At 40.8% G+C, this 64,849-nt stretch overlaps 3 protein-coding genes and 1 long non-coding RNA gene across 9 annotated transcripts in view; 1 reads left to right on the top strand and 3 right to left on the bottom strand.

Annotated features, from left to right (window-relative positions):
- Positions 1-9,642, bottom strand: part of LOC108231798 — a 32,918-nt gene extending 23,276 nt beyond the window's left edge. Inside the window, exon 1 of the long non-coding RNA XR_001808425.3 lies at positions 9,548-9,642. This is a non-coding gene — a long non-coding RNA (uncharacterized LOC108231798). The remainder of the gene's footprint in view (positions 1-9,547) is intronic.
- Positions 9,643-28,357: 18,715 nt separating this feature from the next.
- Positions 28,358-35,250, top strand: gzf1 (GDNF-inducible zinc finger protein 1). The gene is made up of 8 exons (XM_017409076.3): positions 28,358-28,418; positions 30,325-31,328; positions 31,581-31,764; positions 31,880-32,046; positions 32,258-32,352; positions 32,505-32,672; positions 32,745-32,902; positions 33,107-35,250. The coding sequence occupies exons 2-8, from the start codon at positions 30,337-30,339 to the stop codon at positions 33,890-33,892; spliced, it is 2,550 nt and encodes an 849-aa protein (XP_017264565.1). The 5' UTR covers positions 28,358-28,418; positions 30,325-30,336; the 3' UTR covers positions 33,893-35,250.
- Positions 35,251-36,545: 1,295 nt separating this feature from the next.
- napbb (N-ethylmaleimide-sensitive factor attachment protein, beta b) lies at positions 36,546-43,054 on the bottom strand. 2 transcript variants are annotated; one of them, XM_017409013.2, is made up of 11 exons: positions 42,851-43,054; positions 41,691-41,770; positions 41,397-41,513; positions 39,887-39,933; positions 39,467-39,544; positions 39,275-39,330; positions 38,336-38,420; positions 38,146-38,250; positions 38,002-38,070; positions 37,862-37,912; positions 36,546-37,647 (listed from the first exon to the last, which is right to left on the bottom strand). In XM_017409013.2, exons 1-11 carry the CDS (start codon positions 42,949-42,951, stop codon positions 37,546-37,548), a joined length of 891 nt encoding a protein of 296 aa, XP_017264502.1. In that variant the 5' UTR covers positions 42,952-43,054; the 3' UTR covers positions 36,546-37,545. The 2 variants fall into 2 exon arrangements, with proteins under 2 accessions (XP_017264502.1, XP_024860113.1); XM_025004345.2 differs by lacking the exon at positions 39,887-39,933 and having other exon boundaries at positions 42,851-42,912.
- Positions 43,055-45,874: 2,820 nt separating this feature from the next.
- gpcpd1 (glycerophosphocholine phosphodiesterase 1) lies at positions 45,875-61,583 on the bottom strand. Of its 5 annotated transcripts, none has more exons than XM_037981665.1 (21): positions 61,252-61,583; positions 60,865-60,940; positions 60,668-60,758; positions 60,490-60,574; positions 58,476-58,551; positions 57,677-57,715; positions 56,829-56,952; positions 56,437-56,677; positions 56,147-56,309; positions 55,928-56,057; positions 55,782-55,836; positions 55,609-55,701; positions 55,461-55,535; positions 53,750-53,789; positions 53,409-53,467; positions 53,230-53,295; positions 53,015-53,151; positions 52,598-52,733; positions 52,342-52,502; positions 50,035-50,133; positions 45,875-47,310 (listed from the first exon to the last, which is right to left on the bottom strand). In XM_037981665.1, exons 2-21 carry the CDS (start codon positions 60,911-60,913, stop codon positions 47,112-47,114), a joined length of 2,118 nt encoding a protein of 705 aa, XP_037837593.1. In that variant the 5' UTR covers positions 60,914-60,940; positions 61,252-61,583; the 3' UTR covers positions 45,875-47,111. The 5 variants fall into 5 exon arrangements, with proteins under 5 accessions (XP_037837593.1, XP_037837592.1, XP_017264675.1 ...); XM_037981664.1 differs by having other exon boundaries at positions 57,677-57,718; positions 61,252-61,582; XM_025004348.2 differs by lacking the exon at positions 50,035-50,133 and adding an exon at positions 50,797-50,846 and having other exon boundaries at positions 47,128-47,310; positions 57,677-57,718; positions 61,252-61,582.
- Between the last annotated feature and the right edge of the window lie 3,266 nt (positions 61,584-64,849).

Below are 64,849 nucleotides of genomic sequence, written 5' to 3'. Positions count from 1 at the left end.
TCAATTTTGAACCTTTTCACAAGATTCTAATTTTCTGATATGATGAATTTGAGATTTTCATTTGTTGTCATTTGTAATCATCAAAATTAAACGAAATAAACATTTGAAATATATGAGTTTGTATGTAATGCATGAATATAATATACAAGTTTCACTTTTTAAATGGAATTACTGAAATCAATCTACTTTTTCATGATATTCTAATTTTATGACCAGCACCTGTATTAGATATGGGAGCCATCTTGAATCAGGTTGACTCCAGAAGTTAACGACTCGCAGATGTTGTGTGATTGCTTTCTGAGAGTTTCATTAAAATCTATCCTGTGGGTCATGAGAAAATGTGCCAACAGACACACAGACAAATGAACACACACATACGCAGGCAGTTACATGATTGCCTTTCATGGCAGCAAGTGATAAAATATATTTTAACTGTAGAATATTTTAAATCATATACTGCCAACAAACTTTAAAGCCGCAACTGTTTTAATTCAAAGTGATTAAAAAAAGGGTCTCCAAACTACAGAAAGTCAAACACAACTAACTGCAAGCACAATGTTTCTTTGCAATAGCACACATAAGTGATTATAAATCTATAAGAGCAGCAGTGTAAGTATGGTAATGGTATGTGAAGAGTGTTTGGGTGGCACTCCTCCACCTGACACCTTCAGTCAGGAGGTCTGGTCCAAATCACCGCGACGAGGCAGCAGCATGCATACAGTATATGACACTCGCCCAGCTCCTGAGAGGCTAGGAGAGGAACGGCAGCATCAGCAGCATACAGAATCCGGGCCGCACCCGTTTATCCACTGAAAAGCAGCTTCAAACAGACTGTGAAATTCATCTCAAAAAGACGGGGAGAGGGATGAAGAGACAGAGACTGCCTGAGAGACGCAAAGCAAGCGAGGAGACAGATGAAAAAAGGAGGGACGGAGAGCGTGAGTGATGAGAGGAGAGACAGAGGCAGACACAGTCGCTGCCCTCAGCTGGACTTATTGATGTTCAATTGACTTGGGAACATGTGGAAGCCCATTCTGTTTTGTTAATTATGGAGCAGTGATTTAACTCACTCACTTGTTAGCAGAGGCGGGGAAGGAGACGCTTTGTGGACTGTGTCCTGACTTCTGACTTATCTCTTCTTCAACCTGCCTGATTACGGTGCTCTCAGCTGTGTCAAATCTTCACCGTTATTATGCAGCTTTTTGTGCAGTTAGCTGCTTCATTGCCTGCATATAATCCATCTATACTGACAGAAAACTAGGACTGAAGCAGAGGATTTTTGCAGTTTTAACAGTTTTATTATCAATTAATTAATCATATTAGCCACTTGTGCATCATGTAAAGTGGTAATAAAATAAGGCTATTAGACATCATATTATCACATAATAAATTAAAGGCCTGGCATTCATACCCTCCGCTGCCTACTTCATGATGAGAAATGATGGCATTGAAGCCGTTCCAGTGGAACAATATAACTGTTATAGCCCATAGATGTACATCAAATGATTACATTCTGACAGTTTCATCAAAATCCACCCAGTGGTTCACAAGATATTCTGCTAACAAACAAACAGGGTTAACTCCACCACTTAAATCCAAACATTTAAGCAAAGAGCTTGCAAAGTCATTAATGTTTGGAATATAAGTTGGGGATAAAGTTAATCTGCTACCATGCCAACTTTCCCCTCAATATTTGTAAAACTGACCAAGTTAGAACAGTGGTCATGTTTTCTAAATTAGGTTTGTTGTGGCGGCCATCTTGAATTTGATTGACTCCAAATGTTAATCGGTTGTTGATGGACATCAAATTATTATTTTCTGAAAGTTTCATTAAAATCTGTGCAGTGGTTCATGCAATATTTAGCTAACAGAAAGAATTGATTCCAGTAGTTAATGGTAGAGTTTTAAACAAAGATTTTGGAGGATCAGTTACCACTCAAAGTGCAAGCAGGCTTTGATCACACCAAACTTTAGCACAATATCTATAGTTCTGACACAATTACAGCCATTATTGTAATTAGCTGTGTCAGCCATCTTGAATTGGATTGATGTTAATAATTACCCAGTTCTAAATAGTGGTAGAAGTAACAACCTAGCAGCAGGCACAAATTTTTGAAGAAGAGATTTTATTTTCCTAGCAACCACACACACGTCTCTCTGTGCCCTCTCAGTCCATCACTTCAGCAAACACAGACACAAACAGACCACAAATGTGCAAACAATCTGGCCGAGAACCAATCACATGTATCGATCCAAGGGGTCACTCTAAAAATCACCAGCCGACGGGGACCCGCTTTTCAAGCAAGCCAGCAAGTTTTGTATAAGAAATCCAAACACAAGTGGGAGCATAACCGCAAAGTCAACAGGGAGGAGGAGGGAGTCTGATCAGGAAGAAAGAAAAAAAGGGCGAATAATCAAATAACAAGACTACCGGTGCAGATTTTAATGAAGTGCATTCTAACCCAGTGAAAAGGATCCTCCCGATATGGGAACTGCACAGACCTAAATCTCAGCTATACAAACAGCCCTGAAACTGTGTGTCAAACCCAGTGATGAAATCTGAACCCCAGCAAAATTGCATCCAACCAGAGAAACGTGTCAAACATTCTGATTTGTCATATAAGTAGAGCATACAGGAGAAGCAGGTGCACACACACACACACACACACACACACACACGCATGCACACAGACACACACTTGTACAGACCCCGGAGGCCCGTGTTTGCCTTTCCTGTAATCTGAGCTTCCGTTCTCTGAAGAATGATGTAACCGAATGCTAGTCATGAACCACGCAGGAGGAGCCAGACACCCTGGAATGAGTGTCTGCACATTGTTTAGATCTCTTTACATCACTCATACCATTATTTACTGCTGATTGCAAAAAAAAGAAGTTGTCAGACAGAAAGAGAGAACTTATTCTCTCTTGCAAACTTTTTTTGCTTTCACAAATTTTGCTGCTGTAAACATGATCTTTTATTTCATCACGTTGCCCTGCAGATACTTTTACAAGGTCACCGGGACGTGGCAGGGGACCAAGACTCACGTAACTCCTGTAACACTAAATCTCTCACTGGTTTGCGGATCATAAATGCAAGCGAAGCCTTGTACGCACTATTGTGGGCTGCAAATTGGTTGGCAGAGATCTGAATAATAATAATCTGCCCGTAAGCGCTTGTTGTCTCTTTTTTTCTTTGTTTCTTCTTGCTTTTATTTGCAGTGAATATTTATGGGTAATAGTAATGAAATTTCTGGGCAGAAGTCTTCACGAAGAAGATGAGACAAAAAGACAATAACTCCTGTTATAGTAAGTGTTTAAAACACACACACACACAAAAAAATAAATAGAAAAACAGGAGCCATCTAAAGAATCAGTGACTTTGAACAAAATTCTTTTCAACTAAGATAAATACATTGTCCTCTACAAAGGCCAAAGAGTCCAACTATACTAAACTACATGGTTCACAGCTTATACTTTACCTGTACAGTGTGTTGCGTCACAGACATGTGCAAAGAAAGGGGCTCATTCTTTCTCCCGGTGGTGAAATAGGTCAGGGCTTTCTTTGCTTTGTAACACCGCACTTGATGTTAAAGGGGACAACTCTGTGTGTCTCTGTTGGGCCTGTGTGGGTCTCTTCTTCTTTTACTCTCCATGTGACCTATTTGCTGATCAACCACAGTGTTCCTCACTTTGGTGGGGTTTCCATACCAACGCAGCCGGTGGCAAAACAAAGGATGAGGACTCACTTGGTCTAGATCAAAGGAAGTACTTCTCCAGTCTGTTGTCTGCGCTATCTGTTCTGTGCTGAAACTCACCGAGTGCCTACAGTTATGAAAGGAGAGAACGTTGTAAAACAATGGTTTGTGGCCTTTTTTTCTCAGCAGCCACGTCTCATTAGCTAAAGTTAACAACAGCATCAATTATACAGCAAACTAAATTCAAATTAAACTATGTAGAAGTTAATGAGCAATTAGCTAAATGGGAGGTAGATTAAAGAGCTTACATTACATTTTTCTTCATTTGTCAGAATTGTCTGCCTGTTACTTTAGAGACTACATTCAAAAGTCTTGTGGTGTTTTGGTAACACAGGTGCAGCAAAATTCTCAGACCTGGAAAAAAATCCTCTAACAGGATTTATGATTATACTGTATATAATCTTAAAACCATTTCTTTGCAACAAGCTCCTGACTGTTTCACATCCTGTGCTGCACAGTTGGCTAGCACTGTTAGACCCCCGGCTGGGGTCTTTTTTAGTGTGGTGCTTTGCTTGTTCTCCACATGCATGTGTTGATACTCCAGTTTCCTGTTAGGTTACAATAATTGGCAACTTTAAATTATTCCTAGGTGTGAATGTGTGTGTGCATGGTTGTTTTTTTCTCTATGTGTCCCTGTGATGGACTGGTGACCTGTCCAGGGTGTACTCCGCCTCTCTCACAGTGACTGCTGGAGATAAGCACCAGCTCCCCGTGACTCTGCACAGAATTAAACTAAAAAAATTAAAGTATAAAAAATGGACGAATGGATAGATGTTTGATGTTCCTCTTGGAAAAAAGGAAACAGTGTGTGAAAGTTAATAAATGGTAAATGGCTTGCACTTGTATAGCGTTTTATCTAGTCCAAGGACCCCAAAGTGCTTCTCGCTACAATAGTATTAGAACAACAGTTTGAAACTGAAAAATGGGCTTTGTTTTTGGTCCATTTCTCCCCTGCCTGTATGTCAACAAACTGATTGTTGTCAGCACCACATACTGTAAGCAGATGATGTATGTAACTACAAAGACTCAACAACAATTTCACAGAAAGCTAGGAATCTTTTTTTGTCTCTTATTTGTTCCAAATCTGTTTCAGTGAGCAAAGCATATTTTACTGTTTTTATTGATCAGATGAATAGATGAGTTCATTTATCTGGGTTTGTTTTGGATTTCCATCTTAAATTTTGGGCAGACATTCAGAAAGTGTCTAGAACCATCAAAATTAACCATAACTGCTTTTTGTCTTGTACAATCCTGTTTGCATGCCCTGTAAAGGCTGCCCAGCTGTATTTGCACGCTCTGATTCTGTCATACCTTCCCTTTTGTGCCACCGTTTAGGTCCAAGCAACCCATTCTGCTTTAAAACCTGCAATGTTGTATAAACAAGCTTTAAAGATTTCCATTTAAAAACCAATGAAGGGACCATTGCATTATAGTGAAGAAGTATAATTTGTCAAGCTTTCATAGATTCACATGCTTTTTATTTTAAAAATGAATTTTAAATGTCTCAATGGCCTTGTTCCAGAGAGTTATAAAATGGTATTAAAAGCCAATAGTAGAGGAGCCACAACAAGGGGGAGCAGTAAATGGAGACTGTATACCAGCGAGGTACAAAACATCATTTAGAAAATTTTCCTTCTCTGTTAGAGGTCTTAAGATTTCAAGCTGTTATTTTATTTTAGAGTTTTTACTTCAAAAAAACAAATAAAAAAACTATAAACACTAACATGAATCACTTAATATATACTGGTCCATACTTTTCTTCTCTAAAAATCCTTGCTGGTTTCTTGTTTTTGTTTAGATCATCTTTATAAGGCATGTGTCTATTTTCTGTTTTTGTGTTGTTACAGACCTTCAAAGAAAAAGTCTATAAATGAGTCACGGCTTGAAGTGCTATACACATTGCAACAGTTTCATTATTTAATGGGGAACATTGCTTTTATACATGATCCCTGTCAAATAAACCTGGATCTAATTTAATTGAATCGTATGTTGTGCACATAGCCAGTCCTTGAGATATTTTAGTTATGTGAAGTAAGAGGCACACTGTCAGGAAATCAGGGTGGATGGAAAATAGAGGACTCAAATGCAGGCACGAGAGCGAAAGAACTGATGATGGAAATTACACTTTTAATGTAAAGAACTGAAATGAACAAGAACAAACTCAGAAACAACAGAAGGAGGAGCAAAGCACCAGCCAGGAGAAGGCAAGAAAATAAATCTGATCGTAGACAAAATAAATCTCTATACACAGATACCTGAACATAAGGAGCAGGAGTGGTGATTACAAACCAGGACCAAGTGTGACAAAAGAGCAGGAAAGGAATACTGACAGCGGAACCGACTTTAAAAAATAGGCCAGGAAGTAAAGGCGACAAAACACAACGTAACTAATTGACAAGAAAACCTTTATAAATCAAAATTTAAATTATATAGAAATTTCTCTACCAATATGCACTTGCGGTCACCAAATCATGCAGCAAGAAATGACCGACCCATGATCCTTAACGCTACACCAAAATGTGTCTTTTTGTATCAGTTTTGAAGCTACCATCCGAACTAACAGAGGGACTAAATATCAGTTCATTTCCAAACACAATAACTATGCACCCAAACACATCTGTAGACTTTAACCTGTATGTGCCAGAACAGATAGGCCTAAATATATCTGCTCAACAAAACTCAAAACCAAGCATCTCATCTTGCATCTTTCTGCCTTGAAGGTTTGGGATTTCTGTCCCCCTTCTGTATCACTCGTCTGCTACACAGTCATGGACTTTTGTCTCAGCAACCAAACGAGCAATCCCACCGCTGACACCATTTGTTGTGGCAGAAATAATAAGGGAGACCAGAAGACCCAGCTTGTTGAATTTTATTTTATTTTTTTTCAGTTTATTAGAGAGGAAAGCAAAGAAATCCCAGGGATGAGACAAATTCAAAGTGTCAGAATTTGTCAGTGAAATTATTGCTACAAGGAAAAAGGTACCTACGGTATTTTGTCTTATCACTGTTTGTGCATTCTGGCTTTTTTTTTCCAAGCGTAACTAAAGTTCAGTTTCAGAGACATATACCAGGAGGTGTCGGATCATTTTGTATTTAAACTGGAAAAAAAAGTGTATGTTTCGTAACAAAAATGAAACAGAAAAAAAAAAAAACATAACAGCTTCTACATGGAGCTGAGTACAAGCTCTAAAATGAAATCACAATGAAGAAAAATTCACCTTAAGGAGACTAAAGATTTCTTTTAGAAAATAGCTGGTCATCAAAATGCTAAACATCAATATCCATTTATTTGTATTTATGTTGTAATTTCTGAGAGCATATTTTATGCTTATCGCCTTTCTTCGAAGAACACTTTACTGATGCACTCTTTGTTTTTACATTGTTTTCACGCTTCATTTTTCACATGGATGCATACTCATGTCAGCTACAAAATGAGAGCTTGTTTCCTTTGACAGTGTTGTTGGCTCTAAATTAATAGCCTTGGCTTGTTTGGTGACACGGGAGGATCGCTCTTCCTTAATGAAAGCTGCGTCCCAAGTTCGAGCCAAGCAAACAGTCACTGCAGCGATAAGTGCGGATGAAGTATGGCTTTAACGGCGGAGCGAGAACAACACTTGAAAAGTGGAACCGTATTTAACAGCTTTCTGAATGAATGAGTGCAGAAATAATACGGCGGCTGCATTTTGTGATTCTGCGGGAGAACTTTCCAGTCCATTCATCAGCCCTGGATAGAGGAAGAGGAGAGAGATGGAGGAAAAAGAGACACAAAAAACAAACCAAAAAAAAGATGAGAGTGAGACATATTTGATGAGTGACAAAAGCAAAGAAAGGGGAATTGGTGAGAAAAAAAAAGAAAGAGTTTTTAAAAAGAAGGCACAGGAATAAAAGTAGGCAGAGTGATGTTTGGGTTTTAAAAGACAGGAGTCGGATTCAGACTTTCAAAGAGATGCAGCGCCTCACTAATTTGCCAGCGCTATATCCAACCAAAGTCAATTTGCGCGGCTCGAGGTGACCTTTGGGAGAGAAAATCAGTGTGTGTGTGTGTTTACAAGTGTGAGAGTCTTTGAGAGAGAGCTAAAGTTGCATTGAAAGAGACAGAGTGTTCTCCTTTTTGTTGGAAAAGCCTTAACTGTGGCACTGAGAACAAGCATAGCCACAAACACACACACACGCACAAAAGCAGACCCCGGCATCATCATCGAGGGGGAAGATTAATGATCTTGCTGTTGTCTTTTCTTGATAACAGCCTCATAATCAGCCAAGCATCCCGCCTAGCTGATAAATCATCTTAATGTAAGGAGATAGGCTCTGACGGCTTTAACAACAGCCGCATTTGTGACATTGATCGCACATTTTGGTCGACACGAACTCCTCGTATCTGTGAAAAACAGTAAATCCAAAAATCCATCTAAAGCCTTCAGATCACTCAAATGTTACGGAGGAGTGCTGCATGCTAAAGACAACGCAGCCCGAATGTTTTCTGGTATCATCAGTAGCAGGGAAGTAAAAATTATTAAAATCAATATGTCAAGGCGATAGATAGCTCACTTCTTTTGAAGTGGTGTTTTTGTGGAAAGGATATGAACAGCTAATATCTTACTTCAGTCTGAAGAAGCAGAGATTAGTTCTGACCAGGTTGATGAGCAAACAGCTACTCTGAGCGGGACTAAGACCAAAGTGGACTGCTGTCATCTTAAAACAACTCCGTCTTGACAACTTCCTAATAGTTCGTGTAAATGTTGTTTTCTAAACCACTGCATTGTCATCAAATTCACTTTACATGCTTATTTACATACAATTCTTTGGTTATTTGCCAGCCCAAATAGCAGCAGCGGCAGCTTGGGGCACTTCCTGCAGGAATATTATAACAGGACTGACCATGTAATGCAATACTGATGGTGGTATAAAGGTTTTAAAATGGCATTTGCTTCGACTGTTGTGAAGTTATTTTAAGACAGCAGTAATCTACTTTAGTCTCCCACTCCAACTAGCCATTAGCTTGTCAGTCAGGTCAGAATTGAACCCCCTTTTCTCCAAACTGAGGCCGTTAAAGGCTCTATCTACAACAGGTAAGATAGATAATGCTCATAACTATTCCACAAAGACCTTTTCTAAAACATCTGAATGTATAATTTAACAATAAAATTCAGCAAAAAAGAAAGAAATCTTTTAAACATCCCAGTAGGTGCTAAATGATTTTTGAACAATAAAAGTGGTGCAGCCATCAGAATATTGATTTTGCTTTAGCGCCTCTGATGCAGTACTCTCGCTGGATTTGCCGCTGCAAATGAGGGTGAAGACATATTTGACAAGAAAATAATGAGATCCTTTAAATCACATCTGCATATGAAGTGCAGCCGTGTTGCATTCTGACATTCGCATTGTTTCAGCAGGCTTATTAGAGTTGGAGGGGGTGTGGAGTGAGGAATACTCTCATGCATACTGGATTAATGGAGTCAACACTCCCCCGTGGCATTTCTCTGATATATGTACACACTGACTCTCCACATACTGCAAGGAGGTAAACAAAAACAGCTCAAAGCAGGCTTTATAATCATAACGCATACATATATGCATGGACGTGATGCGTGCTTTCACACATGCAAATGGAGCAACGGCATATGTTTGCTTATTCTGTCATACACACACATTAATATGGATTTATGTGCGTGCAGCGCTGCTGGAAAGAACATGGAAATACATATAACCAGCTTTTGCCTTTTTTTTTTCTTTTTTTTTTCTTCTCGCAGTGTCTTTTATTTATTTATTGCTTTTCAGGGTGAATCACCAACCTGCCAGCCGTCCTCGGGGTCTCCATCCGGATGACTCATCCCTCATCAAATGGTGGCCTGTAGGAAAATCAACACACTCCCATTCACATGTGCACGCAAACAGCTATCAGCGCAAACGTTCCCAACACCCATGCTTAAAGAAACACGCGCACCCACACAGACAGATAGATACGCAGGGTTTCCCTTTATAGTTTTCTTTCAGGGATGTCTTTCTACATGTTGTGCACTGTTGGGGAGGGAACCCCCTGGCAGATAAATGGAGCTCTGTGTGAGTGTGTGTGCATTAAGAAAATGATCACATGCTCCATGTGATGAGTCACACATAGGCTGGTTTGCCAGGGAGCAGCTGGCTGACTGGTTGGAAGCAGTTCAGCAGGAAACTCATCAGCTCTGCACCGCTGAACCCTGAGACTCCAGCCAGATGCACACGAGACCCTCTCGCTTTCTTGTTAACTGATGTTTGATTTGCAGTTGGCTGGAAAATCGCTGCCTGTTATGGGCTGCGTGCTGTTCTGTTACAGGATCAGGCCCACATGTAGCAAATCAGTGACTTTAACAGCCAGTTTCACATCTCATTAGTTCATTTAATGCATTGGAAGATGGATACAGACGGCTCTGAAAACAAACCGGAGCAAGATGGTTATACTCTACATGTGTGCCAATGACTAATCCCTTCTCCACTTTGTCAGGGTCATGGTCAATTTTGTACGAATGTTCTGTAATTTGTCGAATAACTTAGACACGTTGCTGTGCATGTGGTGGAGGAACAAACTCCAGGCTCACCAGAAGCAAGCAGGTGTTGAAAATAATCGACTTCAGTAACTTCAAACAATTAAAGGCCTAGCATTCCTTGAAAGAACACATATTACCCGCTGCCTTTCATAACAGAGTTTTAAACTAAGATCATCTTATGTTTAAGTTATGGATGTTTTTGGTGAAAACTTAAAAACAACTTTATGCACAATCTCAAGCTATATCTTGCATGATCTGAAAATGTGTCCAGTAGTTCAGGAGATATTTTGCTAACAGACGAAGGTGGTTGACTCCAAGAGTTAATGCCAAGATTTTAAGCAAAGGTGTTATGCAATATGTTGTGCTTGAAGTATGTGTTGAAGTCAATACTCAGCTACAACCACACCAAATTTTAGCTCAGTATTTGTAAAAAAATGCCCAAGTTATGGCTTTTTTTGTGTTTTTTTGACTGTGGCAGCCATCATGAATTCAGATCAGTTTTAAATTTATGTACACTGATTATTTTCTGAAAGTTTCATAAAAGAAATAAAACATCCAGTAGTTCATGAGATATTTTGCTAACAGGCAGCTGATTTGAATGGTTAATGGAAATATTTGAAATACCTTGCAGTTAGTTCTTCAAATGCAAGTAAGGGATCAGTCTCAGCTACTACCACATCAATTTTTAGATCAATATCTGTAAAGCTGGCTGAATTATAGCCTTTTCTGTGGGTGCTAAGATTGCCTTGCTGTGGCAGCCATCTTGAATAGGGCTTTCTGAAAGTTTCACTGAAATCCGTTCAGTGATTCATTAGATATTTTGCTAACGGTTTAGACAAATGACACAAACACAAGCAAAACATCACTGCCTGCCTTTAGCATCGATGTTTTTGTTCTATAAATCAAATCTACTGCAAAGGAAACTGTCGCAAAAACACAAGTGAGGCATAACGAACATGCTCCTCATCTCATTGTCCAGAATGATTGCTCTCAATTGCTTTCCTTGGTTCCTTTCCTTGTGTCCTATTCTTCCTTCTAGCAGATGTGCAAGTGAAGGAGGCAAGGCCAGACCCTGAGGAGAGAGGAGACAAGGTGATCGGTACTCAAAGTGAGACATATTCGCTTCAGAGCCTTCATTTTAAACCAATATAGATTAAATGTGACATGTGACAGGTGCACCATCTAGCCCTACCGTTTCTGCAGGTTGATTTTTTTTTTTCTTAAATAAATATTAAATGTGTTTGCACCAACCCATGTATTGATGAAAATGTCATGCTTCCGTATGCCGCTGATGCTGAAAAGACCTTTTGCAAAAGATACACCAGCAAACAACCTTAGTTTCTTTTTTCATCTGGATGCATTTTACAAAACGAGATATCCCTCAAAAATATTTGCTAGTATTGATTTCCGAGCAGGAGAACGGGGAGAGAGGGAGAGAGAGAGAGAGGGGGGAGACGAAACGAAGCGAATTAGACGAATGAGATGAGCTCCAACAGCAAAGAACAAGCAAAGAATAGGAGAGGTCGTTTTAATCTCAAAGTAAAACAGGAATTCAAACAAATTAGGAAGCAAAACGTCCCTTTTGTAATGAACCGAACACCCAAAAACTATGTGACAAAACAGAGAAAGGGAAGCAACAGATTAAAAACTATATAACATAAAGAACAGCTAGCGTTAGTTGTTATAAATTAGTTTGACTGGAAACATGAAATAAGAAAGAAGCAAAAATGACCCCAATTCTATACTCTGTTCACTGCAGGTAAATGCACCAAAAAACCCTGTTTCAAGCAAACAAAACTAACATTTTTCCACTTATTTGATATGTTTTATCCATATGCTGTGAATCAACCCTAAAGGTAACTGATCTACCCTACATCTGCACAGGCAGAGCAGCAAAAGAACAGATGCCGCAGCAGAGGAGCCGCGAGAATGAAAACCCCTTCCTCATCACCCAAAATCTACATTGAATGTCTCCATCGTGTTTTTTAGTCCACATCCACGCATCCGTTCGTGGAAGGCATGAAGCCACGTGCATTTTAAAAGGAGAGGAGAGGCGAGAGGGACAGATGGGGTGGGGTGGGGTGTGCGTGCGTGTCCATCCGAGTTAGGGTAAGATTGAAGAGATAAACAGCCGGATCAAGCTGGCAGGACAGATAAATGGCCATGAGGGGGGAGAGCGCGCGCATGTAAGCGTTTTAGTGCGAGTGCATGAAGAGCTGCCAGAGGAGAGACTTTGATGAAGCAGCTGCAGGCGGTGGCAGGAGAACGGTGCGACGCCGGGCTGCTCATCTCTTTGTTCCACCTGTGTGCGCGTGACTCTGTGCGCCTCAGCTTTCTAAAGAGCATATTAAAAAAAAACAACCACCTCATGCAACTGATATATTTGTTGCACCTCTTTACCCATCAGATTCTGCCCTCCTTTTTTTTTAAAGTCAAGCATCCACATCAGTCACATTTTATATTCCTGGTGCTCGGGAACAGACCTGGCTGCTCATGCAGGTTTAACATCCAGTGGCCTGGATAAGCAGGACTAACAGTGAGCACAGATCAGCAGATCAGTGAGACAGAACTGGGATTTAAGCACATAATCTACCTGATGTTTAATGAGGAGGCCACATTACGGAGGACAACAGACAGAAACACTCAGAAATCAGGACTACATGATGGGTTTCCTGTCTGTTAAACTCTGAGAACAGAGAGGGGACAAAACCTCAAAATATTCACGAGTTATGTCCAACGTACGGAAGAAACATGCAGGCCTTTAGTTACTTTTACAGACAGGTAGATTCAAACTTAAAAGATGCATTTAGGCACGGTTGCAAATGTGTATCAAGGTGTGTGTGTGTGTTTGCCCACCTCTTTTTGTTCCAGATGCAAAAGAGGATGTGTATGAGTCATCGCCCTGTGGTGTAGAGTATCAGTGATCTGAGTGCATGTGTCCCCCACCACCACCCTGATGAAGAGCGAGCGCTCAGAGACAGACACGGAAACGAGTCTGTGACAGTACTGCTCGGTTTCCATGACAACAGGGCTCTGCTAGTTTTACCGGGAACATAAGGGTTTTTTTAGGGGTTTTTCTTTCTTTTTTTTTTTTTTTGCTCTAATGAGGCAAACTGGATCATTTTGTCCATTTACCTGTGTACCCAGCAGCTGCTCTCCTGTCCTCGTGTCTTTTTAGCCCTCGTGCACAAGGAGGAAGATTTGAAGGAGGGGGGAAGAGTGTGTGTGTGTCTACAGCCTGTGTGTTTACTTTGAGCTTGTGCTGAGAGGGTAAACTGCTTTTTTTGTGTTCTGGGGTGAGACTAGCTAGACAAATGTGAGAAAAGATTGCCTTTTCTGACTTACCGATTTGCACCACAGAGGTCACAGAGGTAAAGTCAAGGTGACCCCCCTCCACACACACACACACACACCTAACAATGTACACTCACCACTTTTGCTACAGCCTTAAAAACTCATTCACATATGCAGTGTTCGAGAAACATCATATTCAACTGATGAAGTGTTAAAAGAAAAACGGCATCTAAAATCACGAGTTCCTGGTTATGACTGAGGTTTTTGACATTACCTGAAAGAGAGGGAGCCGAAGACAGACATGAAGACAAATCTGACTTAGTTCTTAAAACCATTTTCGACTGGCAGATGATGTTCTGAGAGTACCAATGGGTATATGTTCTGTTAAAACCTTCAGGACGGCCTGTACTGAGCTGTGCAGCAGGAGGACAAAATGTAACAAAGACTTCTTACAGGAGCTCAAACATCCTCTTTGACCCTCTGTTTAACCTCCATGCACAGGTTTTGCTAAAAGTTGTCTTGGATTGCTTTCTGTCAATGACATGCAGGATAACCAAATTTGAAATCTCTCATTACATCTTGTTATTATTTGTTTAAATTGACTGACAGTTTCAACGAATGCACCTTAGACTCTACAGGGAGCACATTAATCAAGTTTTAGTCCTTTTTTTTTATCCAGTCAAATGTTTTGCTTCTATGAATTTATCGTCTTTAAAGATGATCTTTTGAAGTGGGGTACCGTGGAAACATTATGAAAACGTAATAATCTTAGAAAGCTCTTCCACTGTCCTCAGGGCACTCCCTGCAGGAATACCATGATATTTCTGCCAGAATATTTGTGCAACGTGAAACTGACAGCGGTGCAAAGATTCGCAAGAGCATTTGAATGAACCACTGAGACTGAACTTGTTTCAAGATGGCAGCAGTCCACTGGTTTTGGCTCTGCACAGACCAGCCATTAGCTCATCAGTCTGGTCAGAAAAAAATCCTGTTTCTCTAAATTGAAACTATTCAACAGCAGGTAAGATATTAATTGTTCATAGCTTTTCCTCTGAACCCTGCTTTAAAAGCTTTTTACCATTACATTTACATTAAGCCTCCTGTTAAAGATGCTTAAAACAATCGACCAACATTTTTGTTTTTGAAAAGTTAAAGGTGTTTTACAATTATTAGGTTACCTTTTATTTTGTTGTACCACACTTATAATTTCATATCTTCCTTCATGGTTTTGCAGGAGCTTTGTAAAATTTCAGAAAATGCCTCTCTGCTCTCATTGGGGGTATGTTTTTGGGTTTGAGACTGGAAACATACTGCAGATAAAACAAAATAGTATTACAGGCCATGGGTTTTTGAGTTTAATTCAAGTAACAACAAAAAGTCAAGCTTGATCTGTATGCGAAAGTTAAAAAAATACAATGTACTGGTTTAAATCCTAATCTACATCGCAAATCCATCAGTTTTGATAATCTATTCCATCCATCCATTCCTCCACTTATCCAGTGCAGGTCAGAGGGGCAGCAGTTTAATCAGAACTGTCTGTGATTTCTACTCTGTAGATCTGCAGCTGAGGGACATAATCTCTCTTGTACATCTTGGGTCTGCCCCAGGGGAAGCTGGAAGTTGAATATGCCTGAAATCACTCAGTGGAATGCATCCCAAACAGCGGCCCAAACCACCTCATGTGGCTCCTTATATCGCGGAAGGGCAGCAGCTCGACTCGGAATCCTCACACAAGACTGAGCTGCACACCTGATCCTTAAGGCTGAGCCCAGACAACCTGTGGAGGATCCTTTTATCGACAGTGTTAGTCTTCTGTCACGATACCTACAGCTGACAGTGAGGGTTAGAACGTGAAATGACCCGTGAATCTACGGCTTTGCGAAGCTTCGACCCAATCATGACAGATCAGACAGTTCTGAAGAGGATGTCCCCTCAAACTGCAAATCATGCGACTAGTTTCAAAAGAATTTGGCAAAAAGTCCTGCTTTTAATTGATCTTCGCGAGCCATTTGTGGTTTTGTGGTATAATTGTTGTAATGCATGAAGTAAGATTGTCTGAAATGTTTCCACTAATCTCGGCCTCCGAAAGATTCCAGGCAACCAAAACATGCATTTTTTTAAACTAAAATCATTATGTTTTTTTAAACATAATTAAAAAGGTTTTTTACTTAAACCTAACCAAACTGTAAAAATAAAAGGAAAGAAGAACAAAAATTGTACCACTGATGGTCTCAAAATCCACAGAGTCTCCAAACTGAATGTTGTTAAGTTTATTCCTCCACTACCCATCAAACCTCCAGGTGGAGAACAAAATATTTTACATTTTTATTATTTAAGCGTTGTGAGTTTACAGCTGAAAACTGAATTGGATGTTTTTAGGAAAATGAAACCAATATACAGTAAATATCAGAAGCAACAAGTCCCTGAATGCAGCAGAATAATTGTGACTGATTACATCTCCTGGAGTAGTATTTGCACATTTTTCAACAGGCAATTGAATGACTTTTAAACAAATTAAAGACCTTTGATTCCTTGAAGAATTACATGTTGCTCATCCTTTTAAACTATGATCATCATATTGAGGATGACTCTTGGCTACTACCAGACACATTTTTATCTCAACATCTTTAAAATTGATGGAGTTATAGCCATTTACGTGTTTGCTAAGGTCAATTAGCTGTGGCTGCAATCTTAAATTGGGTTGAGTCCAAAAGCAAATCAGTTATAGACGTGCATCCAATGATTATTGTCTGAAATTTTCTTTAAAATTGATCCCGCTGTTCATGAGATACTTTAGTCTAACGGTTAATGACTAAGTTAAGTTTTAAGCAAAAATGTAGCACAATGTGTAGTGCTCAGTGTATGTGTTTTGAATTGTGCTCAGCTACAACCATATTGAATTGCAGATTATTATCTGCAAAACTGACAGATGTATAGCCATTTTTGTGTTCACCAAAATTAAATTTGTTTGACTCCAAAAGTTGATCACCTGTAAATGTCCACCCAATGATTACGTTTTGCAAGTTTCAACAAAATCCGATTTGTCCTTCATGACATACTTGGCAAACAGAAACAGAATTAACTCCAATAACATTTGTCAATGTTAAAAAAAATTTAAATAATCAGATATCACTCAATCAGTTAGCGCTTGGAATAAAGGTTGGGGATGACTCTCAGCTAGTACCACACCCAATTTTAGCTCAGTATCTGTAAATTTGACTCAGTTTTAAACATTTTTTGTTGTTGCTTAGCTGTGGTGGCCATCTTGAATTGACGTCCATCCAGTGATTACTTTCTGAGAGTTTCATTAAAATCCAGAAAGTGACATTAGAGGGCGTCTCTAATGTCTGCAGGAATATTAGAAACATACAGCTTGCAGTGGACAAACTATGACAGATAAAAGCAGCAGTGTGGTTCTTTCTGCTCACAGAGCTTCTGTCCTGCAGTTCGGTTCCAAAGCCTGCAGGTCTAATGATGGGGGATGATCTCACCGTCATGTCCACAATGAATGCTGGATCATTCAATTAGAGAGCAACACAATGAATCATTCTCCTCTCCTCTGACAATCTCCTCCACACTCAGCTCATCTGACACCACCGAGCCACAGAAGATGGGCCTGTTATCTCCATAATGCGGATAAACAGTGACAGTTGTCTCAGACAGGAGGCCATTTTGATGGGATCAGATCAAACGAGAGCTCGTTATGCGGGAGGGAGAGGGGGGGGGGGAAGACTGACAAATCAGTGTCTGCAGTGAGGCTTACAGTCAGGGACAACAGCTCCTGCCGTGATCCTTGTGTGCCCGCTAAATTCCTACCCGTCCTGGGTGGAATGAAATTAGCGAAGCGGAGCTTTTTGTTCCCGTGACCTCACCCGGCTGACAAAGCGAGACACGATCTGTGAACGTTTCAGTTTCTGGATGTGAGCGTTGAGTGTGACAGAAATAGGCGTTTACTTCCATCTTGTCCTTCTGATGTCTTCTTCTATCTCCCTCACACGTTCGCATACTTGTCTTGTTCCACAGTAAATGTGTCAGTCAGGCTGGAATAGCCTGTCAGATGGCTTCCCACACACTCTTCTCCTCCGTTTTTGGACTTTTCCAAGTGGATGTTGATGGAGGGCAGAGTTCAAGATGAGGAAGAGGTGGTTCTAAAAGGAGGGCATTGTTTCTTAGGATTATCAGGATTTTGTGGTGATCCGCAAGGAGTCAGAAGGGAATCATTCAGTATTCAAGATCTTAACTTAAGGGGTTAGCTGCACAGTAACAGTAAACGCCTTCAGTTTACTATGCAGTGAGAGTGACTGTCTCAAAATGACAAAGTTACTTGTATTCAAGCGGAAATGATGTGGAACAAAGTGAAAGTTCAGATTTTTGAAAGTGTGTTTCTGTAGGAGCAATTAATATCTTAGTTGTTGTAGATAGCTTTTTGAAAGACCTCAGTTGGGAGAAAGAGTTTAATTCTGACCAAATTTACAAGTCAATGGCTAATTTAAGGAAGGTCAAGACCAAAAAGGACTGTTGCTGTCATTAAACAACTCCAGTCTCAAAACTTTATAATTGTTCAAGCAAACACTGTTTTGTAAAGCTTTAAATAGCTGCTGATTTTGCATTACATGGCCAGTTTGGCAGAATTTATGATAATCTGGCAGGAAGTGCGCCAGGTTGCATTGAAAGTGCTGCAGCTGAGTGCCGCTTTTGCTGCTTGTGCTTGCAAGTAACCACAAACGTTTATATAAATAAATGTGTAATAAGAAATTGAAATCAGTGTCAAGGTTTTTTAAAAAAATGGCATTTGCATAAAACATTTGAAACTGCAGCAATCCACTTTCATCTAGCCATTAGCTCATCAATCCAGTCAGACTTTATCTCCTTTTCTCCAAACCGTGGTCGCTCAAAGAGCCATGTACTGCAGGTAAGATAAAAATTGTTTATAACCTTTTCAGAAGAATTGAACTACCACTTAACGACTGACTGAAGGTAAGTAAACTGATATTATATTTAAGATAAGGGGCCTCAAAAGATGAAGAAATATGAAAATCATGATTTTAAAATCAGTTGGGGCAACTTTGGCCCTTTGGCAGGCAGTTCATTTTCCAATCAGTTCAAAGTGCCCCTGGGCAAGACATTGACCCCCCCCCCAGCTCCTGATGTGCTCACTGGTGTATGAATAAGAATATAAAAGTGTTGTGTAGAGTGTAGAATATATTTTAAAAAAAGCACAGAATGAGTGTGTTTGAATGGGGGAATGTAAGTAAAGCACTTTGCAAAGCTAGTAGAGGTTAAAAAGATACCATTTAGGTGCAAACCACTTACCATGTGTGCATATTAAAGAAAATCTACATGCAGACAAGGTTGAGCCAGCTGGATTCATCGTTGGACCTCACTTCACCGAGCTGTTTTCATATCTGTGGTCTCCTCCATTTCTGACAGACCACCCCAAAACAATGAACAAAACGTGGAGAACAGCCGACCATTGGGAGGCGACCTTGAAGTTAATCTGACAACCAGTATTTTTTTTTTTTATTTGAGAAGCCAACCCGTCTGGAGCAGTTGTGTCAACAAGCTGAAAGCATGCAGCAGGGCGCAGCTTTTCCTGAGAAAGACCTGCGGTTTATTTTACTGGGAGAGCCTCTCTTCTTCCCCCTGTCAAAGCATCAATCTGAGGCACCGCTTCTTTTCAAGCGCTGGAAACTGACGCAGCTCGAGCTCAGGGGGGGCTTTCGGCATGCTGGGAAGTCCTTGTACGACGAAAATGCTCACAGAGATCACAAGTGCATATGGTGGAAAAAGAAAAAAAAAAGTCTTTGGAGAATTGTATGTTTCTAAAGAGTAAAATCACAAAATTACAACCCATGTTTTCATGCTGATGGACACAATTTTCTTGTGCATCTCAGCGTGACTTTAAATGTTTCCCCAGTAGGAGGCTTCGTTCATCTCCAAACATCAACCAAAAGCAGAAGAAAACAAAATGTAAGCCTTTCAGCACTCACTTTTTTTGCCAGGCACATCTGAAAAGCACTACTTTCATCAAAATGCTCCTCTGTCCAGTGTCCACAAGTAATTAATGCAATGAGGGAGAAGTCTGACAATAACACACATTAAATAACACTTAAAGGTAACCCGTTCAGTAATTTCATCACATCGGTCAGGATTAAGAGATCGTGGTCATTTCATAGGTTTTAGTGAGACAACTGTTAAAACTGTTCACTGTTAAAATAAAACCACATTTAGTCGGCTTTATATTAGGGATAAGTCACGCATTATAGTGAGAAGCCATGCTCTGAGTCTGCTTTGTAAATGATTGTCAGCAACTATCGCATCAAGGTTTTGCTCAGCATCTGTAAAATTGACTGAGTTATAGTCATTTCTGTGTTTGCTCATGTCAAGAAGCTGTGGTGGCCATCTTGAATTGGGTTGGCTCCGAAGGTTGTGGAGGGACATCCGTTTATATTTTTCTAAAGGTTTTATTAACGTCCCTTCAGCGGTTCATGAGATATATGGCTAACAGACAGAGTTGACTCATTAATGGCCATGAAAATAAAAAAAGCTCTTAAGTGATACGTTAGAGCTCAGAGTATGTGTTGGGAATGACTCCCAGCTACTACCATGCCAGATTCGAGTCCAGTATCAGAAAAGCCGGCTGAGTTAGGAGTTGTAGATGTGCATGATGAGTATTTTCTAAGAGTTTCATTAAAATCCATCCAGTTGTTCATGAGATACAAACAGACGAACACACTTACTGTCATGACGGAGCATGGCGAACCCAGAATGCAGACTCATCTTTAAAAGGAAAACCGATTTATTAAATGAAAGAAAACAAGAGGCTGACGTGGCAGCAAAGACTAACACAAATAACATGAAACAGAATGTGGCAAGCCAAGGGACCACAGGGACAAAAACTGCAGACAGAATGAACGAACCGGCGAGGAAGTGGAGAAGGTGACCAGGTTTTAAAGACAGGAGTAATCAGGGGAAGTGAGCACAGGTGAGTGATACAACTAGGAACAGGTGAAGATGGGTGTGGCAAGAAGACAAGAGATAAACAGAGGAGACGTGAGCGATGACAGGAAACAATGACGCAAGGAAAAAAAAAAAAAAATAGCAAAATAAAATGAAGCTCGAACAGAAGCATAAATCAGAAACAAGAAAACATAACCCCTGAAAACGGAAAAGCAAAGAACCAAGAACTAAAGCCAAAAACAAACTCAAACTTAACAGTGGCGGCAATTAAAAACTCTTTTCTGGAAAATCAGTTTTTACACAGAAGTCTTAAAGGTGGGGGATAAATACCGATTTGAGAACCCGCAGCATCTCTCCATAAAGCTGCTAAATTTAAGTGATTTAAAAGGGAAAGACTTGGTGTGCTCTGAGCCTGCCAGGGCCAGGGCCCCTGTTATTACACAACTGCTGGGCTTTTGCCACGTTGCGCAACTCGGGGAGACGGTGAACCCACGGGAACCTTGTTAACCTGGCTGGGGTCAGGACAGTCCGCTGACTGTGACTCCGCTGGACAGAGCTGAGGATCAAACCACAGATTAGGACCGATACTGTATTCAGTGATGACAGCTTTTAAAAAACTTTACCTTTACATTTATGAACCTTATGTAGATTCAGAACCTCCTATGCTGATCCCAGCATGTGTTTCCTGTATGGGAATGTTGGGAGCAGCATAATTCACTTACACTAAGTGTGCCTCTGTGTGTGTATTTGAGCGAGCACACACACAAAAAAAAAAGCAAAAAGGAAGGGAGAGGCAGAGAGTGGGAGTTAGGGAAGGCATATCTGAGGGGATCAAACCTAAACCGCAGGATATTTCTGACCTTGAGGGCGAATAGGGTAAAAAAAAAAAAAAAAAGAGGGGGCAGGAAAAGAAAATGGGAGGCAAGCAGAAGGGAAGGAATAATGAGATGGAGGGAGAGAGACGAAAAAGAGCGAGGGCAACTGGAAATCCTCCAGAATCCTGCGCTCAAACCAACCATAAAATTCCAACTGAGGCCACAAAACCAGGATGAGGACTGATGAGGGTGCCTCCTGCCCACAGTGGATGTGTGTGCGCGACTGCGGTGGGCACACATTTTTCCTCGTGTGTATGTGTGCGCCAGATTTGATTAAAGGGTCCGAGCAGAGGAGGCCAAGAGGCAGACGAGTGATGCAATCCTACGGAAGCGAAGGAGAGGACACGAGGGCGGCAGGAAGGGAGGAAGGGAGGGAGGGAAGGAGGGAGGGAGGGAAGAGAGGAAGGAGGAATTGTTGCTTCTGGGGATCCAGCTCTCCAGGAATGTGCTGACGGTCAGGTCCCACACAGTTGGGGATAGTGTTGCAGTCTGAGAAACTCTGCAGAGGCGGCACCTGTTTTAGAGAGCAAACAGATGAATCGAATCACACATTGTAAAGGGATAGACTTTGTGAGTCACTACAGCTCATTTTTATCGACACAACAATGATTCTCACTTTTCTCCCCCTCCTCCACTTGCCCAAACTGGTATTTGTGAATCCACCCTCACACTGTGCAGCAGTGAAGTTCTATTTTGGTACCGAGCTGCACAATGTCCACAAGCACCCACACAGGCTCAATGGGTACGAGGTGCTTGGTAAGCCTGGACAAACAGTCTATTTATGAGCACGGCGAGAGTGGGCAGCAGTCCTTGAGCTGTTTTTTCTGCCGTCTGAAGTGCTAAGTGCTGTATACAGTTACAATAGAAAGAACATTCACAAGGACAAGTGAAGGTGGAGAGAGGGGCGGGGGTGAAGGAGGGAGGGGGGAGACGGAGAGAGAGAGAGGGAGAGAGAGAGAGTGTGCACTGGGAATAGAGATGGTGAGTCAGAGGCCATTTGGAAAGTAATTTCATCTCTGAATGCTGGATATCTTTTCATCAATGAAAGGAAAGTATTTTCGAAGCCGAGAAGGCTCACAATAAGAGAGAGAGAGAAAGAAACATCTCTGTTTGGTGAAATCGAGCCTATTCAAGAGGTGCAGGATAGATACCATTGATAGGTTGCTTTTTTTTTTTTTTGCACTACTTTATGTAGGTGCAATTGCTTTTTATAGAGAAGTTAAAATAGAGCAGAAGAAAAAAACAGATTACAAAAGTGCACAGCTGTACTTTGAGACACGGGCACTTTTCAAACAGGTGGTCAGATGGGGGTTCACTAATATTCTTGGGATGCTGCTGCAAAACCTAGAGCCACAACAGGATTTTAGAAGGATGTTGTCATATATAGGCTTTTAAAAGAAGACGACTGCAGCGTAGGAGTTAGGGACTCACCTTCTGATGTAGGTCTGTGTTGGTTTCATATTTTACAGGCGATGCTAACTGAGCTTGTTGTCTCCTTTCTTAAACTTGTGTTCATAAAAAACTTCATGCATATTCAGCAAATGGGGCCAGCATTCCCAAAGTGGCCCCCACTTGGTGGCGCCGCCGCTTTGAGAAGCTGTACTTCGAGCTAAATGCTTACAACGATCTGGTAATGTTTACCATGTGGCAATCCGTCCGTCCATCCATCCATGCATCCATCTTCTTTACCCTCTTCTCTGTTCCGAGTCACGGGCAGCTGGTGCCTATCTCCAACAGTCATTGTGCAAGACATCCTGAACATGTCGCAAGTCCATCACAGGGCCACTTTGTAGCAATAATAAAGTTTATTTTTATCACAACAGGCTGAAAATTAAACAGGGAGGTCCTAAAAGTAATGGACATACCGAATGCCCTTCGTTCAGATCCTTTGAAGTGGAATTCTGTGGAAAGGTCATGAACTATTAATATCTCACCTGTTGTAGAGTTTGTAGAGCGAGAGTTTAATCATGTTAAAACACCTCCACTCTCAAAAATGTCATCGCAGGTTCATTCTTTATAAAATAGTGCTCATTTGAACTGATACATAATGTTTGAAATTAGAGTTATTTTCAGATGAAAGAAAACCGCTTTGTTCTTGCCTCTGCTAAGACTAGCCATTAGCTCATCATCATACCCTTTCCTATAGCACCACGCCTCCAAAGACCTGAACTACTTCTTTAAGTTGCAGTGCCAGTGTCTGCTGCTGGCTCTGTCCTCTGTGTTCGCCTTGTACGAAGAACATAAGTCAGATGGCGTGAAGCAGCTTTTCCCAGAACACGGCACTTACTGGTGAATGTGCTGCCTTCACTTCTGTGTTTTAAAGAGTCAATTTGATGCAGAGAGAGGAAAAAAAAAACAACAAAACAATGAGCCCCACAATAAAACAAATGAACTAATCAATCAAGGCAGCAATAGCAGCTTCTGAGTTCATTAAAAGAAAATTTATGTTTTTGTCAATACGGCCTGCTGGTTTTGAAGTTAGTAAAGACGCATGGATCAGGTTCAGAAAGGCTGTCAAATGGAAACAAAGGGTCATAAAAAATACCCTTAACAGGTTCCACGCTTTTAGAGAGAGTTTATTGATGTTTTTTTTATTGGCAGAGTAGGTTAAAATTCATTTTGCCTCTGACCCTTTTCACAGAACTACGATATTAAGGTTACTGAGCGCAGATCTGCCTATCTGCTTCACCAAACCAGAGGCGAACAAGAGCAGTCGCACAGCACACAGGATAAACAGGAACACCCCGGATCCATAAATGAATCTAGATCAACATAAATACTTGATGACTTCAAAAACTGGACCGTGCTCCAAAATGGTAATGTGTTCATGCAAACCCATTCAGACACTTCCAAACACAATTCACTGCACAAAACTGTGATTTTAATTTGTGCAAACAGTGGAACTAAACCATCGCATTTTGTCTTTAACTTGATGCAGGTTTTATGCACTGAAGTTTTCCTTTTTTTTTTTGGTATTTGGGTGGATTTTGAAAAGAAAGCAAAGCAATGCATGAAATACAAACTCGAGGCAGAGGGATGGATTGTTTGTTTTCTCCAATCAGGGCGAGATTTAATCACTCACTGGGTCTTCAAGTCATTGTGCTCGCAGTTCTGTAGGTTTTTTTTTTTTTTTTTGTGAATCACTGGTTTCTTATGTTACAGTGAGGTTTCATGGCCTCATGCAAAACCCTGGACCGGCTCGATGCGGTGGGGCATGCGGCCAGTGTAAAACAAAAAGAAGAAGGTAAAGGGTGTTAAGTTAGGTTGGAGCAGTAGGATAGACTGCCATAAACAGGCCCGGTATGTTCTGTGTACTTTGGCAAAGCAAGCTTGGCCTTGACGGGTCTGCACAAACATGTACAATATTTGACTCCTATGGAGATTTATGCCCGTTTTCTAAAAACAACTAAAACCACTCTCCAATTCTGAATAAAATCAATAAAGCTACACTCAGAGTTGGAGCATGCTATTGATGAGAGGAAAAAAACAAACAAAAAAAACAGATATTGATGTTTGACGAACCCGAGCCCTAATGTGTTAAATATGTTTTGAGCTGACAGGGTTCCCTGAGTGAAGGGAGAGACGCCACAGAGTGCTGAGTTGGACTGGTGTGCGATGGTCTGGCGTCCGCTGCGGGGTGATTTCGGGCGAGCAGGAAGAAAAATGCTGCGGTTGTTCTTGGGCCCGCCGCTGGCCAAACGTTCGTGTAATATTCCAGTGTTTGCCATCGCTGGTCGAGCTCATCTGCGGCGGCTGTGAGTCAGTCCGGTTCGGGAGCCGTGGAGAGGTCCTGCAAGGACAACCGACTGCCTTGTCTTAACCTCGGCGCATCCAAAATTCTACAACCCCAAGCACATAAAGTGAGCCCAGACACAACCACCACCATCAGACTACTGAGTTCAAATCAAATAGTCCGTGGCCTGTAGGTTTCCTTTCTCCCCATACAGAGTTGCACATGTTGTCCTGCTGTTTGTGTAAAATGTGGAATGAGGATATTTTCAGTGTTGTGGAGGAGTCTGCCGGAGCGAAGCAAACACGACCCGAAGTTGTTTTGTTTGCTGATCCCTCTGCCTCGCGTTAAAGCGCTCACACTTTATCTTTGTTGCTGGAAAAACTGATGATAAATCGGTGGGAATTTCATTTGTTTCCCATCCTGCAGCTGGGGGTTTACCTGACGACGCTGAAAACCTCGCTCGTAGGCCAACGTCTGAACGACCCGACACGTCCTCGGGCTGTGTGAAAAGTCAGCAAACATCACGCTGAAAGTACATGGAAATGACTGCTTGACTTTTAGTTCTCCCGGCGATGGAGCTTCATGTTTATCCTTTTGATTGTACGTGTCAAGCAGCGATGACGTGACCCTGTTCCTCTCCTCTGTTTTCATTTCTGACATTACATGCTGTGACAACATCAGAAACCACAAATCCTGAACTGAGATAGCTCGAGTATTCACTTCAGTTTCATTATGCATACCACCACGGGACCCCCTTAAAAAAAAACAAAAAAATGCTAAATGACTTTTACAGATTTTGACCTAAAATTTGGTGCGGTAGAAGCTGAGTCTGATCTGCAACACATATTCTGAGCACTAAAAGATTGTGCAAGATCTTTGTTAAAAAATTTGGCTTTTAACTATTTGGACTCAACTCTGTCTGTCTGTTACCGAAACATCTCATGAACCACTGGACAGATTTTAGTGAAACTTTCAGGAAATATTTATTGGATGTACATCTACAAGTGATTAACATTTGGAGCTGACCCAATTCAAGATGGCTACCACAACTAACTGACCTTAGAAAACACAAAAATATCTATAAATCGGTCAGTCTTTCAGATTTTGAGCTGAAATTTGGAGAGGTAGTAGTAGCTGAGAGTCATTCACAACATACTCTAAGTGCTACTCATCGCGCAGGATCTTTGCTTGAAACTTTAGCATTAACTGTCAGTGTCAACCTTAGTCTGATGAAACTTTCAGAAAGTAATCGTCGTTTGAACACTTACAACTGATTAACTTTGGAGCCAATCCAATTCAAGATGGCTGCCACAGCTAAATCAACGTCAGTCAACACAGAAAATGGCAATTTTACAGAAATCGAGCTCAAACTTGATGCGGTGGTAGCTGAGAGTCATTCACAACACATACTCTTGACCTGAACGACTACAACTGTGTCATTTCTCAACTTAAGATTTGTTTAAAACTCTGGCATGAAAGCTGGCGGGCGATATGCATTCCTTCAGGTGATGCTAGTTTCTTTAATTCATGAATTTCAATGAACAGAAAACCTCGGTCCATGCTTTTCTTGATGCCATCCTTTAGAAATGAGGTCCAGTCGTTAAAAGGTGAAGTCCATTCCTTTTAATTGCCTGGCATTACTTCCAAAATAAAATGCAGTGACTCAGTGTTATACACTTTTTACTGTTTTCCTCATGACAGTGTTCTTTACGTCATATGCAAACATGTCGCTGGAGTTGTGCATCCTGCGAGGATCGCTCCGGACCAGCTTGTATGAAACGTGTCACTTACAGCTATTGAGTGTGGCAGAGGAGGATTCTAATAAAAGCCGGGTGAACATGGTGTTCCAGGCCTGAGCTGAAGTGTGCACAGAGTTGGTCCTGAGAGCAGCATGACTCACCGGAACAGAGCAGATTGCGAGCTTGCAGAATTCATTAAGACAAATATAAGGTATATGGATTTCCTCAGGAAGAGAGAGAGAGAGAGAAACACTTGGCAGCTGCAGAGCGGCTCCCCAGTGAATCCACAAGTAGCTTTCCATTCACCTTTGGAATGATAGCGAGTTGCAGCGCTGTAGAGGAGATATTTAGATCTAAACATTAGTTTAAATTAAAGATTTGCATTGGTGTTAGTGGAAAGTGCAGCTAACTGCAACAAGCTATACCACCCATGGGTAAAATGTGGGCCGAGGGCCAGAAATGGTCCTTGTATTATCTCCATTTGGCCCTTGACATCCTTAAGTGACAACAAAACAACTTAAAGTAATTTTTCTTTCACTCAGATGCTGACATATAAACATCAGTTCATGTATTTGATATGCTAACAAAGAACTGATGTGCTCTGAGCAAGAGCCCTCACCATGCTAAAAACTATAAAAAGGCATCTCAGGAAATGAGAAAATAAGACCATAAAGTGTCAAAGATTTTTTTTTAACATATACTTTATGTCACAGATGTTGGGTGTGGCTACGCCGCTCTTTGTTTCACTTCATTCTGCCATCTTTCGATTCTTTCAATTTATTTAAAATGGCCCTCTGGGGACAAGAAAAGTTGCCCAACCCTGTCCTAAATTGAAGATAAAACTGTTTTTAAGAAGCCAGTTTAACATATAAATAGAAAGTGTCAAACATATGTATCTGTGAGGAAAAAAGAGACACATATAAAAAAATATCCCAAACCCTGAAGTGAATACAATTGTAGCTTTAATAAAAGAGCTGCTTTTAATCCAAAACAAGTCAGCACCAATATGCTGTAGGCTCCTAACAGTATCCCTTAGCGCAATGCTGCCACCCTGTGGGCATTCTGCAGTACTGCATCGATTAAAAAAAAAACTTAATTTAAATCTCACAAAATGCAATATCACGCAATAAGAAATGCTGTGGTGCTGTTGATTATAGCTAATAAGCCGTCGATAAGACAAAATCAAACAAAAATTAGCAAAAAAGTTAGTACCTTTTTAAAAAAAAAAAAAAAAAAAAAAAGTTAATTTACATGCGCAAATATTCGGTAACGTTATAAATTATGCCAGAAGCAATTAAAAATGGCTCCAAATCTACTTTTTGGTTTGAGATGTAAATGTGAAACTGCACTGCAATCCAAGAACTGAACATAATATTATTAGTTGTATTAATGATAATAAACACGGCGTCCGATCTGAAATCAACCTCCGCGTCACCGGAAGTCGCCGCCGAGAAAAGCCCGAGCTGAGCGGCTCGTGCAGGAAGCGCCTTCCGCTGCTCGGGCCGTTTGTGTGGGGCTGCCATTTTAGCGAGCTTACGGTAAGAAAACTTGCTCGGTGTTGTTGTGTAGTTCACTGGCTGCACCACGGTTGTTCATCCGCGGTGTGCTGTGGGCTGCAGACCGACTTTAAACACTGTTTCTACACGGTTCTGGTCACTGTCGACGGTTAATTTGACCCTCTGTCTTTGATGCTAATACTGTTAGCACTGAAGCTAGTTTGTAGCTACTTTGAATGGTGGAATAAGTATTTGTTAAAGAGTCGTGCTTATACTAAACACACGAAACGTAAAAAGCTTAACCGTATGATTGTGCAAATAGAAATGTCTTTGACTATTTATTAAATATAATTTTCAGGGAAAGTCCATCCAGACAAGGCAAAAACAGAAAATATCTTCCCCTGATTCAGAAAAGGGATGAAAAGCAGCCAGATTCGATTCATTTCTTTATGTAAAGTGTTCTCCAGTTTGTTTTTGAAGGCCTTTCATTGTTTTTGTTTTTTGGACTTTGTTTTGATGTTTTACATTTATTTTTTGGTGCATTTTTAGACAAATGTACACATGAGCCTTTTTTTAATGCCTTAAACATTTTATAGGTCAGAATTAAGTGGTTTAACAAAATAAAATCCAAATGTTCCTTTAATTACGGGCGAGCACGAGACAGAAGATTGGTGTTAAACCAGCTAACAACCAAAGAGAAACTTTGAAAGACTTTTTGAACAAATGTTGCTGAAAACCACTTTAAAAGATTATGTGACCTTGGGTACAGCTTTAGATCTTTTTGTCAGTTCACGCAGATAAATTTGTAAGAAATTGACAGAGGCACTGCTGCAAATTACAAATGTTTTATTGAACTCACAATATTTCAAAAGGTAAAATAGTCAGTTTACTTTATCACACTAAAAAAATGGGAGTCTATGCTGGCCCTCGGATCCTGAAAGCTGAAAAATAGTTAAAATCCAATTAGATAAAAATCAGACTGTNAAAAAAAAAGTTAAAATCCAATCAGATAAATCAGACTGTTTGGGTGGAAGGGGATAATAATAAAGAAAATGCAAATATAACTAAATACACCTAAGTGCTCCCCAACAAAAACACACTCACACCAAACCCTTGGTGAATACAACAGAAAAGAAAAGCCCCCCTCCCACTAATCTCCTCAATCTAGATAAAACAGCCCAAGATCCAGGGACAGCATAGGTCCTGCCTTAAAACAGGCCCGAAGGCTAAAATAGGAACCCCTTTCCCTAATAAGTTACAGATAAGAAAATTAAAAACAAATCAAGAACTAAACCTGAAACAGTAGCAGGCCAACCTACACACAAAAGAAATCAAGTTAACAAGAGCATTAGACAGCCAGGTAATCATAAGGAACAGCCCTTACCTGCTCTACAGTAAAACCAGTACACAGTGCTCTTGATGTCACTCTTTAAAGTCAGTTTCCTGCAACAATCAGTGGCAGAATTAGAAAAATTCTAAACTCACCTCTCAATCAATGGTAAGCCTACCTCTGCATGAGTCATCAGCCTGCATCTGATCTCCTCAGCAATCTACCTGCTTTTAAATACCAGTGCTGATTACTTGTCTCCCTAACGAGCCAGCTGTGCTCTGTCCCAGTCTCTCCGATATATGGGCAGGAGGAAGAAGGTGCAGCAGCACAACCGGGGGAGCAATATGCCCCGGCTACAATAAAAATGTCTCTTTTTGAAGCAACAGCAAGCTGCCCACCTCAGGAGTCATTACTAAAATCCTTCTTTTTTTGTAGATTTATTTTAAGATGATTTAATTTTAAATAGGGATGATTACGAGGGCCCTGATTTTGCCCGTGTGTGCTAGAAATCAATAAAGACTTTGGTTTAGAGCTTTGTTTTTCAGTTATGTGACGAGTCCAGCTATTTTGAAGGGATTCCTTAACCATCACGTCACCTCTTTTTGTGTTTCTCAGCAGCACGAGGGAAGAATGGGGGTCCAAGTGCACCGGCTGGTGTCAGATTCTCATCACAAAAACATTCTGGCGTCTCTGCATCAGCTGAGGACCCAGGGACAGCTGTGTGACGTTACGGTGCAGGTGGACTACCAGGGAGACGTGCTGGAGTTTCAGGCCCACCAGGTGATCCTCGCTGCATCCAGCGGCTACTTCAGGAGCATCCTTTCCTCCCAGGATGCCATCAAAGATAAACTAGTACTCTCAGACATGCAGTCCAGTGACTTCTCCCTGTTTTTGGAATTCGTTTACACCGGTGCGGTCGAAGTTGCTAAAGATAAGATCGGTGACGTCCAAGCGGTGGCACAGTTGTTGGACTGCAAGAGTCTGTCGGAGGTTTGTGGCGAAGCCTTGAGCGGTGGAGCTCTGCAAAAGCCCGGAGGGAGAACGTGCGCCTCGAAGCTCAAACCCCAAGCTGCATCGGGGAGCGCCGAAAGGGGAGAAAAGACCAAAGCGAAGAAGCAACCTAAAAGCTCTTTTCTGAAGCGGCAGCTCTCCCCTCAGGGCGCCGAGAAAGAAGAAATCCTCCAAAAACGATTGAAGGTGAAAAGCATCCAGAGGAATGTGAGACTACGAGGAAAGAAGTTGAAACTGAAGCTGGCGGGCCGTAAAATGGTCCAGAGGCACTGGTATTGTTCTTCCAGGGAGAAGAACGGGGAAAACCAAGTTGGCGACGACGGCGGGGAGGAGTGTGGGAACGGCACGGAGGACGGCGCCCGGCCAGAGAGCAGGAAAGACGAAACGGAGGAGGCTTCGCCGGTGGGGCCTTCCTCTGATGGGGACGAGTGGGTAGGTGAGGAGGAGGTGCACAGTATTGACCCTCGGGACCCGTTGTTCTTGTTGGAGGCTGAAGGCGAGGAAGAAGGACAGTTCAAGAGGAAACGACCAAAACCATCCAAGGCCCAGTTCCAGTGCAACAAGTGCCTGCGGACTTTCCACTACGAGAAAAGCTACTTGAAGCACATCAGGTAAATCGTTCTCCGGGGTTTTTAAGGAACGTTGTTGTTCCATGACGTGTGTGTGTACAGCAGGATGCAGCTGGTTAATGAACAGCTAGTTTTAGGCTCATTTTCAGCACTGAAATGAACAAAGAACATTGATAAGTTAAGTGGACAACAGCCTTTGTATGTTATTCTTTTGTAATATCTCCGATCAGACAGTGTTATGGGTGCTTCAGAAACCCAAGCTGACGTACGACCTGTTTGTCTTCTCTCTGCCAGCACTTACCACGGGGTGAAAGCAGATGTCGTCTATCGCTGTGAGATCTGCCAGCAGACGTTCGCGAACCGCAGCAACCTGAAGATCCACGAGAAGCACGTCCACAGCAACGAGAGGCTTTTCGAGTGCGAAGCCTGTGCAAAGACCTTCAAGCGGAAGAAGGACGTCGTCCGCCATAAGAGGCAGGTGAGGCATCGTTAATCTATGCGCTCCTCTTTTTTTTTTTGATTTTCCCTCAAAGTCATGCGGTTAGGGGGGACGGATTTCCTAAGAGAAATTAAAAATTAGACATTTGTCTCAGGTGCACGAACGAAATCTGCAGCACATATGCCCCGATTGTGGGAAGACGCTGAGCTCCAAAGCAGCGCTGTTGCTGCACGAGAGGACGCACACGGGCACCAAACCCTATGAGTGCGCCCAGTGTAAGGCCAGATTCAGCCAGAACTCGGCCCTCAAGATGCATCAAAGGTAGACGCTTCTTTATTGCTCGGTCCCAAACACTTAACCAGCCTTTATAAAACAAGACTATTGTGAGGCGAAAGCCTAAGGATGGGATGGTTATTTTTTTTTACATTTAGACACTTCTAGACATTTATTTCATGCTAATATTGTGTATAATAAGCGTATCCAAACAAATAACACAGATGGGAGCTAAATTCATGTGTTCACTCCTGTGTAGGACACACACCGGGGAGAAACCGTTTGCATGTGATGAATGCGATTCCCGCTTCACTCAGAAGCACATGTTGGCCTACCATAAGAGATCACACACAGGTAAAAGAGACATTTAACAGATAAAGGTTTTTTTTTAGCATTCTTTGACAGGAATAAAACAAATAATTATTGGTCAAAGTTCTTGTAAATGTCGCACAATAATAAAAGGGGAAAAAAAAAGATGACTGTCTTTATTTCTTTTATTTCTTTAGGAGAGAAGCCCTTCATGTGTGAAGCCTGCGGGAAGAGTTTTGCGTCCAAAGAATACCTTAAACACCACTCAAACATCCACACCGGCTCCAAGCCTTATAAGTGCGACAAGTGTGACCGAGGCTTCGCTCAGAGGAACTCCCTCAACCAGCATTTGAAAATACACACAGGTAAGCAAGTTTCAATGCGCTCTCAGGTTAACGATATATACTGGCAACTTTAAAGCAAATCGTGTTCTTCAGGTGAGCGTCCGTACAAATGCAAAGACTGTGACAAGCAGTTCACTCAGATCAACGCTCTCCAAAGGCATCAACGGATCCACACGGGAGAGAAACCTTTCATGTGTGTGCTCTGTAAACGCGCTTTCAGTGACAAGTCCACCCTTCGCCGGCACACTTTGGTGAGTGGTGCTTCTCGCTGTAGTACTGACCTTTTAACAGCGTTTTTTTCTACTCTATACTTTGGACTGTGGTAGAAGTAGTGTGCTGTTTCAGAGAAGGGAACATTTTTTTTTTTTTGTCATTAGGGCTTTGACATTGTGAATAAAGAGTGCGCGTTCATTATTCATGTTGTTCAAAATGACACCGGCTTGTTTAAACGTCAGGTTCATGACACGGACGCCCCGTGGAAGACTTACCTGGTGGTGCTGGAGGGGAATATTGAGGAAAAGAAGCCGAGGTCGCCCGCTGACGAGAGCGCAGAGAAAGTGGAGTCGGGGGAGAAAATGAACCCAACCGATGAAAGTCCGAGCGCTGCCAGCGCCGCTGCCGCCCCTCCTGCTCCCGCTGCTAGTTCTGCCACCGTCCAAACTGAAACAACCGTGGTCCCAACTGAGTCAGTCACGCTCCCGTCCGACTGGGCCAGCCATGGAGCCATCGCTCTGGTCAGCCACGGCGCTCTTGGCGGCATCACCGTGATCCACACGGAGGTTCCAGCGGGGACGCAGCTGCAGCCCATATTAGCCGCTAACGGCGCGGGAACAAGTGTTATTTCCTTAGACGGCTCAGCCATCCCTGTCCCCTTCTCTATACCGGTGTCAGTGACTCAACCTGGGTCTTTGTCCTCCGAGGCGTCCTCCACCTCCCTGTCTCTACCCACGCTCTCAGTTCCTGTGTCCGATACCTTGTTGGCGTCGGTCTCGGGCATCCCAACAGTCTCTACTTCGTCTGTGCTAGAAGCAGCTGCTTCCCAGGCCATTTTAGCTTCGGCTTTAGAAAACAAGTCAAACTCTGAGACAGAAACTTTACCACCAGATATACAGACTGTGGTCGTTGGTAACGACACGACGAGGAAAGAACAAACGAACGTTCCTGAAAGTGATGGACGGCACGAGACAGCAGGCGATCCGTTAGTTGAACCAAAATACTCCACAGCTCAAAACACAGACTGATGTTCTGAACAACACTGAGTTTTAAGGAATACATTAAAAAGATAAAAGTATCACTAATTGATAACTATCTAATGCAGCATATCTTCTCTTATAATGTAGCACAGTATATTCTGTATTTTGGAACATCTTTAAAGTCTAGTTAAAGATTTCTTAAGGCATAAAAAAAATCAGCAAATTAAGCATCTTAGAGCCAAACATTAATACTTTCGAGGTCAGCTCTCTTATTATGAGCCTCAGAGCTTCCTGCATGTGTATCCCTGCCATCAGATCCTGTTAGTGTATGTTTTTTAAAAAAATAAAGTAAAATATGCATGACCTGACTGAGAGATGTTTAAGATTCACATCTGTCCGTCGGTAATTCCAGATGTAACGCTCACTGGGAAGCTTTTACTTCTAATGTAAGAATGTACAAAGTACATTTTATTGTAAGTAATATGTAGTAGTATTTTGTTTTAGCTTTGTGTTGAACACAGGCGCATGAACACAACTGGAAAAAACACGCAGAATAATATTCCCTATATGCTAGTGTTAAGGATGAAGCCCTATCCAGATTAATGAGAATATTTTTAGAAAGAAAACTAACTTTTTGTGTGTTTGCACATTCCATTCAAAGGTAATTATTAAGAGGATGGTAAACAATACCAAGAAACATTTATTTATTTTTAATTTGAAGAAAATCACTATCCATGTTCAGAATGTCGCCTTGTTAGTTACCCTGTAGGGGATTTGGATCTCCTTGCCACCTACTAGCCTGGCAGGGGTATTTCAGTGTTTGTTTCTTTTGTTTTTCCTGTAATTATTGTGTTCTTGTCCGGACAGGAGAGGGGGGGAGAAATCATTTAAAAAAGAAACGTTTGGAAGAGTTTAATCATGAAAACTAAGCTTTCTGATCAACATTACTTGTATGATTTTGAACTACGTTGTCTTTTGTTTGATATGAATTGAGCATCTTTTCTGTGTTTTTATATACGCAAACATATGATTTAATCTAAATGTAAAGTGTTTAATGATATAAAAAACTTTAAGACATTTCAGCTACAGTACGGCTCTTCGTTGACCAGCAAAGGAATCTAGGCATAATTTGCAATTATTGGTGTATTTTTGGTCAAAACTTCCATTCTCCACTGCTGACTTTGTGTAGTCTGGTGTTTCATACTGATGCATGACTTCAGTGCTTGTTTTCCAATTGTCAAGAAATTTATTTAAAAAAAAAAAGATGCAGTAGTTCTATTTATGTGGATGTAATAAGCTGTCTGTAGTACTTGGTGTCGTATGTTTGACTGTAGTGCAAAAAGTACCTCACGTAGTCTCATGTACAAATAAAAACATTATGGTTTGTTTCTTTTACGTATGGTCAATAACATCTGGTTCAATCTGACTTCTTTCACACGTGACAGTAAATGTACACTCACCGGCTGCTTTATTAACTACACGGTAGCTAATCACACGGCAGCAACTTGGTGCCTTTATACATGTAGACGTGGTTAAGGCGACTTGCTGAAGTTCAAACTGGGCGTCAAAACGGGAAAGAAAAAGGATTTGGGTGACTTTGTGGCGTGGTTGTTGGTGCCAGACGGGCTGGTTTGAGTATTTCAGAAACTGATCTACTGGGATTTTTTACACACAAACACCTCTGGTGTTTAAAGAGAATGGTCCAAAAAGAAGAAAAAAATAAAATCAATGAGCAGCATTGTTAGTGTCAGAGGTTAGAGGAGACATGAAGGCAACCGTAGCTCAAATAACCACTCGTTCCAACAAAGGTCTGCAGAATATCACTCCTGAAAACAACAACACGTCTAACCTCGGAGCAGATGAGCTACAGCAGCTAAAGACCCCACCAGGTGCCTCTCCTGTCAGCTAAAAACAGGAAGCTGGAGCTACAGTTCACACAGCCTCACCTGCTGGACTGGAAAAAAAAAACATCCTCTGGTCTGTTGGTTGCGAGTCTTCGCCACGTCTACGTGCCTAAATGTATCGAGTTACTGCCACGTGATTAGCTACCGTGTTAAAAATCAATGGAACAAGTGTACCTAATAAAGTGGTCGCTGAGTGCACGTTCGCTGTGGTTCGAGTCCTTGATGAACGTCCTTTTATCGAGTTGATCCCGATTTGTTTTAAAGGTGGTTAACATCCGTCTGCTCGCAGCTCCATCGACCTGCGCCTACGGCCATGCAAGCGGCTCAATAAAAACGCGCCGAGGCGGCGTGCCGGACTGAACACTAACAGGCTGTCTTAGAAAAATACAAAAATGGACAAACAGGTTTTTGACCTCATATTTCTGGTAGATGACAAGTTTTTTTTGTTGGGGGGGGGGGTGTTGTCCTGAAAGAAACGGCAGCTTCAAAAAGCAGACGCCGAACCCCTCCATGACTTGACCAACGCCACAAACAGGACGCCCTGGCGGAGTCCAACCTGTGCTGGGAAGGAGCACAAATTAGTGCTCACCTCCTTTATGAAAAGCCTCAGAAAATATGGTCATATAGCCTTCTCCAGATCCAGGACAGCTACTTTTAATGTATGTATGCACAGACAGAAGCAACAAAATGACAGACACAACCATATTTAACATAATTATGTTGTCAAAATTAGGTAAAAACTCCTATAGACAGTGATTGGTTAAAATGGCCAAATCATTACTAAGACACCTGGAGGCTGAATACAACACCGCAGCTTGACAAAAAGCTCACAAGCGCTGCAGTATTAGATATATCACCTTTAATAATGTTTGTTCGAACAAGCATACAGATCATATCGGCAGGCTGTTGTTATCCAAACCTGGGAGAAGGTGAGCACACGGATCCACTGACCTTTCAGTAAAAACTTTGGTCTGGCTAACACACGAGTGAATCTACATAACTCGGTGACATGCACTAGATTTACAACACAAGATTACCGGCTAAAAATGTTCATTCCCTCGAGATAAGTGCCCTGCAAACAGGGAGCAAGGGGCTTTGTGTTAATGCTGTCCATTTTGTTTTTTTTAGTCAAACTATACATCGCAACTTACAGGTGCAAAGAATGAACATAGCCTATAATAATAATAATAATAATAAAAGTAATAAAATCAATATTTCATTGTGATTTAGATACAAATATTTAACAGTCTACACTTGTGCATATCATTTCCACGATTCAAGAAGAATCCCTCCGTGTGGTGAAAAGATGCGACTGATAATAATAAATAATTCTGTTACTACGAACACAGAGTAATAAAGCGTTATTGTCAATCCACATATTTGAGTCTTTAAAACGAGAAATGAAAAACACCATAAATGTGAATTTTTTTTTTTTGAGTATATAACTAGCTGCATCAGACTAGGAAACATGCTCTTGTTGACACTGGTGCCAGATTCCAAAACATCACACAGCACTGAAGTTCTTCGGGTTATGAACTGAGCAGGAGGAGGTTTGCAGCAATCCTCTAATCAGAGGTGAGGGCCGGAGGATTTACATTCTGACAGGATTCAGATATGCAGAAATTTAAAAAAAACACTAGTGTTCTTACAATACAGAGGTGAGCGACTCGAAATCGTGAGCAGGAGCTCCTCTCCGGGTGTTATATAGATATGTGACGGTGTGTTTCCGTGTGTGTACGTGAGAACATGCGTGATGGAATTGTCCCTTGGTGCTGCGTCCCTAAGCTGAGGTTCCTCTCATTTCAGATCCCCCTCCTCACCCTGGATGGTCTTTTTGATGCGCAGTAGGAGGGTTGTGTGCCACTGGTCCAGGCGTGAGATTGAGTCGAACTCTTTTACCTTATTCAGACAAAAAAAAGGGGGACAAAATAAGGCTGTTTTCTCCCTGTAGTTACAGATAACACAGGTAGTTTTCAGTTTTACGGAGTACGGTAACTATGATGTCTCATAGCAGTAAACACACGCTCCTTAGAGACTGCTAAATGTGATTCAGGCTTTTGTTAAACCAGGAGGAATCCAAGAAAACTTCAAGCATAATGAATACACGACTTACTGCCTCCGTGAAAGCATCACTGTTCTGTTCTTCGTGAGCCTCAAGAAGTTTCTGTTTGGAGGGAGAGGAAAAAAAAAAAAGTTACTTTCAGAGCCTGAACAGATAAAACGGGCATTCCTCGGAGCGCGACTCGGAGATACCTTCAGCAACTTGCATTCTCTGGAGTCTGAAAAAGCAGGGAACATCTCCTCATATTTTTCAACAGCGATCTGCGGAGACACAGCGTGTTAAGATGCTACCACGTCTCCACGAGCCCTCATCCTGAGGAGGGGGGGGGGGCATACCTTAGCGTTGAGCTCGTCGACGATGAAATGGCAGAGAGCGGCTTTGAAGAAGTACTCTTTGGCGCTGTACTTCAGCAGCGGGTTGTCCATCGTGTTCGCGCCGACCTGGAGGACGTTCGGATCGTGAAAAAAAAATTGATGGCGAACACCTGAGGTCAGACTCAGAAGGTGCGCGCGCGCCAATACACACCTGCTCGTAGATCTCGATGGCCTTCTGGTACTGCTCCAGCTGAGCACAGTACGCCCCCACTTTCAGCAGGCACTTGTTTGCAGAGCTAAGAGAGAGAGCGAGGAACCTCAGTCAGTGCAAGTCAGTGCACTTCTTTGACTAAATTCACAGATTTTTAGCTGGAACATCCAAATTGGAGGGAAGGGGTGCACGTAATGACACTTAAATAAATAAATCAATGTTTTTATGATCCTAAAAAAAAAGCTTTAAGCTCCTCTCTCTGCTGAAAGAAACACAGAGAAGACTAAAGACAACGAGTGACTTCATTCTTGTATTGGTAACAAAACATACTTTTCACTCCATTGCTGATATGCAGAACGATGATCGTTATGAAAAACTGCAATGATTGCATTATTTATAGAAGTGCTGGACACAGGACCCTGCCTGTGTGTGCTGGTCTGTCTTTTTTTTATTTTATTTCCCTCAGCATTGTTCAGACCCTGCTGTGCCAGGTTAGATCAGTTGAGTGCACAAGGAAGGGGGCACAGAAGTGATTCTTTTAGTTAGATAGAATGGCTATAACTCAGGATACTGAGCTAAGATTGGATGTAGTAGTAGCTGAGAGTCATTCACAATGCACAGCTTGAGCGTGATGTCAGAGATCATGAAAGGCAGTGGGCGATATGCATTCCTTTGAGGAATTAATGTATGGTCTTATTTATTTATTTTTTAAAAGTTTATAAAAGGTAATTTCAGCGTGCTTGAAAAGAAAAACAATGGGAAGGAGTTCCTCCATCATGTCATCACTATTTTGAGGAAAAATTCTGAGCAAATAGCTATAGAAATGGTTAAAACTCATAAGTTCAGTGTTTCTTGTAAAACATAAAATCTTAGACCTTAAAAAGGAAAAAGTTGGTGTAGACATAACGCAGGTTGGGTCTGATTTTAAAACAACAGTACCTGTTTGACTCCTCTCCTTTGTAGTAGTCTGCTGCTTGTTCATAATGTGCAACAGCCTTTCCAGAGACAAAAAAAGTATATATATATATATAAATATGTAAACATGTTCCTTTAACAAAAACACCTCATGACATAATAAAAATGGCTGCTAGTATTATACGGCTACACACCCTCACCCTCAGACAGTATTACCTTTTCGATATCCACCAGCTCAGCCTCGTAGATCTCTGCGATACTGATGTGGTGTTTGGCGGCGATGGTAAATCTGCCCTGGAGGAAGAGGAGAGCAGAAATCCTTACTGACAGTCGCCTCCCGGGTCAAGGAAGGTCTCTGCTGTCATAAATAATCCTGTGTTGTGGATCGACATTGAGATCGTTGCACTGAAAAACACCAACACTCTTTGCTACGAATGTGATGACATTATTAACTTAGAGAAGTGGAGGCAAAGGTGGAGTCGACGAGTAGGAACATTTTCAGATGATGTGGTGTTCAGCAATGTTTAGTTAAACACACAAATCACAACCAGCCTATCTGTCAGATAGTGAAAATGATATGAGCTGTTTACTACTGAGGATCGCTACACTGATGAACACATTCTAAGGGCATCTTACCATGTCTGTGTAAATATCGATGGCAGCATTTAAACACTTGATTGCCTCTTTTGGCAGCACAAGGGAAAGAAGAGGGAAGAGTTAGTGACAAGTCTCTTGTGCATTCCCTCGTCTCCGTGGGATGTTAGTCCAGCATAAAAAAAAAATCACACTTCCAAAAACAGAAATCTCCTGCTCTGGTACTCATGAGACATTTTAACACATTGGACTTTCCCAAAGAGCTACAGAGCAAAACAGAGTGATCCACTAAATGCAAGACACCTTTAACAAAACAGGGTTTAAGATAGTTCAGCTTTAAATTATTTTTAGTTTTCATCTGCATGCCAGGTCTGCAAATCAAAAGCCACTGGCCTCTGAAAATAGCTATACTGCCCGTCTGACGGTAAAGTTCAAAAAAGAAATTCAAGAATATGTTTTACCCGTGTTTCACAGATGGGTTTATCTGTGAAACACGAGGGTGGAAGGAAAATGGTTTGGGCCTGTTTTGTTTTGTTTTTTTCCTCTGCATTTGGGCCAGGAAGGTTTGTCATCAGCAATTTAAAATATATAATTCTGAATTATACCCATTAGTTACACTGTCCATAAACTGAATCTTCATTAAAAAAAACAACAACAAAAATGCAGAAACATCACAAAACACAAATCATTTAACAAGATGTACACAGAGTACAGGTCATATTTTAGACTTGTTAAACAAAATGTGTAATCTTAACCCAATAAAAATGTCCCTAAAAATGTCATACTTTGACGTACTTTTGCCAGTAAGATATGTAGCACGAGTTCATTTCAACCAGTAAATTTATATATCAGTATTTCATTTTGCCTTCTTTACTTGGTTTCTGTTTGATCAGCTTTTAAGACTTTTCAATGTCACATTTTAGATCACATTTTTTTGCAGAAATACAAAAAGGTTTCACACAGCTGTCAAGTGTTACGTACAAAAAACAAAATCTGAAAAACAAACTTGGGCAGGAGGATTTGCCTCATACTAAAAACAGTAATTTCTCTACTAGCTAACTTCTTCTTGACAACATGGGTGTTTAGGAGAATATCACCTGAGGTGGCAGAGAGCACAAGGACACTCGTGACCATAACACGCAACCCAAGCACAGATTTATGACGATTTCAGATTAAATTTTCAAATCAAAATATCAGTAGTTTGTTGTTAAAAAGTGAAAGCTTCCACTGAGCCAGAAAGCCCATCTTCTACTGCCTTAGTATTAGTTCAGCTGTGGTAACAACAGATCATTTTAAGACATTTGACTTTGTGGATGTGCCCCGTTTGATTGTCCATATGTCCACTACATTGGAAGTAGCATTAGCTGGCTTGGATTATTTATAATATTTAATAATATCAGCTGTTTTATTCATAGATAGCTAAGATCTTGTTTTAAAGAACGGTCAATATTTTACTCATTTATACAACATAAAAGACAGTGGTTTGCATATATGGTGAGGGGGGAAAAAAAGATGTGACTTTCAATGCTATTTGGCGGCCACACAGCCTTACCATTAGGGTCGGCTTTCTTGTAAGCGTTTCCTGCATCAATGAAACTGGTCGCACAGTCATGTTTGTTCTGCAGCTGCATGTGGAGACGAGCGGCTTTGCAAAATGCATTTCCGGAAGCTGGAGAAAAGAGTGAAGTAAAGCAAAAACAACAAACATGCAAACACAATAAATATGTCAGATGTAGCTGACAATATAACAAACATCCCTTTCTTTCACTTCACAAGCACCATGATTTACAATTACAGTGCCGAAAAAAAAAGTATGCTGAAATAGTTAACTTGGGCATCTAAATACCGCTCCAGTTCTTGACCATCTTGAACATGTTGGCGGCTCTGCAGTACATCTCACATGCTTCCTCCACTTTGTGATGTCCTCTAGAAAAATACCAAAAAAAAAAATCCTTTAGAATAAAACACACGCTTCTACTGCATTTCAGTGCATTTCAGTGTAGTACGGTATCAATCAGTGCTACTGTTAGGGTCACAACTAATACACTGGTTAAAGTGCAAAGCATTTTGTATTATATTTTCGATGGAAATTCCCTCCCTGTAAGAAGCACTGTAAGTCTCCATCCGTCCATGAAAAGAAATGGCTCCCAGTGAGTTCCCTGTAACTGGAAAAGCACTCTGGCCATTAAATCCCAGCAGAGGCTTACATCACTGCTGGCAATTGATAACGTAAAGTCTATCAATTACTGTGATGAACAAGGACTGCAGTAACAAATGGAGGCAGAAATTTAGACAAAGCGACTGAGACATGCAGGGAAAAAAACAACATTTTTGGGGGCCTTCAAAGTCTTTATTACATGGTGAAATGTGTGTTTTCTTCTTTTAATTCACCCCTGTATAGTTATGACATGCAGATTATCTGCTATCGTACAGGTATGCCTCTCTAAAAACACCTTTGTTTAAATGCTTTTGGGATTATCAGAGCTGTTGGTAAAGCAATTAATTCAGAACTACTGGTCTGGGGATTATGACAGGATTAGATCAAACCTGCACTGGAGTTTTTACACTGACTGGAGGGACAATGTTTCCCACACAGGTGTGTGTGTTTTGACTGAAAAGCTGCATTTTAATACTACGATATAATGATCTAATGGATGTGTATGTAGACATGATGTGAAATCCTTTTGACACAATAAAAAAGAAAGCAACCAAGGATAAAGGTGAGATGAGGCTGCAAAAACAGCCCACTACATACAGCTTCCAGTCCAGAAGAGAAAGTCGTCATAGATTTTGCCTGTTTACAATTATTACAAAACGGTAAATAATAACAAAACTGAGTTATAAGATAATATAGTCTTATGGGTTAACGGTTATATAAACTTCGACCACATTTTTGCCGCCATGGTCGTCTTAATGTTGTGAAGAAATGGGCTATGTGCCAACTTTTTCCGCCGCTGACACTTGACGGTTTCCTAGCTGTTGTTCTTTGGTGCAGTGCCGTCTTACCCTCCAAACATTCCTCCCAAAAAAGAGCCGGAGGACTTCACTTTTTTGTCGGCGTCGGCCATTAGCTGGATCGCTTCTTTCTCTTTGCCGGAGTTGTCCATTTCTTTTTGCGTTATTCGGAACAAACTTCTAGTTCGGGAGAAAATACCCGCAGAGGATTCAGGTGTGTACAGTAGGGATTACAGTTGATTTAACGTAGGCGTAACCACGGCCAGCTTGTGGTTTAGGAAGAGAGCACGGCATTGTGGGAGTTTGAGTGCCTAACGCTGCGAGCAAAGCGGTTGCCGGGGAAACTGAAACTACAACTCCCAGAGGGTGATAAAAAAAAGCCTTTTAGACGGTCGGTGTTACGTAAAATCTGATTGCGTTTCGCAAAAATACATTTAACATTCGGTTTGTTTATGTTTATGTATTATTAATTTGTAATAAATTACAGTTTAATTCAACTTTACGTGCAATACATGTAAAAAATACTTTTTTGTTAAAATTCCTAAGAGCCATCATAAACAAATGCAAGTTATTTTTTTATACAGCAGAGGGCGCTAAAACCCTAACAGTGACTTCTATCAGATCTTGAATTCAAGTTAGATAGGCAACCTGCTATTTAGGATACAAAGTGTTAAAATATATACATTTTTAATCGTAAACCTTTTTGTAACTTTCATGGGCGTTAGCACTTCTGTTCAGGTCCTCCTAAATAATAATAACAAATCATTTTAAAGCCTTTTTTTAATTTCAATTTCTTAGTATTAACATTGCTATAACATAAAAGGCAATCTACATTTACTTTAAACCATATTTTGATCTGATTCCGAAAATAAATATCATTAAGAAGTGACTAAACAAACCATTAAAATGTTGTGAAAATACTTTTAAACTTAGTAAACTAAAAAAAAAAACTTGAGTTTTGTATCTAAAATGACTAAAACAAAGTTTAATGGTAATTCCTGTTATGTAATTTTACAGTCCTCTTTGTTTCCCACACAGTTTAATTTGCTCCAACACCAATGAACCACGTGTTATTCACCTGTTTAAAAGCAAGTGCTGTGTTGCTTTTAATCCAGGACTCATAACAGCACGTGGCTGAGGACGTTGTAAATGATTGGCAATGATAAAACTCTGTTAAAGTTCATGCTGATACCACTCAGACTGTCACTAAATGACATGAACCCTGATGTTATCAGTGCTCCCAAAAGTTATTGACTGGCACTAATCATTAACTAATGGCTAAATGCCAGATGATGCATATATGCAAGTTGTCAAAACTGATGTGACGTGAGTTCAGCTCATTGTTTACCCTCTTTTATTTCAACCCTCCTGCAGCCCTAGAGAGAGAGAGGCAGAGAAGTCCTTGTAACTTCAGGTCAGTTTGACCCGAAGGTTACCGTAGGGTTAAACCGGCCTCCTGGTGATGCAGCTACCCTGTTTTCTTTTGCCGATAAGCTCTGTTTAAAAGGCACCATCTTACAATCTCAAGGCAGACACAGTCTACTGCCTGGAGTCGTCTCATCAGTGGGGTTTTCTGCGTGATGTAACTTTAACATTTGGAACCAGCCTCAATCAAGATGGCCTCCACAGCCAGCTGACCTTAGAAAACACAAAAAAGTGGCTGTACCTCAGGCAGTTTTACAGATACTGAGCTAAATTTCAGTGTGATCATAGCTGAAAAATCATACTCCAAGGGCAAGATCTTTACTTAAATCTTTAGCATTAACTTTTGGAATCAACTATGCTTGTCTGTTAGCAAAATATGTCCTGAACCCCTGAATTGATTTTAATGAAACCTGTGGAAAACAATCTAGAACCGTTTAAGTTTCCCAATCAATACAGTTCAAGATGGCCACCACAGCTCATCAGTTGTAGTCGAAACAAAAATGTCTGTAACTCAGTCAGTTTTACAGATATATTGAGTGAAGGTTTGATGAGGCAGTAGCTGAGAGTCATTCACGACACATACCCTGAGAGTGGCATGTCCCAGTATCACGAGGTGGCACAAATTCAAGGTTTGACCAAAATGGTTCTAACTTCACAAGACGATCTCAATCTCAAACTCTGGCATGAAAGGCGGCAGGGCTACATTTTTTTTCCAATGAATGCTAGGCCTTTTACCCAATTTCAGTTACTGATTATATGTTTGGATGATCTTCATCTTCACAGAGATCAGTCCAGCCATCCACCCGATAGTGAGCTGTTGCTTCTGTCAGGTCGCTGATCGTCCTCGATGTCGTTACCTCTGCCCAGGAGGCTGTTTTTGGTAGTGTTGTCTGTTCGCAAGATTACTTAAAAACTAGTTAACAGATTTTGATTAAATTATTAGGAACTGTTGGGGTTGTCACAAAAAAACAAAACAAAACAAACAAAAAACAAGTGGTGATGATCCGAATCCTGCATTTTTTTTAACTGGTTTTTATAAATGGTCATTGTGTTGCCACTACAGTTGGCTGCAGAAAAAATGCATCCCAATAAAAGATAAAAAACTTCTTAATATTCTTGAATTTGCTCACGTGTTCAAGGTCAATCCCTTTTTTTTTTAGGGCACAAGTTTCAACACGACTAAAAATACATTTTTAATCAGCAAAACATTTAACTTCCTTCCTTTCAAGGTAAAAAGCTTTGTTAATTGCTCCACAACCTAGCAACACAAAACTCCTATTTATAACACGCCGTTATTGTGCCCAGTAAAGATAGGAGACATTATTCACGGCTTAAGGACTCTCCTCTTCAGAAAGCGCTGGCCCTTGTTGGGAACGCAGATGTTTTATAATCTTATGACACCAGTAATCAGAGTTTACACCGGTTTCTGAGAACGCGGCGTGACTATTTTTAAACGCCGGTGCGTTTATAGGCCCTCTGTAAACTGAAGCTTTGGGTTTGACAACATGTGCATCACATCCAGTAAATGATAAGACCCAGTTACTGACAAATCATTCAAGTAGGCAAACAGGATGACGTAAACTAATATACAACATATCAGATACTTTCAGCTGATTATTGAAAACGACTGGAGAGAAATCCAAGACAACGTAGGCAAATATGCTTTTGTTTTATTTACAATTCAAGTGAGCCGAGTAATCCGTATATACAGAGCACGCATGCAGCAATCTTTACGCTGTGGTTCAGAGGCAGATGCTGTACAGACAACACATCACAAATGGAACTGGTGGTGCTGTGAAATGCAGCTGATTCAGAAGAAGGAGGTACAGGTTCTAAATACATCTTAAGAGAAAACTGAGTGGGAAGCTCCTCATGTTGAAATAAAAGACAAGCAGGAAAAATAAAACCACATACACACACACCACATTTCTCCTCTTTAAGGCTGTGGACTGAATGTGCGCCAGTACAAATAAAACATTTCTTCCTGAACTCAAGTATACGTAAAGCAGATTATACAGTACAGACGATATGCAATGTGTAACGTACACTTATAATCAGGGCCGATAAAGGCGAGAAAAGTCGAAGCGAGTGCATTTAACCCATAGGGAGGACCCATTCGTGCGGTTCTTCGAAAAGTGCTTTAAGTCGGTCCGCCAAAATGAGCAACGTTTCCCCAAAAAAGGCAAGCTGTGCTGCCACCTCGTTACATGTCGTCTGCCTCTGTGCCGATCGCAGAAAGCAAAACTTGTCCAGCGATTTAAGGATTCACAACAGTGTCAGATTGGTTCTCACTGTTTCTTTTGGAGACAATAAACATAAAGTAATGGCTACATGCATAAAAACAACAACAGAAAAGAACAGACTCTCACAGCATGATGAACTCAATAACATACATTTTATAGTTCTTAAACGATCACGCTCGTGAAATATTGTATGCATTAAGTTACGCTTTAATGCAACACATTGGCCTCGTAAATCTGCACCTAATGTGTAATTTCCACATTTATTTTAAGACCTGCTGAGTCTCCTGCTCTGACCTGTGAAGTGGCCTTTGTGGGATAAATAGAAAATATGGCTTCTTTGACGTTTTTGGCTAATCGTCCAACCACAAGTGGCGATTATGAATAAAAAAAAAACAAACCCTTGTGAGGACAGAAGGAAGTGATCGAAGTTGTTTCCCTCTTGAAACAACGAAGGGGAAGGGAGGAACGCCTGATCAATACGGTCAAAATATACATTCTTTATCTTTTAGTCTTGTTTTTTTTCTGAGGAAGTACAAGGTGATCTTCACTCATCCGATCCTATCTTGGTCAACATTAGCATGTATATGCAATAAGCTATACAAAAAGGTAGACGTAGAGTTAAAAAAAAAATTTAAAATAAAAAATTAGGAAGAGCTGAGGCCAGAGTCGGACTCGGCGCTTCCACCGTGGGCCTTGGAGGCAACACATGGTTCCATGGAGCAGGGAATGGTGTAGCAGGAGCAGGCGGAGCTCTTCAAGGTCTCCTCTGTGATGACCTCCTGCAGGGAGTGTTGCTCTTCTACCTGGAAGATGTTTGGCTGCTCTCCTTGGGCTTCACAAATACTACAAGGAAAGGAAAAACAACAGAGACAGTGGTTGGGGTCAACGTCTCACAACAGAATAAGACAATCTCACATCTGTACATAAAAACGGTAAAATTCTGTGACGTTAAACAATTCGCTTTGAGTGCAATCATTTAGGCAGCAGAATTTTGCCGAACCAGTGAGTAAAACTTGCGTCGCCACGAAGCATTTCAGTGCAAAAGAGATGCAAAACTATCAGAATGATTTATGAATTCAGTTTCCTGTTTTGTTTTTTTTTAAATTAGGCAAGAAGCAGAAACTCAAGAACTAATCCAGACTGAGTCTGAACTTTCTAGTAAAGCCGTAGTTTTTAAAAACAACAATTCAAGCTGTTTCCATGCACAGCCATTAAGTTTAAACATGCAGGGGAATGATGGCACTGGCTGAGCAGTAAGGGGATATAATATTTATAACCTCATCAAACACAACATATTTTGATACCGCAAGATAGATCTCTTAAAGACAAATCCAACACAATTTGAAGTTTTAAAATCCATCTACTGGTTACCAATTTGTTGTCAGAAAACGATCATCAGAATGGGTCTAAATAAAATAAAGCTCTTAAACAGGCAGCAATAGAAAGTCCTGTGTTTAACTTCCTGGAATTCTTCCTGATTGGCTGTAAATTTTCAGATTATCCCTTCATGGATAACACATGAGGAAAGCAGTGGAAAGGGCCAGCTCCTGATCGGCTAACATAAAATGTTTTATTTCATCTGAGTTGAGAAATGAATGAATGAATGAATGCTTAGCTCGATCACTGCCTGCTCGTAAGGGGAGGCTTTTTTAACAACACTCAATTGGGCAATATGGTCAATTTTCCTTCAGCAACAGTCCAATAACCGGTGATTGGTGACCCATCCGCCTGCTGTCTTTAAGAGTGTTGTTTTTTTTGAGAAGGGGGAAGAAGGACAATTTCGGTTCTCCATACAACTGTGGAAGTTGGCCGTTTGTGGCCACAAGGAAAACAAAGTCACTGATTTTTAAGGATTGAGTTTTGCTTTAAAACAAGAAGTCACTCAAAACAAGACCAGAAATATTCCAGATGTGTGCAACCAGCTCTGAGCTGATATTAGGAGCTACAGGCAGATTTATCAAACATGAGCACAGACATGTGATTAACTCCTAACACGATGTCTTTACTGTCACTCCATACTGTTGAAAGTTGGAAGTTTTTTAAACGTCTTATTTTCCCGATGAGCTGCAGTGCTCTTTGGAGCGAGAGCGCTCAGAGTCGGAGGAGGTGAAGGTGTCGCCACTGACACTTCCTGTCAGCTCAGTTAGGACCGGCCAACAAAACCTCAATGCGAGAATAACAGTAAATAAGCACCGATGGAGAAAACGGGAGTTTAAATCCTTTAAGCCTCACAGTAAGAAACCACGAACACGAGCTCCACAGCTGAGAAGGAAACTGTCACAGGCAGAGTTTCCCGATGATGATAATCTAAATAAAACCAGTATATCTGTTTACTTCGTCATGTTTAATAGCTGATGGCTGACTGGGAAACAGCCGTCATGACTCGTCACAGGACTATTTATTTCCACCTAGTGATTGGTGGGCAAAAACTCAGTAGAGCAACTTCATTTTGTCTGGTTTGTGCAGAAATTGTTGGCCGTTTTATTATCTTTGGCTTTAGTTTTAGGTGAATAAAAAGCGTATCCCAACTACAGTGCAAAACAGCACTGTTTCTATTACACTATTCCTTTTTCTTTTTGGGATAAATCATTGTCTTGGTTGAACTTAACTTTTACCAGTCCATATTTCACATTTAGAGCCATTAAGAAGCTGTTCCAAACAACAAAAGGAGTAATTATTGTTCTTGTGCTCCAGGGCTGATATTTCTTAAAACAAACATTTATTTTAAAATGGTTTATCACTGTTTCTTGTCATGTCTTTTTTTAAGGGTTGGATTTGAATTGTAGTCTTTTCCAGGTCAAAACTCTCGAGAGGGAAAGTTAAACTAGGGAAAATGAAAAACTAAGACGTTCCATTAGCTGTCAGGGGAAGACAAACATTTGCTTTCTATTAAAAAGGAGACAAAATCAGCTCTATTTCTGAATCTGTTCAATTTTAAGGGTTGAAAAGTTCACTAAGTGATGATTAGAAGAGGGTCCAGTGCTATCACCCCTATTGTAAGAAAATATAACTGCTGTCACACCAAGTACGGGCAGATCAGCCACAGGCTTTGAGATACGTGTAAACTTCAAAATGCACGTGAAAAATATGCTCCAGTTCCACAAAGGTGCGAAGCGTTTCATACGAGGCATAAATTCACGAGTTGCATTCATTCTGAGATACTGCTTTTGAAAATGTTATTCCTCTTTTTTTCTTGATGTAAATCACTTTTTTTTGGATCATTATTTCCTCTGGTATCGGATGCTGTGCCGCTGGAAGGAATTTTACTGAAACCTTTTTTACTTTTGTTATGATGCGTAACCATGACAACAAGTGTTAAATGTGAAGAAACCCTGAAGTCCAGTCATAGCCAGAACCAAGCAGAGCGCCCGTAAATCCACCGGAGGTAAAGCTCCCAAGAAGCAGCTCGCCACCAAAGCCGCCACCAAGAAGCCTCACCGCTAAAGGCTCGGTACCGTGGTTGTCAAGGAAATCCACCACTACCAAAAGCTGCCCTTCCTGGTCAGGGAGATCGCCCAGGACTTCAAGACCGACCTGCGCTTCCAGAGCTCGGCCAGCGAGGCTCACCTGGTGGGGCTCTTTGAGGACACCAGGTCCGAGGACACATCGGGACAGACCGCTACAAGAGATCCTTCCTGCTCACAGCCATCAGCATCTATAACAACTCTTTAATGAAACCAGGATTATGAGCTAAAACAACATTTAATTTCCCTTTGGAATTAATAAAGTATCTCTGAATTGAATTGAATTTGAAATGCAGGACTGTCTTGGAGCACAGCTAGTTTACGTGGCTGTTAAGGTGGTTTGGTGCCATGACACCTGCATACATCTAGTTTCTAATGAAGCTAGCAGCTGGACGTAGGTGCCAAAACGTGAAGTGACAATCCCATGCATTAAAAAAAAGCCATTCGCTCTTAACGCTGGTATTGCTCTAAGTTTTAAATTACGTTGAACGCAAGTGCAAAAATAAGGAGGAACTTTAAGACAAATGCAAAGACGGAACAGAAACAGGACGTGACCTAGCGATCAAATGAATAAACCAGCATCAGAAATGATAACCATGGCAGTTGACTAATCAAACAAGTACGCAAACAAAAAACTCAGTTGTAAATAATTCTACGAAGTTCAAATATCCATTTGTTGCAAGTTGAAAGGCGCAGAAAAGATATGATAAGTCAACTGTCTCATGTATCATTGTCGAGGAACATGAATCTGTTCCCGCAGCGTTTGATGACTAAGATTCATTCAGTAACTAAGGAAGGGAACAAAAAATCAAATAAGCCAGGGGGCGTAAAGTGTTAACAAAACGCAGGAACCAGAGAGAATTACAGGAATCTGGAGAACTTGAGTCAAAATACGGCGCCACGCTTTCACAAATTCTGTAAAAAAGAGAGGCACAGTTATAAAAACAATAAGAACAACGTGGAGAGAGGCTGTTACAGGCTTTGCTCTGCTGAAAAAGGAGTCTGCAAAGGTCTGGGTCAAAGTGCAAACGTAAACACTGAGCAAATGTCAACATATAGACATATAAAGAAGTGAAACGGCTGGACAAGCACGATCTGCTGACCGCACGGTTTTCGCTGAGAACAGAGGAATCCGTTTAATCCCGCTAACAACACGGACTTTACATAACTGTGCTGGCGCGCCGTGTATGTTCATTTCACACAGCCCCGGTCAATCAACAATCAAGCCTTTCTGGCGAAGGTAACAACAGGTTTCACACGCATGCCAGAGCTCGGTTACATAACTCTGTCACGCTAGAAAAAACAAGCAGATAATCTTTAACAAGAGGACTGATAATCGTTAAAAGAGAGGCATTGGCTGTGATTTATACTTTACAAAAAAACAAACAAAAAAAAAAACTATGGTACAATTTAGCGCGTCTTAATTTGCATGGGTTTCAAAAGTAAACTAAATTTGTCAATTCATCCAACCTAAATAAAAGCTTCTGAAGTATAAATATTCGCCTAAAATAAAGTTTTGGAAAAACTGCTACGATAAGAAGTTGATGAATTACTTTTCTAATCGTGATAAATTTCTTTTAAATCATTTCCAATGAATGAATTAGAGATAAATAATTAATCTGTTTTAAGAATATATCGAATTCCACAGATTATAAAAGCCAAAACTTTTGATTAAAGTGTGTTAATATAAATAACATGACTTGTACAGTACATATATTTGTACATACATGTACATAATCCATGCCAGCAGCACAAAAGTAAATAAAATAAAGCCTTGCACAGGGTTTACAATAGGCCATAAATACTCATTTGAAATTGCAGAACCTCCAATCAAAGTGGTAAAATTAGTAGATGGAGCCCTGAAGTAGATTTTTATTATTTGCTCTGTGTAAACGTTTCTTTGAACTCAGTGACTCTTGGTGCAGAAAGTAGGTTTTTGCAGCCTGTACCAAAACAACTACACTGTCTGACAGCCTGTAAATGTATCATCATAAAACAGACACATGGCAGATATCTGTCAATGATAAACTAAAAGTTTTTCTTTTATTCCACAGCAACCCGCTGCCCAAAACAACTGAACAATAATAGAAATCAAAACAAAACAAACCAACTAAATCATCTCAGTAGATAAAATGCTGCAAAGAACTGAGTTTAAAGTGAAAAATGTATGTTATCCAAGAAAAAGAAAGTGTATGAGCACAAACATTAAGGCACATAAACTAGGGGATTGGCAGTACGCCAAACAAAACTGTGTGATTTGCTATGAAGTAATATTTGTGACAACCCTGAGTATAAGCACAATAAACGAGATGAGTCACGTTGAGAAAGCCACTCGATGCACGGCACGTAGTTTATGCAGACGTGGATCGATGTGGCAGCAAAAAGATAGAAATGCTGAAGCTTAACCTACCTATCGTATATGAGCCCATCAATTCCCTCCTCCCGCAGCTTCCTGCGGATTTCGTGGTCATTATTGTCGTCTCCCCAGCTGAACACCACCAGGCCTTTGGACTGAGCCTCCCTGATGTAATTCAGGTGCTTCAGCAGCTCCTCGGTGTGAGCACTGATTCCCTACAAGACGAAGAAAGAGCCCCGCAAGTGAGGAGAAGCCACGAAGTGTTGCATTAAAAGAACGAGTTTACAACGAAGGTAAACGGCTCACGAACCAGAATGTTTTCGCTCTGAGCGAAGCTGACAGCGATCTGAGTGGTCTGGCAGCGAATGTCCATCAGCTCAGGATACTTGACAGAAACGCCCTGAGTCAAGAAGAGGATGGGGTACTTGTTCTGCTTGTGACGCACCCTGGAGGAAAAAGGAGCAGAAATCTCGTGAGCTGTTGGGGATCACCTACTGTTACCTGAATCCTGCAGCGACAGCATCCGTGGACTCATTAAAACATAAGAGGTAGACTAACACGATGTTAGGACACCCACTTTTTTAATTTTTTATTTCTTTTCAACATTTAGGACAACTGTGTACAAGAAAATGTGAGTAAAAAAAAAACAAAACCTTTAAGCTCCTACTTTTGTGACAAAATGCATGCAAAGAGCAGGTATTGAATGCACAGACACAACAATACTTACATTGTGCATATATCTGGGTCGAAACACGAGAAGACGATGCGTCTTTTCCCACCTTTCTGCAGAACGCACGAGAGAATAATATCGAGGAAGGTGTTCATGTTGAAGTAGGAGGACAAGTTTCCGTCCCACGATCCGTCCTGTAAACACAAAGCATCAAAAAACATCAGTTTATTTTAACAACAGCAGTGTCATTTTCTTTGTTTTAGAATACTCACCTTCATCTGGCTGATCCATTTGAGTTCAATGTTGAAGCCGACATGCTCAGGAACAGCTTGGAAAATCTTTAAAGAGGAACAATAATGAGTAAATCTTTTACTTGGACGTGAGAAAGACCGAGAAGAGGAGGAGGAGGATGTTGCCTTTGACTGATTATGATTATCAGAACATTCTTTACCTGAGACAGCGAGGGGAAGGGCTGATGTTCATCGATTTCGTCTTCATCATCCAGAAGATCTGCAAAAATCCAATCACGCAACAAACTCAAATCTACTTTACTGTGATGCAAGACATGGTAAACAAAAACTTCTTTGAAACTAAATCCACTGCAGTGTTTTGATTAATGAGCAAAACAACGTTGTGCAACAAAGCAGAAATGATGTGATTCTCTGTAATACAGGCCAGATGCCTAATAACACATCAATAGCATTTTGCAACCGAGTTACTTAAATCTGTCATTCAGAGTCCAAGCAGGAAGGGCTAAGGTACGAGAGGGAAAACAAACAAATCAGTGCATACCTTTGTCATCGCTTCCTTGCAACGCAGTGATATGGGCCAGCTGTGTACAAAAAAAAAAGATCACAAATTATTTTCTTTAATATCAAACATTAAAAACTTGACCAATGACGAGATGAACAAAACACACTGGCACTTGTTCTCTCTTTTTTTTACATATAATCTGTAGTTTTCGATGTTAAATAGAGTTAAATGGGGAAATTTGAGGCCAGTTTGAGGAACCTTTCTTTGTAAATACTGTCCTTCGGGAATTACTGGACCTGCTTCAAGACAAAACTTCATTTTGTTTGTTTTAAAACTTGTAACAAGTTGGCATGGGTTGGTGTGAGATTCTGACAACATGATAACCTTGAGCAAAAAATACCACAACGTCACAGTATAAAAACAACAACATTCAAACAACAAAAAAAAGTATTGCATTTTTTGCAGTATTGCAGTATTTTATTTACTTTTATATGATACAAAAGTTCAACTACTATCCCTGCTACTGATTAATGGCATTTCAATAATAATTAGGATCTTAAATATAATAATTTATAAATAATTATCTTTTTTATTTTGTTGTACAAGTATACATAACGAGTGTGTGTGAAGACAACTGAATGTGCTGACAGTCACACTTTAAGATCGGCATGTATCAAAACTGAAATCTTAATTGAATCAGAACTATTGAGGTTAAATTTAAAATCACTTCCTACATAAACATGCATATTCTGTGACTGCTCACATGCTGCTGATCTGTGGTTCAACTGCGCAGCTTCCTGTTGACAGTCTGCACACACACAACCACAAGTGTGTTTTGTGTTCCACTTCGTTGCCACATGGACATATGACGATACGTTTGCTGCCTTCGGGGCGAAACTAATGCTATTCAGATGTTACAGTGGTGTCCTCTCTGCGTCTCTCTGTCACTGCGGAGCTGATCTGAATGACAAGATAGTTACCTACAAGTCAAGCAAGCCTCTGTACAGTTAAGATACACCAGATCTTTAATACTGAAAAGCTGTAAGCTAGTTCAATAGCTGAGTCTTAACAAGCCTGTTTACTGCATTCCACCGACAGACAGGCCAACTCTCGCAGATTGCTGCGAATGTTGGATTCCAAGCCTTTGTTTCAAGAGAAGCAACGCCCATCACTGCCTCAAGGAGGTCTCTGGTAAACAAGTCATGCTCATCTTGTGTTTTTTTTGCTATTGAAAACATCTGTCTGGTTTAAATGAGGACACAAGTCTATAGAGTTGACAACTCGCTGACAGCTCGCGGCAAAGGGTGGATCCTTGTAAGTAAGATCCCATTCTACTACTTAAAAAAGGCAAATTTAACTGCATGAAAGGTATGACAGAAAAATACAAACGTTTCCACACTGTGACTCCTTAATACCTGGATTTACACTGAAACTGATTTTTGATAACTGTTTTATTTCGTAGAAACCCAACAATGAGCTCGGCCTACAATACAGTTTTGCAAGCCTTGCACAGAAAAACAGGCTGTGATTTTTTAAAAAGCTGACTGTGCAAAACACACCACACAGCAGGCTGGCTACCACCATGCTTACCCAGCTGCCCGTTAGCACAAAGTTAACGCAGATATCTTGCTTTGAGTCAGCTTCTCAGCTTGACGACTTATCAGTAAACAAACAGAAGAACGATAGCTCAACAGTATTCAGGGAACAACGCCCAACCTTGACGAACGGGGCTAACGAGAACAGTCGTTACCTTTAGAAGCTGCAGCTGATCAAATGTAAGATCTTTAACCGGGACCTCGATAAGCTCCAGCTTGTTGTCATGTTTCTGCCAAGTCAGACACGTTCGTTAGTACAAGTTGCGAAAGCTGCAAGTGAAAAAAAACATGGTTTTAATGTACCTTCTTGGTGGATATGCAGCAAGTCAGATCGTGGTACACAATCGGCACAATGTCCTTAGAGAGGTGAACGTCAAACTCCACGAAGGCTGCACCCTGTTAGGAGCACAAATAAACTTTGTTGCCACGTCCAGTACGGAAAGTATTCACAAAAACATATCATCTCTCTGACTTACATGTTTAGCTGCACTTTTAAACGAGGTGATTGTATTCTCTCGAACTTTGTAGTGCCTGTAAAATGCAAGTGTAAACATCGACACATGTCAGAGAGCGTAAAATCCAATAAACGTAAGATAAACTTCATTGCATGCAAGTAACTCACTTGGCGGCGTGTGTGCTGCCTGCTCCTCTGTGACCCACATCCACGGTGCTTCTTTTCGTCCAGTGCTTTGTGTATGACGTGCTCATGTCACACTGGAGCCCCTGGATTGGCCGGATCACCATATAATCCACTAAAACCGCAACGGCGACATCAATATGGATGGATACAGAACGGGGCAAACACATACAGAAAATATTCAGAACAAACCCAACTTCTTACCTCTCACTTTCCCGATAGTCTGCCTGGAGTTTCTTCCCATTATGGGAAGCGTAACCACTCCTGTGTCCTTGCCGTGTTCTGAAAACGAAGAGGAGAGGAGGCAGGCTGTCCCCACGTGTCCCGGATGGATATCCCCCTGGACTACATGCTCACCAAGATCCTCCTGGAATCGAATTCAAGATGGGTACACCGATAATTGTATGCATAAAGATAAGAACACAGATTTACTGTATGTTATATTGACATTTTGTTTGTTTTATTTATTACAGAGTTATCGGAGGAAGCGTTACCTCGAAAAACTCAAATGTGAGCTCCAGGTTGTCGGGGGCCATGGTGTGGATACTGTACTCTGTCCATCGGGAGGGCTCCAGGGCGTAACCACACTCAGGCTGAGAGTGGCGGGATTTAGAGCCGTTGATATCAATCATACTGATCCCCAGAGTGGTGGTCTTTTGCCAAGTTGAAGGGCTGAGATCATTCTCCTCCTCCTCCTCTTCTTCTTCTTCAAAGCCCTCCAATGTAAGCTTGATCCTGTACTCAGAAGTTAAAAAGGTAATTAGATTACTATCTCTTAGTAACTGGACTTTTATATTTAGGTTGATTGGGTAAAAGCAGCGTTGTAACGATATGGCTCCTGGTGGACTTTCTCCGGGGGTAAATTTAGACTTCCTATCATCCATACCTGAAGCGAGACTTCTTGAATTTCTTCTTAGTGATGGACACCGGAGGCCTCTTGGAATAGTGCAATCGCAGGCGAATGTCTGTCTGGCATGTCAGCCACCCTGAGTCGACACATTTCACCCCATCTGCGGAGATAAAGAGGACAGCATGTAATTAGGCTCAACTTTGTCCACTGTGAATGCTGACTGCTGCAGCAATGACAGGGAGGAGGCTACTTTTTGTTCACGGAACGACTGTAAAACATTAGCAGTAGAAAAAAAAAAAAAAACTAGTGCCTGAATCAGTGTTGAAGTGCTTCTTCATCATATCTTTTAAATATTTACAGCTGTTTGTCTTGTTTTTTTATTGAATGAACACCGATTCATCCTTCACACTATTGCTTTCCTGTTTATTTATTTGTACATTTTTGCAATTTAACTACTTCTGCATACTTTATGTGATTTTAGCCACTTATACATTTCAAAATATTCTGTTCATTCAAGAAATGGGTGCTATGACTTTTGGCTTTTGTTACTTTCTGCTATTAGCCAGCCTTTTGCTACTTTTAGCTAAACTATGCAGCTTTCAGTGTCTAGCTACCGCTTTGCTGCTTTTAACCTCTAGCTACCAGTTTGCTACTAAGCTTTTAGCCATCCTTTTGCTACATTTAGCTTTTATCTAAGCTTTTATTAGTTTTAGCTGTAGCCATTTGCTTCTTTGAGCTACTGCTGTGCTTCTTTCAACCTTAACAACTCAGTTTAAGCTTCTTTGACAGATTTCAGCAGTCATTCAGCACTCAACATTCGCACTGCTTCATAGCAGGAAATGTAATTTTTCTACTTATTATTTGCGGTTTTTAGTCCAACTTACTGTGAATTCCAAAGTGTCCGTCGTCAATACTCTGATCTGCTGCTGCGAGCAAAGAGAGGGAAATCAGAAGTTTGATAAAAGGTTCGTAGCGACACGTAGGCTGAGGTCAAATCAAACCAGAGCGTTTCCAGTTGTCAAAGATAAACTTTGTTTGAACTCCGGCAATATGGTGCCCAGAGTCTGCTCTGAATTTGACTTGCCTCAACTTCATTGAAATACGTAGTTTTAAAAGTATTATTTTTAGCTAGACAATTAATGTCAGCAGGGTTAGGGTTACATTAGCTGGGTCTTATGACAGTAAGAATCACATAAGTATCAAAAGCAAGAATTATAAAAAAAAGACTGGGGAATAAGCTGCGATCATAAAAATACATCAAAAGCAGGGTGTGGACATGGCTGCAGCTACTCTTCCTATCTGGCTCATTTTAAAAGAGCTCTATTTGAATAGGACCAACACAAAGGCCTGATACTTAGAGTGATCTACAATAACAGCTCATAGGTTCAATTGCACTGCAGTGTTTCCTCTGGGGCAGCAGATTAGTCCATCGAGCACTTTACCAATATCTTCCAAAGGGTAAACACAGGCTCAGAAAAAAGCAGGAAGTGGTATAAAGACATTACAATAACACACTGTTTAGGGAGGAAACACTGCGTTCCTTTGAAAATTTAAAAACCCTCCTCTGTGGGGGTGGCTAGAACCCGTTGTACTGCTAAAAACAGGACATGGGCGGTTTGAATGTGACAAATTACTTTACCAAACTCAACTGAACCGTGCACTGTTTTATTTGCTGGTTTATACCTGTGGGGCTCATCGTGCGGGGCTGAAGATGGGTCTCCCACATATTGACTATCACTTGACAGGGGCCACCTGCACTCTGCAATTCCAATGTTGGGTACAATGTTAGGCTTTTCAAATCAGATACACAGCACTACTGTTTCAAACTGGTCTCAAAAGAAGCCTTCGGACCAGAGGCTGAGAAAGGAATTAAATTAGAGCTGGTTTGGTCACCAATCTCCCAGCTAGAACGGTCAGCCACCATGAGGTTGAAATCTGAAAAGTGGATTTGTTAGTGAGGGGATAAAAAATTTAAAAGAAATACTAAAGAAACCCTGATAACATGTCTCCAGATAGATATAAAGCTGCTTTTTTACATGTGTCGTTGTGATCTTACTGATTTTTACCAACGACACATATATGGAAATGTAATTAGGATTGGCTCTATGAATTACCGGTAAATACAGGTTTGTCCTGTTTAACTGTTGATACTGTGTTTATTTTCCTTCCAACAGTTATTGAATAAAGACAATGTCAAGCTTTACTTCACACAAACCAAAATAAAATAGCTCACAAAACACATAAGGCAATTAAGGTCAACAAGTCTCACAAAACAGCCTGAAAACAAAATAATTAAAAAAATAAATTAAAAAAAACACACCACCACCCTGACCTAGGCTTGACAAAGTCACCACAAACTCTTGCAACAAATTTCAATGAGTTCAGATGATAGCCACATTATCTGCTTCCCTTTTCCTGGAAAAGTGGCTCACAGAATTTGACTTCGGTGAATAACGTGACAAATTAGGGCTTAGCTGAGGCTCAGTGAAGGCCGTGGCAGATTAAAACATACCAGCTGGACAATTTGACCGTGACTGGATCCTTCACAGCACTGACCTTGGGCTCCTTCTGTTCACACCTGGCACTGCCATGTGTCCCAAGGTGCTCGGGTCACGAGGCGGCTCCGAGCGCGACACTTAAAGACGCTTCTCAAGTGGCCGCTGCTCTGAACGCAATCAAATATGTACATTGCCCACGAGCATCTGACACGTAAGGAGCTGCCAGGGAGGCGGCGGGTGGCGGGCTGGCTCGTGTTTCCACGAAATCTCAGACGCGTTCGGTGACGCTGCTGTTTAAGACGCGTTACAGATAAAAGCTGGGTATCGATAGACAAGTAACGTGGAAGTGTATTAAAAGAAGCAAAACAGTAAGAGCTTGTTTGAAGCTGCATTTTTACGCTTACTTGAACCGTAACTTCACAGGCTGCACAGGAATGCAGGCCTTCGGATTTGCAAGAAACCTTAGAACCAAGTGCATGCCCAAACTACCTCACCTGCTTTGTTTACTGTCGCTGTAAAATGGAACATAAACAGGAAGAGCACACGTTTTCTGTTCACAATACAACCAGAGCTTCTGGATTCCGGCGGCTTAACGCGGAGTTTAAAATTTCTTTCCTAAGACCTCTTTGGCTGCTTACAAAGGGGACAGTCTGGGGCCCAAGATGCATTAAAATTCACGCTGAAATAAGACTCGGGCCAAATTCAGCCTATGACACCTCTAAACAAGGCCTGAGCAATCGCATATCAGTGGGTCTTTTGTGCATTCACTCATGTGCTTAAAGCTTTTAATCATGCAGAAGGTTCGTTGTTTACCAGGTGTGAACAGGAAGAACAGATCCCAGGTGTAACTGTGGCAAATGGAGCTAAACATTTATTATTTTAACTCATGAAAACTTGAGCTCAAGTTGGTGGTGACTTTGAGTTATTAAGAAAAATGACAACAACACTGCAAATAAAACGCGTTTCATCTTCCTTGCCCGAGGGGCTGCAAAAAAGATAAATTAGGTTATAAGCTCACATTACATCCGACAGTGTTCAGAGAGCCAAACACAAGAAGGTATTTTAAGTAATTTAACCATTTACATTTACATCTATGGCAAATGATTAATATATGGCAGTAAAATACGTGACAATTATGAGAAAATTATTCAATGATTGGCGGGATAAGAAAAAAAAGACTCCAGGGAAAAACGACTCACCTTTGAGTCCAGAAAGAAGCCTTTGAAATAGCGATACTTGGAAACAACATCTCTCGGCACAGAGATGGTTACAGTCCAAGTGTGCCTGCCATCAACACAAATAGACACGTTCGGAAGAATAGCCACACATATTAACGGGATGCAAATCGGGAAACTGGAGCACAAAGTTTTCACCTACCCCTCATCACCCTGAGGATGTAAAGTCACAGCTTTCTGATAGCTCCAGTTTCCCAGGGCCTCGCAGCTCCCGACAACTGCAATCACCTCACCTGGGAACATTCAAAAAATTTTATTTAATTATTGCTTTTTTAAATCATAATTAACTACATGTTCACATGTGTTGCCACTCCCTGCCAAATTCAGACCAAGACATACCTGAGGAGGTTTCCTCCCTGATCACCAGAGTCACCTGGCTGGTCTCCATGGCTGACAACAATAAGGTGCAAACAAGCTGTACAACAGAGAAGAGGACAAATAAACAAAAACAGGGTTATTTCTTTCTCTCAAAAAGAAAAAAAGAAAACTAGCAATATTAACTTGGCTCCAAATGCTGCCACGCGCCAGCTGTAGACTAAAATTGTCATTCAGAGCCATTTTGACAGAAAAACAACGTAAAAAAAAGCCAAATTATTTTAATGGCCGCTGACAGGAGGCACAGCTGGCCCGCCGGCTAACGGTCTACGGTGCGAGTAGCTAAAACGATACCAAACGGCTGTAAAATTAAACAACTTAAATTGAAGGAAAAATGGTCAAAATGGCTACCTTTTTTATATGTCTCTGTTGGTTCTTGGCACTGGAAGAATGCAATTCACGGCAGAGCCGGTTCGTCTATCCGGCTGAGAAGAATCGCTCTGGGCGGAAGAAAATTAGAGAAGAAGCCGGTTCGACATCCATCGCCGCTTCACTTCGTCAACCAAGATGAAGGTTAGCTTTAACTCAAAAAATAAATATGTTTCGAATACAGACAGAACCGAGGGGCGGGGGGAAATAAATCCCAAATGATAAACTTGAGTCAAAATATTAAAAGCCGCCCAGACACAACTAAACTCGAGGAATCGTTCTTCTGTGGCGTCTGCTCCGGGTGTTCAGCGTAAACATCCACGCTCGTGCGTCAAGGAAACCCAAACAAACAGCACTTCCGGGAAACACTTTCAAAGTAAAGCGATCCCAGAAGGCAACTAGATTCACGTCTTGTTTCTTTAAGATGTTTTACCTCTCACAACAAAAAGGCTTCTTCAATCACGATTACACACTAGGAAATTCAAGCTTTTAAGTAAAAAAAAAAAAGCAGAATTGTAGAGACACAAAAGTCAAAAAGACTCGTGACCACCATTGTTGCCCCAGTTGAAGTACACAAACGATATTAATAAGCCATTTAAAAAGGTGCATCACAAATCATACAGTTTTATTCTTGTTTATTTGTAAATGTTAAGGCTAAATAAGCTATTGACACTTACCATCACAGTCTAGCCTCTCTAACTCATTCCTAATACTTTCCATCCTCGTCCCTCCCAAACCTCGACATTTTCAGCTCTGACACTTCCAGTTCTGTCTCCTGTCTTTTTGTCAGTGCCACCATCTCCAAACCGTACAACATAGCTGCTCACACCACTGTCTTGTAAACACCTACACCGTTTATTAACAGACCATACAACAGGCAGGGAGGGTTACTTTGAAGTTCCAATGTTGGTAAAATTTTAGGCTTTTCACATCAAATCAAGTTAAATGTTAAACTTGAAGCTACAAAGGAAAAAGGTGACGTCATTTGTGCCTATATCCATATTTTTCTATTGTAAACAGCAAAATTTATGCCTTATTTGAATATAGATGTTTATGAGACGGGAGCTATAGCTGCTTTTACAAAGAAAATAGTTAAGATTTTGAGGCAAAGTTTTTTTTTTCCTATTAATTTTAAAGCCTTTTTATATTAAAGCATATAAAACGTTTTGAACAGTTTAGGACACCAGAAAGATTTCATGGCAAACTCTAAACAGTTCGAAGTTTTAACTACTACCATTCCTGTGTTATTTGGCCTATCGTGAGGCACATTTATTTTGAAAACTATATTTACATAATGCACGCTGCTTCCGGTGGTTAACGAACCGGTTCATACCGCCCTGCGCCGGATCGCTCTCCGGAGCTGCAGTCCCCTGTGCTGCATTCAGGGTTCATCGGTAAACACGCATTACATAATAAACTAAAACAAAATTCTTTGAAACGTGAACGGTTTAAAACAAAAATATATTTACACAAAAGGGAAAAAACTGACATATATGCTTGCTAACTTAAAGGCAGACTCGTTTTCATATAAAGTGAGCTGGTGTGCTGGAGTTTACGTTTTCTTCGCAACGCCACACCCGCAGACTTTTTTTTCTGCGCTTGTTACTTGATACAAACTAAGGAAAAACATCCGCTTTCGTGACACGACGCACTAAATAGTTTGAGCTAATGCTTATTTTCATCGAAAACACGAGTTGTTTTGAATTTCAGCGCAGAGCTGTCCTGGATTAAACATTAGGAGGAAATGTTTTGTATACGTAGTGATGTTATGAACTCTGTAACCCTTATCTGCTGACAGAAACACCCCGGTGTTGGCAGGCAGGACACACAGATTGAGTTCGGTCTCAGGGAAAGATACTTTCCACGAAAGCGTCTGCTCGGATAACTACAACCTAAATATATGTCGTTTGAAGCGCCTGCTTTAGGAACCCATAGGGCTGCTTGGATGTTTTGGAGAGTCACGTGGTCTTTGTCTGCTCTCATAGAGCTTGTATTGTTAATATATGTATCAAATATGTGCAATTAAAAGGGAAATTTTTTGCTTTTATAAATGTAAAGTTGTGTAGAAATGGCAAAAGGAACACTCATTTTTATTCCTAAAACTTGCTACTAATGCAGAATTCAATGGATAGTTTTGGCCATTAAAATGAAACAAATCTGTTTTTGTTTTTTTCCTTTGCAAAGAAACTCTGTCCTCTCTGTTTTTGTTTTCATCCATTAAACTGTACAAACTGTTCTTACAGCTGCCAAAGAAACAACGCAAGAGTTCATTTTGTTCTTAGAAGAAGACACTGTTTTGTATTTGAAATGCCACGGGAGTACAGTCCTACAGAGGTTTGGAACCTACAAGCTCTATTTCATCTCACACATGCACACGCAACCACAGGATTTCCATCCAAATGGACACTTCCCAATAAATACTTAAATGATGCAACAATCAAACTCTTTCTTGGCACAACATGCTGCAGCTCAACAAGCAACTCAAAATCAGCCTTTAGTCTGCAGCTTCCTCTAGTGTTCAAATGTAACACTGCACCATGAAACTCTAAAATGTTGAAGCAATTCAGGCAAATCAAATGTCCACAAAAATACAGGTGCTGGTCATAAAATTAGAATATCATGAAAAAGTAGATTGATTTCAGTAATTCCATTTAAAAAGTGAAACTTGTATATTATATTCATACATTACATACAAACTCATATATTTCAAATGTTTGTTTCATTTAATTTTGATGATTACAAATGACAACAAATGAAAATCTGTAATGGTACCAAAAACTCATTTAGGTAAGATGGAAGTTGTTTATAACCCTTGCAAAAACTGAGCTTGTGTTCAGGAAGCACTGCTGAGTTTCCTGAACTCAAGCTCATCTCAGATAAACACAAAAACACTTGATATGCGTTTTTACAGTCAGGCTGAATGTCAGCTTTGCTACTCTGTCTTTGACCTCCACAGTAAGTGGCTGGATTACAGCTCATTTAGACAATCTCATTCAGTATGAAAGCAACCATGATTCATATTTAAAGTCGGAACTTTATTGTCTTTCAAAGGGGAAATTTTACTTCACAGTGGTTGTAAAATACAAGTCAATAAACAATAAAAAGTACAGTGTAATAAAGCAGTGGCCCTCAGCTCATCTGGCTTTGGGAGCTACCATCACCACTCACTGGCATTAAAGAATAAAAGGAAACCACAGTAAAGTTGATTTAGTTGTGGATATGTAATGCTTAAGTAAAACCACTAGAGGGGGATATTTTCTAAGCAATGGTGTCTATATCAACTATAGTTCAGATTAATGGACACTGAAAAAGCAGCACCACAGTTTTGAAAACTATTGATCAATTATTGATGTTTTCTGTCTGAATTATTTATAAAATAAAACACTACTGTTTCTGTTGTATCAAATCATTAAACAGAAGCACTTCCTTTAGGACATGCTGTGAAATAACGGTAATAATATCTTGAATTCTAAACCCAAATGAACCCACGGTTCTCACCTTACATGCTCATTTTAGACCATATTATATGACATGCAGAGTTTTCAATCTTTCACCAGGTAAGTACATAATTTTTCTTAGC

This window comes from Kryptolebias marmoratus, linkage group LG19 (assembly GCF_001649575.2).
Source record: "Kryptolebias marmoratus isolate JLee-2015 linkage group LG19, ASM164957v2, whole genome shotgun sequence".
Taxonomy (NCBI): Eukaryota; Metazoa; Chordata; class Actinopteri; order Cyprinodontiformes; family Rivulidae; genus Kryptolebias; species Kryptolebias marmoratus.
Note: the sequence above shows the minus strand (reverse complement) of the source record. Positions and strands in the feature narration are given on the sequence as shown.

Excerpts from the sequence above, each read along its gene's own strand:
- gzf1 (XM_017409076.3), top strand. The coding sequence starts at position 30,337 with ATGGGGGTCCAAGTGCACCGGCTGGTGTCAGATTCTCATCACAAAAAC. Across the intron at positions 32,047-32,257 it reads GCCCTCAAGATGCATCAAAG|GACACACACCGGGGAGAAAC; the intron begins GTAGACGCTTCT and ends ACTCCTGTGTAG. Across the intron at positions 32,903-33,106 it reads CCCTTCGCCGGCACACTTTG|GTTCATGACACGGACGCCCC; the intron begins GTGAGTGGTGCT and ends TTTAAACGTCAG.
- gpcpd1 (XM_037981664.1), bottom strand. The coding sequence starts at position 60,913 with ATGGAGACCAGCCAGGTGACTCTGGTGATCAGGGAGGAAACCTCCTCA. Across the intron at positions 55,837-55,927 it reads GGCAGCACACACGCCGCCAA|GCACTACAAAGTTCGAGAGA; the intron begins GTGAGTTACTTG and ends TGCATTTTACAG. Across the intron at positions 47,311-50,034 it reads TCCTCAAAGAGCCCCACCAG|TATTTGTGAAGCCCAAGGAG; the intron begins GTGAGCCTCGCT and ends CTTTCCTTGTAG.
- napbb (XM_017409013.2), bottom strand. The coding sequence starts at position 42,951 with ATGGACAACTCCGGCAAAGAGAAAGAAGCGATCCAGCTAATGGCCGAC. Across the intron at positions 41,771-42,850 it reads TTGGGAGGAATGTTTGGAGG|AGGACATCACAAAGTGGAGG; the intron begins GTAAGACGGCAC and ends GTATTTTTCTAG. Across the intron at positions 38,251-38,335 it reads CCATCGAGATCTACGAGCAG|GTCGGCGCGAACACGATGGA; the intron begins GTGTGTATTGGC and ends AACGTCCTCCAG.